The sequence below is a fragment of the Amblyomma americanum genome, chromosome 1 (assembly GCF_052857255.1).
Source record: "Amblyomma americanum isolate KBUSLIRL-KWMA chromosome 1, ASM5285725v1, whole genome shotgun sequence".
Classification (NCBI taxonomy): Eukaryota; Metazoa; Arthropoda; class Arachnida; order Ixodida; family Ixodidae; genus Amblyomma; species Amblyomma americanum.
The window spans coordinates 47,140,004-47,210,166 of NC_135497.1; the positions used below are offsets into that span (position 1 = coordinate 47,140,004).

Genomic DNA, 70,163 nt, shown 5'->3' on the forward strand with positions numbered 1-70,163 from the left:
CTGCGAAGTTCAGCGTCCGGGCACGCGTCGTTCCGCCGTTTTCAAACGACGCCATCGTTAGCTCTGCTGAAGGGCGACCTGTTGCATGTATACAGGGTCACCGGCGAGCATGTGTATCGAGCCGTCTTGAGATGGGTGTCTGTTTCTTTGATCTCTAGAGAGATAGCGACACGGAGGCAGACAGTGCACAGGGCATCTTGTTTTCGCCTTCGTCGCTCGCTATAATCAGGATACGTTGGTACGCCGGCCACCGAACCGGCAACCATAGGGAATGTGCATTCGGCTGAGTGCCCCTCTGGGTTGAGAGGCCTCGCCACAACGGCGGCAGCCAGTAAATGATTCCGACCACCTTCCCACCGGCCACATGTTTCCCAGCACGTGCATTTGGGTGGATCCTTGGCAAGCTCGTCTCCGGCAGAGTGGCGTTGCTCTATCTTCTGCGGGGTAAGCGTCATACACTAATAAAAATGAATCTAGCCCAAACAAGCATCGGCCTTACAAATACATTAAGAGCATTGAGTTAATGTTCGACCAAACAAAAATTAACATTGCTATAATGTTTTGGTGCTACCTGGAAAATTCACAAATGCAGAGAGAGAAGTGGTCGAGGAAAGGTAGGGAGGTTAACCAGTGAAATGTTCCGGTTGGCTACCCTGCACTGGGGGAGAGGGATGAGGGGAGCGTAAAAGAATAAGTAGAGAAATGCGGTCCGTAGCAAGCACGACAGGCAATGACACAAGCACTGTAAGTAACAGGCCGCCGCAGATGTAGCCAGCACACCTTGACGGCTGCCGACTGCTGCGACCTGAGTGGAATTAACAGATCGAGGGCCCTCCATCACAAGGCTGCGCTGACGTTTCAGTCTCAAGATAGGCTGCTCGCCGTTGAAGCTGATAATGTTGATGACAACGTAAGCATCGGACTTATTCTCTGAAGGATGAGGCTGGAGGATGCGTTGTGCCAGCTATTGGACAACTGCAAGCACTGGATTCAACAAATACAGCATCTGCAGTGCATTATGTGCAGCTGGCATGTGCATGCTGAAAAGCAGCACACGCATGGCATTCACGATTGGCTTTAGCATTGCAATCACTTGCTCGTCTGCGGCCTGGTCAGGTTGCTGATCTACTACCCGACCAGCAGCAGTAGGCTCAACACACTGGGTGCGCGGTGCCGGGGTGGGTGCTTCGGTAGCGATGGCCAAGTCACTTGCCGGTCCCGGTCTTGGACCGGAGTTGTGATTTGTGCTTGATTAGCAATGGTCTTGGGACTCTGAGTTCGCAATACCTGCTTGGTCACTGCGGGTGTGTGTAGCTCAGGCAGGGATAGCCAAGGCCCGTCTGCGACAGCCGTCTGTGTCTTGCCAGTCATATTGCTCCCAATCCTTAAAGTATTATGCGGAGGGGCAGGACAAGTTGCGGAAATTCTTGGAAGATCCTTTCCAATGCTCGTTACACTTTTAGAAGGTCTGTGACGAGGGCGACGACGTCGTCGCACCTTAGCGGCAGCTTCTCTGTGTCTGGAATTGTCTCGTCATTTGTTAGAGTGTCGCACTTTCCCTTGTCAGGCGAGGACAATCTTTTGAGGCAGCGTCATGACGGCCGCGGCAATTGGCACACGTAAGAACTGTTGCCCGGCAAGACTCGCCGCTGTGTGGCTGAGTACACCGCGGGCACACGATGGGCAAATTGCCCACACTACTCACGTGTCCTATCTTTATGCATTTCCGGCACTGGAGAGGCTCGCGTCAACGGAATCATGCTCGAACGCTGTAACTAGACAACGAGCTCACATCCTCTACTGCGCAACAAAATCTCATCTTTCATCGTCTTCTTGCACACTGTAGGAAAGTACAGCGCTCGGCTCGAACCAGTTACGAACGTTCTGCAAGGTGTATCCATGGGCTTCCATTCTGTGCATGACCACATCACTGAGCTGCAACGTATTTTTCGCGGCCACCGGACAAACGCTGTAGAGTTATCTTGCATCATGAATGCAGCAAGGGAGGCAGCCAATCACTTAAATGTGGTGATACCTGTACCAATACAAGTCTCTCGTCAGGCCCACCGAGAGAATTACGGTTTTCAGTCGCCGGAGGAATACTAGCGTGCGGCAATATATGTGCCATACTTGGACTCACTGCTTATTTAGCTCGTCGCTTTTCTGAAAGCAATGAGAGAAGCTTCAAACTTCTCCAGCTGCATCCATTAAAAATGAAGCACTTGAGCCGTGTTGAGTTCGCTGTCCTCGCCGAAGAACTCCAATGCTTTTACGGCATCAACAACTTCAAGGTAGATGCCATCTCTTGGTGCGAGATGTGGTGCAACAAAACTGGGGAGCCATCAGAAATAACTTACTGCGAGCTTCTACATCAGGTAAAGACATTATTACCCGGTGTTGCAAAAGCCATTGAGGTGGCCCTGGCTTTGCCAGTACTGAATGTACGGTCGAGCGCTCCTTCAGGACAATGAGGAGAGTGAAAACCTGGCTACGCTCAACGATGACAAACAACAGGCTGGACGGCCTTTGTCGGATGAGCGTGCACCGAGAGCGTGTAATGAAGCACAGAAATGACTTTATCACCCGTAGCCGCCGCGGTGGCTGAGTGGCTACGGTGCTGTACTGCTGACCCGAAAGACGCGGGTTCGATCCCGGCCGCGGTGGTTGAATTTCGATGGAGGCGAAATTCTAGAGGCCCGTGTACTGTGCGATGTCAGTGCACGTTAAAGAACCCCAGGTGGTCGAAATCTCCGGAGCCCTTCACTACGGCGTCCCTCATAGCCCGAGTCGCTTTGGGACGTTAAACCCCCTAAACTAAACCATACCGACTTTATCACCCGTGTCATCACGCAATTCACCCAGAAAAATCCGAGGCGTCTGCAGTTGCTGTTCAAGGAAGACTGAATGAGTGGCTGTAGTTGCGTGTTTGTGAACATGTTGTGCTGTGTGCTGGTCATCAATTCAGCAAGACTGAGCACTCTTCTCCACGAAGTGATAGTATCTTTTTGCATTTTTTATTCAGACGCACCGGATTTCTTGTAGCCATAAAGGAAAGAATGGTCAACACAAGGAGCGTGTTGAAAACGGTCAGAGAGGCAGCCAGTGTTTAGCTTCTAGTCACTCGAGATCAGTGAAAGTTAGGACCACGAGAATTTTCATATACTAAGCGTGGCGCTAGGTGTAGAAGAGCCTTTTATTTGCCGTCAAGTTCTTCTGAAGGAGCTTTAATGTTAGGGAAGGTCAGTTTCACCTTCGCGGCACTTCATGAAGCTTCATGAAACGAACATGGAGGCAAGATTACTAATCACTTTTCAGTCGAAACGCCGCGCATTCAAAATACCCAGTCTCAAATGCCCTGTACTGATTAAACGGATTCTCACAGATTTCTTTAAAGAAAACCGCATAGCTTGCTCGTACTGCCGAGGTTTATTGCTGTTAGGCTGTAAAATAAAGATGACGTCTCGATATTTCTAATATTTTTGTTCATGTACTCTACGCGTATAATAAAAGCTCACCTAAAACATACAGATGAGCGGTATGTTTTAAGTAGCCTAAAAAACCAAACATCAACCTTTCGCGTCCCATTACCAAACGCAGCTGAAATGCATGCAGTGACGCACTGCTGAACGACTTGTCCCAACACAACGCTGTCTGATTCAATTGCGGTATTGAGTGACTAATGCAGAGTAAAACAAATGTAAAGCATAAATGTTGTTCACCCTCATTTGAGCTGCCAGGAATACAACTGACTATTCACGCATAATTATAACCGGTATATACGCTTTAGTTTGGGAGGGGGGATGTTATTGAAGGAAGGAAAAAAAATTGAAAGTTGGGGCCACGCGACGCGTGCAGTAATTTCTCTCTGGAACGAGGCAATGGTCGCTGCACCGCGCTGGGGGAGGGGGAAGGTAAAGGAAAGAGAGTAGAAATAGAGGGGTACGTGCTCGCCGAGAGGAAGTCGCAATTCCCGCAGTCGAGCAGGGAAGGGAGGCCGAGCCGAGAGCAGAGCGCCGATGCGCACTCGGCTGGGTGATGGAGCCGACTGAGCTCGCGGGGGGCGTGGCTTGAGGCGCGCGGACCGCAGGGAGGCGCAGGCTTCTGGGCCAATGGGGAGGCACCTGAATGGTGGTGTACCGCATAAGCAGATGGCGGGCAAGGAATTTGCGCGCAAAGGAAGAAGTAGGATGCCGCGAAGGGGATGGGGGCATGGAATGCCCGTAAAGAGATACAAAGTCGACCCAAGGCGGGAAGGGGTGGCGAGCGAACCAGCCCGACGGCAAGAGAGCGGGAGGCCACGAGAAATGAGGCGCCCGAAGGGGCGAAGCGGTGGCGGCAGAAGCGGATGAGTCCGGGGGTCCCTGCCCATGAACAGGACAACGCAGACTACCGCCTATCGACAGTGTAGGCGTGTCAATGCACCCCACCCCGTGTGTGCTGACAAGTTCGGCCAACCCCGTGGAGCCCACGCCACCACGAGAAAACCCACAATGCGAGCAGATGGGCGGTTCGCTCGAGTAGGGAATGCCTTAGAGGGCGGACGTAAGTTTTACAAGGAAATGCAACAAGAGAGGCGCAAAAGAGAAATTAGAGGGCACGAAGTGCGCTCGAAGGGTGGGGGTCTGATGGACACAAAGAAAAAGCGGGCCGTTGAGGCGCGCCGAAAAAGGCGAGGTGTGAACACCCGCAGGGAATGCCTTGACGGCAGGAAAATTTGGGAGTACCACGTGGGCGGATGGCGGGCAGTGTAGTTGCGCGCAGTGAAGAAAGGGAGCGAGGAAGGCTACAAGAGAGTATGGCCCCGTGTGAAAAGAGCGCGCGAACAGAATCGCAGCGCGGCGAAAGGACCGGGAGGGCAAGTGCAGCGAGGCGCCCGACGGAGCGAAGCGGTGGCTGCAGAAGCGGATGAGTCCGGGGGCTTCCCATCGCGAACGCGACAACGCAGACTACCGCCCTTAGATAGCGAAGTACGCGTGCACGCACCCCGTGTGTGCCGTCAACTGCGGCCAACCCCTGGGCGCACACGCAACAACGAGAACGCCCGGAAAATGCGCCGAAAAGCGGACTGCCCGCACGCTGTAGCCACAGAGGGGCAGAATTGAGATTAGAAAAGGAGGGCGACTGAATAAGAAGCCGTGAAAGTGGAATGCGGGAAAAAACCGCAATAAGGGGGCATAAGTAGCGCCCGAGTGAGGAAAGCGGGCCGGAGAGGCGCGCGGGTAGGGGGAGTAGAAATTACTCCTCGCAAAGGAGTGCTGTGAAGGCAGGAGAATGAGAGCGGGCCAGAATGGCGCGCGGGGAAGAGGGTATTAGGAAGCCCCGAAGGACAAAGTTGCCATTGAGGCAGGAGGGGAAAGCAGGCACACGAGGTGCGCGCGAAAAAGTCCCCGTTCGTCCAGATTCCACAGGGACATGTCCGAGCAGCAGACACACGCGGACACAGCACCGTAGTAAACCGTTCGAAGGAGGAGGGAAAGTCTGCTGGGTAAACCGCTGCAGTGCAGGGGCGTAGGAGTTTAGCTTATGTAGGACCTCAGAATATGAGGCGCAGCAAGGTTTCTTGGGTTTCTTGAGTAATCCAAGGTAGCGGGCCGAAGTAGGGCGCGCGTAGTGGAAGCGAGGGCCTCGGAGGACGCCGACGGGCGAGAACAAAGGGCCTGGTGAGAGACCCCGGCCGCCGGCGAGTGCACTCGCCGGCGGCCGGAAGGAAACTCACGCTTTAGATTGGGCTCGTTCTGTATAATATCACAGAGAATTCACTAAAACATGACGTTAAAACTCTGCTTATTCGGTATAATAAGGTTGTCGCTAAAATAAAAAGAAAAACTAAGTGTCTTTCATTTATTTTTAAGTAAAGAAGCACAAACGAAAAAGTAGACAAAAATCGTGACGTATCTGCCATATTGACAGTTGGGAAATTACCGGGAAATCAAGTGGCCAGAAACACGAACATCGTCTGAACAGGTTAAAACGCTTGTATCGGCATGCGCAACAAAGTTGGTCTGGTAGATCACGGGAATGTGGGGCAAGCGGGTTTTGATCAAGACCTGCAAGCTGACAACTGCAGCGGCCATGCTGCGCACACGAGCTGCCCGCGTCGAAACAGCTGCTACCATCTTAGATGTGCACCCGCATCGGGTTTCTTTAGCAAAATGTGTTAAATACCGCTAAGGAAAGCTACTGCAAGCAAATCAAAAGCGCTTCAAAGCACTAATGAATCGGGCTGCTGCTCAGGTGGCGCGGAGAAGGACTGTAGGTAAGATGGCGGCTTGGTCGCTTCCGGTAAGCGCATGCAGGCGCAGTGCGCTTTGTGAAATCGGTCTAATACTTTTTGCCGGGTGCCGGGCGTAAAATGGACAGCAGAACTTGTGGACCAGTTGGACTATGTGGGGCCGCCTTTACTGCTGTACATGCTCGGAAGTAGGCGGCGGGTCCTGGTACCGCGCGGTCTCGGCATCAGCGCACCAACGGCGCTCACTCCTCTTGCCTTCTACGCCGCTTCGGGAAGAGATGTTTCCGGGTGGGGCTTGACGCGCCATGAGTGCATCCAGACTTCGTGCGGCCCTCTGTTTCTCTGATTCACCGCCGGGCATTCGGCAGACGGGCGCGCCTGACCCGAAATCGGCGGACGCCCTTTGTAGCAACCTACCGCACGCGGAGAGGGACTTCCGGTGGCGCGCCGAGTGGGGCATGCTCCCCACCAAAGACACAAGCGTTTGCGGGCAGGTGGGCTGGAAACGCTGATTGGTCAAACAAAATGTGACGTCACGCCTAAAACGTCACGTGACGTCATGGTCACGTGACTTTTAATGACGTCATGTTTGGTTGGGGACAGACATATTTTCCCTAGATATTTCTCGGGATTCCCCACGTTTTTGACAGCGCGCGCGGGTTCAAAAAGCGCACCTGATGCGCCGCGCTTTCACACACTGCATGCGCGTTTCTATATTTTTATTATATATGATATCCTTGAACTGCTGGTGTATTATTTTAGTGCGCTCGAACGGCGCGCTTCGTTGTGCATTTATTATAATCGCCACTGCCTGGCGGACCCGATACAGCTTTTGCAGACCTGAGAGGTTAAACACGTACTATCCATGCAAAGCCACGCAAATGCGCCTACAGGTGACCACGCCCGTCTATCAGTGCTCCGTCGAGTGCCTGCATTTACAATCGAGTGCTGTAGGACTATGAACCTGACCTAGAGCATACATATTATAATTTTTCCTTGTATTCTACATTCTCTACATGCAGGAGACTACACTCATAGCTTTCGTTAGTGCAGAAATTTCGTACAACCGTGTCAAAATTTGGCGGTCCGGTTTTTTTCTGCACGACGTTTTGGAGGAGAAAAGCATTGGGTCTTTGAAGGACGACAGTCTATATAAACTCCTATTCACTGTGTCGTCGTACCTATCGTAATTAATGACGACATATAAAGGCTTTTGATACAACTCTCGTGATTTAAAACAAAACTGTTCGTTTCACTAACCCGCGAAAAAATATTGCGGGCAATCATTCGCCACAGCCCGTTGCTGCGTAATTTTTGTTTTGTGCAGATTTTCTTTTATAATATGACAGCTGCACGCGATAGCTTATATATATAGTTGCGCAGCCGACCACTGCAGGTACCAGTAAACACGTACCCCGTTTAGAATGAATTTAAAAACGCGGTCGGGAGTTGGAATTATTTGTCCGGGACGCTGCGGTCAAAGTTCGCAGTTTTGAAAATTGAAACACGGAAATTTTTGCGCATAGCTAGTCACTCTTGCATAAGTAAATATCTTATTCCTACCCATCATCCCCTTGTCAAAACACATATATTAATGAGAAAAACGACCCATTTGATGCAATTAAGTTCACAGTCCTACAGGGTGGGTTCCACAACAAAGAGAGCAACGGGAGTCGTACTTTATTTACAAATTTGTAACAATTCCTCACGGCATTAATGAAAGTCCGGGTGTATTGACCTCCATCGCCCCTTTCAGAGCCAGTGCTGACCTTAGGAGTGCCGGCGCGTCAAACCTCGGTCGTTTGTCGCCAGCGGCATCTTTTTCAAGCTTCGCTGCCCGTCCGCTTACACAAAGCTCTTAATTCATCCCCCACCCCTGTCTTCCCAGTTCGACGTACCACCTTGTCGAGCGGGGTGCAATTGAAGAACCAAGAACCCTTGATTAAATGCTCCTGCCATTCACCTTTACCCTCCCACAGGACACTTTCGCGAACTCGTATGTTTTGCCGCCTTTTTTCTTTTTCTTTTGTGTGTGTGTTTCATGCACAGTGCACGTGTGTGTAGTTAAGCTAACTGCGCCGCTGATTCCGCCTTCACTATTCGTACCGAAGACGCTCCTGGAACGGCTCCTGCCCTGTCTGAATTTATTGTTTATTTGTTTGCTCGTTTTGGCCGGCGGCACGGGCAGTACATGCATCTATGATTCTTATCTGCTCCGGGACTCCGCCAAAGTCTGTTATTGTTGCTTTGAGGGCCCGGATGCCCTCCCTCCCCTCGTTATTCCTTTTTTCCCCCGGGCTGGCCTGCGGTGCAAGCTCGCTGGGCGGCAGGGGACAAAGCGTTTTTCTTTTTCTCTTTATTTCTTTCTCCTTTTTCTAGTATTTTTCTTTTGTGCCCATCAAGGGTTCTTGGTTCTTCAATTGCACCCCGCTCGGCAAGGTGGTGCGTCGAACTGGCAAGACAGGGGTGGGGGATGAATTCAGAGCTTTGTGTAAGCGGGCAGCGAAGCTTGAAAAAGATGCCGCTGGCGACAAACGACCGAGGTTTGTCGCGCCGGAATTCCTAAGGTCAGCATTGGCTCTGCAAGGGGCGATGGAGGTCAATACACCCGGACTTTCATTAATGCCGTGAGGAATTGTTATTAAATTTGTAAATAAAGTACGACTCGCGTTGCTCGAGATCTCTTTGTTGTGGAACCCACCCTGTAGGACTGTTAACTTAATTTCATCAAATGGGTCGTTTTTCTCATTAATATATGTGTTTTAACAAGGGGAGGTAGGGATAAAATATGCGCGCGGTGGTTATTAAAGCGAATTCGTATAAAGTTAACGGTCTGCCCAATGTACTGCGTACTGCACACACTGCATCCTAGGAGGTATATTACGTTGCAGAAATCCCAATCAGAGTTGTCATTAATTTTTCATTTGAATCTTGAAGCTGTGCTTATTTCACAGCTTGATGTTTTTAATGCGTTTGCAGACCTGGAATCTACTTTTTCCACAAGGTCGACACCCCAAAACCGGCTCTTTATGTGACTGAGTGTATTAGAATGTTTCGAATGTTTTTCGGTCGTCTGTAGACTGCATGAGGGAGCTCCTTTTCAGCACCACCCCGCCGTCGCCCGCCTCCGATTGAACAGGCGGGGGGTTCAAAGGGGAGCTGCCGCGGAGAGGCCGGGCAGCTCGTACTAATGACAGCGCAGAACATGCGTCACTGACAGCCCCCTTCCTTTCGCCGTCTTGTCCATCGTGCGTCGCGCCGAGCCCGACAAAGAAAAGGCCGTCACCCCCCCCCCTTCCCCTTCTGAATCGGGGGGCGGGGGGGCGGAAATTCCGCAAATAGTTTCCCAGAGGCATCCTTTTTTTTTTCATGGGGTCAAGGAAGGTGGCCCAAGCTGTGCGAGGCAACGTTCTCTGTTCATTGTAGAGAAGCAAGCTTACAGTGCAAAATTAAACCTTGTCTTTCTCTTCCAAATGCAATTAACTAGGAGTCCTGTCCAACCATTCCAGCTTGTTATGTGGGCACCCCCAACCATTTTTTATTTCAGTGTAACTCGCAGCCCTTCTTCACCTTGGTCATTGTAGCCGCTATTGTTTCTCAAGTACCATGCAACATCTTGTTATTAGCAGTTGCTAATTCAAGTCTTCTGCAGGGTTTGAAGGACCTTTTTAATTGGAAATGAGAACATGTGAACAGGGTGGAAAGCGCGTGATCTGCCAGGAAACACTAAAGCGGCCCCGAGAAGGGATCTTTATTAAGGATGACAGCCATCTTGGGCCTCTTCACTTGGCAACGACGACACAGCGTGTGCGGTCCCTATGGTTAGGCCCCAGCTGTGGAAGCCATCCTCGGACACGACCATGACCTTCGACATCTGATGTTTTTATTTAAAAACACAGGGACCAAAGTCGTGCTGCATGCAGTGCGATCGCCATGTGGTTCCATAATCATCCACCTAGCCCGGCTCTTTGGACGGATTCAGGAAACGACTGAAAAGAACAAAAGTAACGAGCAAAGGTGCGCTGCATAAAAGTTAGAACGCAAAGAAACGAAGGCGCGCTGCGCTGGGATAATGCTGTAGCGAGGTCTAATATGTAAATTTTCATGGCTGGCGTGGATTTCCACAAATCGCAAGTAGTCGCTACGGAGATAAACAAAGGCGCACTGGAGCTGGGTATGTATCATGTTTAACTGCGCATAGAAACGAAGACAGAGAACAAGAAGGCACGACACGAGCGCAGACTAGCAACCGATTTTTTATTCAAGAAAAAAAGGCCTATATATGCATCTTCATCCCGCGAAAAACATGCTAAAAAACCCGAAAGCGCAAACCCTATCACACACCATCTTGGCACATGTAACGTGATGCCACTGATCACAACCTAAAAGCAATCTCCGCATCGTCAGAGACAAGATACAAAACAAACAAACAGCGAACTCACAGGCACACTCCTGCCAAGCTAGCGCTCCACACCGCCTCCTTGCGCTAAAGAAACTGCGCAAAAAAAGGTATCTCCCCATCAATGAGGCCTACAGATGGTGATGCTACACAGTCATCTGATTCCTTCTTGATCTGGTACGCTTCCACCAACTCCCTGCAAACCTGATCCCTGTGTTTAAACAAGACGTTGGTCTTGTTCAATCGTGGGAAGCAATCTTTGCACTCTTTGCAGTGCAAGGCGAGATTAGAGGAAGGTGCGCCCTTCAACGACCTGCGATGCTCTGCTAACATCTCGTTAATACATCGACCCGTCTGGCCGATGTACTTCTTCCCACACGAGAGGGGGACTTCGTATACGACTCCAGTCTTACACTCTGTGAGCCTGGTTTTCTGTATGTGCGCTATCGAGCACTCAGCTCCAGCACGATTGCTCTCAGGCTCGAGCTTCTTTCGCACAGCACTACAAATCCTTGAAAGCTTATTCTTTGCCACGAAAATCACGTCCGCCCCGTATCTCGCCCCAACTTTTTTGAGCCGGTGTGAAATTCCATTCCCTGAACGTTCAGGACAATCATATCCGAGCGCAACACTTGGCAGCATGTTGTGTCGGGATTTCTACAGCGACATTTGAGCTCACTCAAGCTTTCGGATCCTTTCTTGGTGAACAATTCCGCAAGTGTGGTTAAGTACCTGTCTGGGCTGGATAAGAAAAAGTACTCTACCTTCAGCATCGATGTGGAGGACTTATTTTATTCGCTACCCCATGCTCAGCTCATGAAGAGAGTGAAAGACTGCATTGTAAAAGACAATGACGAGTTGGTGTTCGTGGCGGGGTGCGGGGGTTTCCATAGAAAGTTTCCTGGAGCTGCTATCATTTTACCTAGAGTCAACCGTTGTTGGGCGGGGCGAAAAGGTGTACGTCCAAAAATCGGGTGTGTGCATCGGCTCCCGTGTGGCACCCGTTTTGAGCGATATTTACTTGAGCAGGATGGATCAAGAACTGGCACAAAATCTTGCTGACCTCGCGCTAAAAGTGTTCCGTTACGTCGATGATTTTTTAATCATTCTTAAGTCGAACTCTCCCAGGGCAGTTCCGGACGTCGTCAAAATCTTCAAAGATACAGGTAGTGGCCTGAGATTCACCTTCGAACTACCCAGCTCAGCTACCCTACAGTTTTTAGACCGACCGCAGCGGTGGCCAAGTGGTTGAGCATCCGCCTCGCATGCGGGAGGTGCGGGGTTCGATCCCCAGTGCCGCCGGGTACCCACCGGGGATACAATGGGTACAAGCGTTTCCCTGGTCTGGTGCTCGGCTTATTTAGGGTGAAATGCTTGGGAAATGGGTCTTTGACCCCACCTTGAGAAAAAGAAAATACCTTGTGACAAGGCGTATTTGGCCATAGATGCCCTTGCGCCATAAAAAAAAAAGTTTTTATACCTCAGGATCCATTATCTAGAGAGCAGGGTCTGTTGGGAATATCACCCTAATACAAAAAAAACCTCTCTTGAACGTCAGTTATGGGCATTCCACACTCGTCAAGGCGGGTATAGCGACTTCATGCTTAAAAGAGCTCTTGGGAAATCCTGTACACACAGAGCGGAGGCTAGCTTCCTGGGGCAGGTAGAGAGGCTGAAAGAAGCCGGGTATCCTGATCTGAGTTGGCTCAGATCTCCGAAAGGATCCTGTTCAAAGGAGGGAGGCCCATGCTAGTAAAAAAGAGGACGGTGGACGTAGACAAGTGGTGGGCATTCCATACATCCATTGAATTTCACACCGGCTCAAAAAAATTGGGGCGAGATACGGGGCGGACGTGATTTTCACGGCAATGAATAAGCTTGCAAGGAATGTTATCGGCGGTCGCACGTGCATGACAATCCTTCCGACATGCGTGACGATGCCCACCGAAGGCATTTCAGGCTGTCGAAGGGACTTGTACGCTGGCTAAGCGAAGAGCGCGGAACATGCGTCACTGACAGCCCCCTTCCTTTCGCCGTCTTGTCCATCGTGCGTCGCGCCGAGCCCGACAAAGAGGAGGCCGTCACCCCCCCCACCCACCCTTCCCTCCTGAATGGGGGGGGGGCGGAGATTCCGCAAATAGTTTCCCAGAGGCATCCTGTTTTTTTTTTCATGGGGTCAAGGAAGGTGGCCCAAGCAGTGTGAGGCAACGTTCTCTGTTCATTCTAGAGAAGCAAGCTTACACTGCAAAATTAAACTTTGTCTTTCTCTTCCAAATGCAATTAACTTGGAGTCCTGTCCAAAACCATTTCAGGTTGTTATGTGGGCACCCCCAACCTTTTTTATTTCCGTGTAACTCCTGCACTTCTTCACCTTTGTCATTGTAGCCGCTATTGTTCAAGTACCATGCAACATCTTGTTATTAGCACTTGCTAATTCATGCCTTGTGCAGGGTTTAAAGGACCTTTTTAATTGGAAATGAGAGCATGTGCACAGGGTGGAAAGCGCGTGATCTGCCAGGAAACACTAAAGCGGCCCCGAGAAGGGATCTTTATTAAGGATGCCAGCCATCTTGGGCCTCTTCACTTGGCAACGACGACAAAGCGTGTGCGGTCCCTATGGTTAGGCCCCAGCTGTGGAAGCCATCCTCTGACACGACCATGACCTTCGACATCTGATGTTTTTATTTAAAAACACAGGGACCAAAGTCGTGCTGTATGCAGTGCAATCGCCATGTGGTTCCATAATCATCCATTTAGCCCGGCTCTTTGGACGAATTCAGGAAACGACTGAAAAGAACAAAAGTAACGAGCAAACAAAGGTGCGCTGCATAAAAGTTAGAACGTAAAGAGACGAAGGCACGCTGCGCTAATGCTGTAGCGAGGTTTAACATGTAAAATTTCGCGGCTGGCGTAGATTTCTACAAAGCGCGAGTAGTGCCTACGGAAATAAACAAAGGCGCACTGGAGATGGGTAAGTCTGTATACAAGCACGAGTTTTTGTCTCTACCAGCGATTTACTAGCTCACACCGCGCGATTTTGATGTCTGGCGTCGATTTCGACAGAAAGGGAATACGGGCACGAAACGGGACGCTCGCGATCTGCCAGGAAACAATGAGGTGGCCCTAAAAAGGGCCGTTTGCAGGAGCACTTCAACCGCGACCTGCAGCGGTGTGGCGGCGCGGTGAGCAGTAGGCCCAGCAGTGGTCCGTCTTGTGCCCTTTGTCTCCGCACCGACGACACCGGTGCACGACGTACACCTCTCCTGGTCTTGCCCTTGAAGCCGACGCTATCCCTGGTCCGTAGATCTTGACGAGGGCCGCGACGATAATCTTTGACATCTGGTCGATGCCCTGGTCTCTCGCCACGTGATATCGGTCTGCGGCAAACAAGGACAGCATCGGCTTGCCAGAAGCATCCAGGAAACGATGCTGCAAAAAAAGTTACTCTACAAGCGCCGCAATTTGGTGAGTTCTGCTCGAGAAAACTTGCGAAAATGTTGTTCAACCCTTACCTCGGGGTTGAGAATGTGCACGCCCGACAAGCGCTTCAGCGTGGCTGACAGACGGCGGTTCAGCTGGCGACGCCGGCGGTCCTCAAATTGCGCCTTACGTGGCTCATCGAAATGGCGTGGCAAGCTTTGCAGACCAGCACGACACTGGCCACGTTCTCCTGCAGCAGCAAAACGAGGTCCTGGAATGCGCAAGACATGTAGGTAAGCGGTACAGCACTTCATGAAGCGAAATTTGAGATAAAATACCTACCTTTATGTGGCTGGAAGCGAAATTTGAGATAAAATGCGTACCTTTATGTGGCTGGCGATTTCTCGCGGGTCATCCCCTCTGTCGAGATTGTTGCCGCCAACATATAGAACAACAAAATCGGCGTGCCGAAAGCATGTCTCTCGAATCATTTCAGCTAGGCTGATTGCGTCGTGGCCGCTAAAGCTGAAAGTGCATGTTCTCACTAACGGCGAAAGCCGTAAGCGAGAACTGCACAGAAATTTCAGCTGGCTGTCGCCGACGAGCGCACCACGCAAAAAAAGCCATACCTGGACAGCTCCCGAAACGCGCCCGCCGCCGCCTAGGTTCACGAAGCGAATGCCCGCGCACCACGCAAGCACGGCGGACGGCCGGACCTAGCGATTCCCTAGGCCGTCTAGGGACAGGCCGAGAGAGGCGCGGCGACCCCACATCCGGTTGAGTACGAGGGAGAAGCAGAAAAACGTCACGGAGAAGCGCATCCCATCGACCAATCAGCGTTTCCAGCCCACCTGCACCCAAACGCTTCTCCAAAGACAGGCTCCACTCCTGGCGCTTGGTTCCAGACTCGCGCTGCATGAACTGTGCTCAGGCTGAGGCACAAACAAATATCCTTGAAGAGTGTGTTATGGCTAGCACATTGAGCCGTTTAGATTCACGCGCTTTTTCCATCCCTGTGTCGCGCGAAGGAAAAATAGATAGCTGTTGTTTAGCTCTGGTTAAACCTGGAGTTACGCGATAGCTACAGCTGGCCGAGTGCAACTCGCTCAGTCGAATTGCAAAGTCAGTCTTTCGCCGCTGTGTTTAGCTTGGAGTTCCTTTTCCATCTTCGTCCCTAGACATGGATTCACCCTCTCCCCCTCTCCACTCCTCCCCCACTCGCTTTCGCCGGCGCGCCACGCCGCCGGCAGCTGCCACGGCAGCCATAGCGCCGCTTGCTTGCTTGCTGTTGTTGTCAGGAAAAATGTAGAGGAAAGTGCACAGGCCGGCCCACTAGCTCTAGTTGAGCCACAATCGCTGCCACGTGCTGAAAGTAGGAGAGTTAAAGATAGGAGAGCAAAAAGTGAAAGAAAAGACGCGCGCTATTATGCCCCAGGCCGATACCGGAGGCAATGCAATACCAGGCCAACCTGTGGCAGAGGTGATGCAAGCTTCAAGCACTCCGCCACATTTCCAAAAATGAGTTTAATATCTTGGGCCCAAATGGGACCCGTAGCAGATATTAAATCAGATATTAAATGCCAGCATAATGCTAGCTAGCAATGCTAGCATAATGTACGCGCGCGGCGCGCACACCAGCTGCGTGCTCTGTCCTCACTCCGCGCATGCGCACAACTGACGAGGCCGCCGGTGTCTGCTCTGCCGTCGGCACAGCGGCGAGCACACCAGCTGCGGGCTATGACGTCACTGCGCATGCGCACAGCTGGCAGACCAGTGGTGCCACGCTGACCTCGCGAAGTGGCTGGCGTATTGTAGCTTTCACTAAAAAACCGCGCGGGAAGTTCGAGCCTCTTGACGCGGCTCATCGGTCTGATCCTTTGGAAAAACAGGAATGCTGCCGTATAATTGCGCCAACCACGTCGGCTCATGTTCCTGATGGTAGCACGTCCATCTCTCGGTGATTTTATCGGGCTACCTAGATAGCCAACTCCTTACCCTTGGAGAGCACAGCTTCCTCCGCAGGTGGTTGATGCCACACATCAAGCTCAGGAAGTGTGCCGTGTCACTAGGGGCAAGATATTAATCTATGCATTTGCTACACTTTAGGCGAACCCTTTCTCTCAATTGCCCTGTAGGTTTTTACAGCTAATCTTGTTTGGCTTGTGAAGTCACAGGCCTGCGTCTCTCCTTGTTTATGTGAGAGCTCAAAGGACCATTGACTGCGCAGAATTCAATATGCTCTGTGGCCGGGGCTCCCGCGGGAGTTTATTTCATTTTCTTTCCTTCAAAATGTATGAATGAAGTCCATAAGATCTGCTTGCACAAAGTTGTGATTTTTGATTTCGAGACTTTTTCCTCCTGTACCGCACTACCTCTGCATGCCCCGTGTCCTCTGTTTGCTCGACTCTTATTTGAATCCTTGTAAGCTACGTATTCGTGTTTTTCAATAAATTTTCTTCATCTCTTATTTTATTCCATTACGTAACCACGTCGGTTACCGCGGCAATCACTAGGTTACGATTTGCCATTATAACGCATTACCCAGGGTTACAAAACGCGAGAAGTAGTCCCACGCTCTAAAATCACGGGCATTGGTCCGGCAGATGGTGCCCAGAAAGCAACCATGGAGGCTGGTGGGCCTGGGAGGTCTCGTGACCTTACAGCGTCCTCACAGCCTGCCAACCAGATTGTTAGCAAACTGCCTACCGTGGCAGGTGGTAGTTAAATTAACTATTGGTTGCTCGGAAAGAGCAACCTATAGCGCACAAGGCTCAAGAACATGGAAGCGCCTGCCATCGTAGGGCAGTGGTGGATCGCTTAACCGCCGCACCACTGCGCCAGGAGGAGTATGAGGACTCCCAGGGGTCTGTGAATGTAAAGTAGAGAATGACCGCTTGCATAAATGGGAAGTAATCCATTACGCTTTCGCGTTACCTGTCTCTTCAATTTTTTTGTTTTGCCGAAACAGATGGGCGCCTGGTAGCAGTTAAAGATTTGTAGCTGGCCATCAGTAACCGTCATAGATTCAGTACATGCTATAATTAACGCGACTAACTGATTGAAGCCCATGTTTATTCCACATTAGAATGCGCCGAAGGCGCTACGGTGGAAGGGGATGTTGTTAAGGAGAAGGGGTAAGGCTGCCTCCTTTTTATTAAAACTTCCTGGAGGCAGCTAAGTGGAGGCTGTGTGCTTCTCGAGAGCGTTGCGGAGCCGTTCGTCAACCAGCTACGCCTCAGAGTCATGGATGAACATGAGGAGTGCCCGCCAGAGCTCGATGGCACAATCTGGAGACGAGGTATCGGGGCAGGCCCAGGTCCAGATGGAAGAAGTCCACGGCTCCTGCTTAAACGTGGCCAGCACTCGAAGGCGAGGTGGTGTGTACAGAGGACATTCCCAGAACAGGTAGTTCATATTCGCACCGCAGTTGCACCTCGACCAGGAACCAGATACAGGTGGCATCCTGCCGTCCCAATGAAAACGGTCCACCAAGAAAGGATTAAGAATGGTGCCTGTTTGAATCCGCCGCAGCAGGACCGATTCTCTTCGCGTGAATACCACCAGAGCAAGCGCAGGTATAGAGAGGGGGTTGCCCACAGCAGTGAGGAAGGCGGCGCAAAGTGGTTTCGTCACAGGCCTCTCCGCGATCAGATCTGCTACCTCAGGTGTGGTAGCGACGGAACGAGGAGTATCAGATGCGAGAGAGATCAGCGCGTGCTATACTCTATGAGCCTTCTCGTTTCCATGGATACCGAAGTGCGCGGAAAGTGCGAAGTGCGCATGTTACCGAATGGATGATTACATGCTGACCGCGTTCGCGAAGCAGGCATGCGTTATGCCTTATGTTCTGCATTATAGGGTCCATATAAAGAACGCTGGCGCATGCCCGGTAGGCAGCTTGAGAGTACGTGCACAGACGACGGTGAATGGGTTCAGTTTCAGAAGAAAGTGCGAAAGCCGACTGCAAATAGTCTGAAATGGCCATTAGTTTGGCTCAGCTACTTGACTGCGCTCCTGCCGATGTATGGAGGGGGGGGGGATCGGCCCTGATTCTCTGTTGTCTGGTCGTACCACGCAGTCGCATAGCAAGTGTGGCTGCTGCCGTCTGCAGGAAGTGCAGCGTCCGTGTACAGAACACGTTCAGTTGAGGGGAGTGAGCGCCGCGCCGCATTCGCAGATGCGCATCGATATGTAGTGGAAGTGGCTTCCCTTCAGTGAGTGGCGTGGTTTCCTGCTGTGGCGTCTTGCTCGGCAAAGTGGGAAATGTGTGTACATGGTGCCTGAGGATCCGCCTGCGTTTGTGCCGCGAAGTCGCGTTTGGTGCGTGTGGGTGCGCATGTCGAGGAGCTCTGAAGGGTCATTGAGCTTGCTGAAGGTCTTGAGCGCATCAAGGCGTGTGTACCCCGAATGTCCTGTGACAATGTAACTGGCCTCATTAAGTAAGCGGTCAAGCGCGACACTCCGTACAGTTAACAGGATGATATGACAGCCCGTACATGATGCGGCGACGAGAAAAAGTATTGTTGTGTTTAATGGCACGTAGGCAGCTATGGCCATCATGCGCCAAGCACAAGGTATAAAAAATTTTTCTGCAGAACTTTATAAAATTTGCAAAAAGTGATTGGTGGTGTAGACGGCCTAAAATGTTTGTTTTTCTACCTAGTGATGCCAAAGAAAAGACAAAGCTTTAACGAAAGTCGAGTAACCTCTGCAACTATCATTGCATGTGCAAGGACGTTGAGGCTCCCAACCAATCGAATAAAGACCACAGCCTTCTTCTCAGAAATGGAAAACAGCTGAGGTGTGGTTAAAAAAGTCTCTTCTTATAAATTACTCAATATTATCAGATCTACAATTTGTTGAAAACTGCTGTCTTTAAAAACATAAAAATATGTGAAATGTGAGCAAGTGCATCTTCACCTAAGAGTGGAATTTCACCTAAGGGTGAAATTGCCTGTGTTCAGTGTAAAAAACTTCAAAATACATTTTCCTCAGTGTTCCAAGTTTTCTACATGAAAATAAAACATGGTTTATTGTTAGCTCATCTTCGCATAAATCACATTTGGGCTTCTCTTATTTCGTCAGTAGGAAATTATGTGTTAGATGTGTGGGTGTTATACGGACACGGCAGATAATCACTTCCTTGAAACGCTCTCAGCAGGTGCAGGACTTCCATTCTCCTAAAACTGGTTTTACAAAGTGTATATTGTAATTCGCTTCATTGTCCCAAGCGGACTGTCATTTTTTGCTTTTTTTACAATTTACCGAGTTCATGCAATCCTTAAAGAGAATATTTTCTTTTTTATTTGCTTGCCACGAGCCTTTGCAGCGCAGAGTTCTGCTCTCTCGTTGTGTCAATTCCGAGATGACTCGGCACCCAGCAAAGTTCTATATTTTTTCCTTGAGCTATGACTTTTGTTATGTTGTGTATGATGTCACCGTGCATCGGAGTGATTGCATTTGTTAGAGTGGAGAGCGGCAAGTAAACTGAGAGAGTGTGTGTAAATAATACTGTTTCTGAGGTTCTCATTCAGTATTTTTCTTGAACTATGACTTTTGTTATGTTGTGTATGATGCCACCGATCATCCTTCTCTTCATAAGCACATCATTTAATACTATACTTGCCAAATGTCTCATTGTTTGTACACCATGAAGTTACTTTGAATGGCACTGAGACAAAAGTAAAAAGAAAGGAAATCAGAGCTAATGCGACAGTGCAAAGCAGACGTTCAGAAGAAAAGCCGTGCGCGTTGTTGCGCTAATTAAGGATTGGTCGGCAGCGTTCTGAAGGTCACACGTTCCCCTATGGAATGGAAACGGCCAAAAACCATATTTATATTTGGCTATGAGGCCTTAGCATGCCTGAAATGTTATCATAACACGTAGGAATGTAAATTAACTATGCTTTATATAAACTGCTGCAATATACTGGAAATCGAAGCCATGACCCATGGGTTGCAAGTCAGATACGCTACCCCTAGGCCAAAGAGGCACTTTCGTTCTACTTGGTTAAGGAAAGAGTTCGAGTGTCTTCATGTGTTTCACGTGTTCTAGTGTGCCTGCTTAAGCATGCTAATGAGTATGTGTGATTAGAAAGAGGCGTTAATTACGAAAGATTGCAGCAAATAACCATTAACGCTGTGGCGTCATACCCTTAAGGGATAGCTTTAGCGTCACCCTATTTTTAGCACGTTGCCTACAAGGTCCATTCGGCGGTGCCAGTTTCCTAATTACTAATAATTTTGCGACGACTGAGTGTCACTGGGTCGGACGCGCCAAGGCAGAATGATAGCTTCGCCTTACGGCACTTGGACAAGACTTGTCGCAGTAGCGGAAATACTGATGTCCGAAACCACAAAATCCGCACCAGCGCTGGTAGCGCCAGTTTTAGACGTGTTCGCTATGCGTGCTTCCCATTCGAAACTTCCAGCATAGAGTTCGATTAACAACACACACATATACCTGCTCAGATGTTTAGGGGAATCCACCAAGGTGGAGTATATTTGTAATAAGGGTGCATTACTCACTGGCATCCACCCATGCACAGCCATACGACTACAAAGAAAAGCTATACAGCGTTCTCAGGAACTTCGCGGTTGAAGAAAAATTCGTCCTGGTCCAGGGTACGAACCCGGTACCACAAATTAAGCGGAGAGTCACTCTATTACTCCCGTTTCGAGCATGTCGAATCCCCCCGTCCCCCTCTTTCGCTACCTCTTGCTCCCGCCTCCGCTTCGGTCCTTCCCCAGTGCTTCCTACTGCACCACTACTCCTGGCTGGCAGAAGTGATGACGGAGAAACGTTTCCTCCTGCTTACAACCTTAGCAGACAGGATGCCGAGCCACCGAGTTACAGCCAGCGTCTGCAACTCAAGTCGCCGGATCTTATCGCACTCTTTTGTGGCATAAGAAGTTTTCGGAGCATACAATGCCTGGTCACATAGCATCTCCAAGCCGAGTGCCACAACTAGGCTTCCTGTAGACAAAAGCACACAAAACCAAAAAGCACGCATATAAAGAAGCATAAACGCAGCCAACTGTTCTCCAGTTTCTGTTTCGGCATGCTAGAAACACGATGCTATTCAACTACCCCACAATAACAATGATGCTTGCACTGCACGCCTGATTTTACAAATCTTACAATGATGATACAGCTCTCGACAAATCAGTCGCACGCTAACACAACTAAGGTTCTAGCAGCGATGAGAAACTATAATTAATATGATTTAACTTTTAGAACGAGTACAAACTTTCCTTTCCTTTATTGATCCATCTTTTTCGACGTTCCCATCGTAGCGCTTCTTGACGTCATCCGGGAGTTTGCGCCATGTTTCGTCCGAGAAGTATGCAGGCTTCCAGCGATAGTATTCTCCGGTGGGCACTTCTGATAACAAAATCAATAGAAACGGAAGAGCATTGATAAATGTCGCACACGAGATTAAGTGTTTCCTTACATTGCAAAAAATACGCGCGCAATGCGGCCCTGATGATAAGCCGTGCCACTGCTTCCTGGCAGCTACAGCTTCTCAGTCAACAGTGAACCTATGCTGCTGCAGTGAAGCAGGGTAGAGTCCGAGCGGGAATCTCTATTGAATATCCAACCACATGCAGCCTTTCTCGCATGCAACACTCCTGTGCGCATATATCGCTATGCATGACCCAATCCTTTAAAGGACACGAGCTCACATGACAGTTCCCGCAATGAAGACGAGAGCAGCACGGTAAGGGGTTGCCTGAGGAGAAGAGGTTACGAATAGAGGAAAGCCGTTTTAATCGCAGGCACCTGCGTCTACCCTGTGGTAGTTTGACGGAGAAAAGTGTCGAAAATTGGAGCGCCACAATATCTGGTAAACTCAAAAACCATGCACACCTTAGGACGTATGTGCTGGTAACGCTTTCACCAGTCATCTTTCAAGTGGCTGCTGTCGACACACAAAAATGTGGAGCGTAAATGGCATCAACTGGATCTAACTGCAATGATGTAAATTTCAGACATAAAGTATACCTGCTGTGCACTGTTTACAGCTAAGGAAGCTCTTTTGATGCATGAAGTGTGCATTGTTATAAATCAACAGGCCTCGTGGAGAGAATAGTAATTCTAGACCTCACTCTTCTGAAAATTCGTACTTACACAGACGCTACAAAAGCCCCTGTACGGAGATTAAAAGCAGACCCCATGTGCTCTAAAATTTGGACAAAGGCTGTACCGGTAACGGCGCCACATCGCCACCATTACTTCTTCACCTGCTTGCTCGCTTCCGCGCCGGTTTCTGCTGCAATTCATCGTTTAGATTGAATACATTTCAAACCTAGCGCTCACCTTATTCGGCTCGAGCGCCGATGCCCTAGCCCCGCCTGTAGGAACCAAGTGTAGTCTCTCACATATCTAATGCGTGGTGCATGTCCGTAGCATTCCTTATAAGCTCATGCCGAACACAACCAAGGGAGGAGACACGGAGAGGACAAGAGAAACAAGTGTCCCGCCTTTGCCACACGCCGCGAGCTACCGGGAGCAGCTTTTCCGGCAAGCAGACAAAGCGATGATGTCGATGATTACAATGGCTATTAATGTCAATAAATATCATGAAGATAACAGTACTGCTGGATCATGATGGCGTGTATTGATAGATGAGTGCTTGTGCAAAGGGGCTCAGAATGCGATTTCGCAGCGATAGCTCTTAGTGCCAATTCTCTCGTTTCGTGGCATGCAGATGTGTCCTCACAGCAAGACATATGAAATCATTTAAAGAGCGGCAATACTGTTAGAGGCGCGACAGGCGACATCAGGTTCGATATAAAGGCAAGCTTTAACTGCGCATCGTCTAATGTTATCGACATGCTTCCATGCTCCTCTTGTCCGAAACAATATATCGGGTAAACCGGGCAATCAATGAGCGCCAGAATAAATGTCATCGAGCTGACAGCAAGGAGCCTACAGAAGGCAAAGGCGGAACAATTTATTCATCATCATCATCAGCCTGACTACACTCACTGCAGGGCAAAGGCATCTCCCACGTCTCTCCAATTAACCCTGCCCTTTCCCAGCTTCATCCACACTTTGCCTGCAAAATTCTTAAACTCATCCCCCCATCTAACCTTCTGCCGCCCCCTGCTACGCTTACTTTCTCTTCGAATCCACACCGTCATCCTTAAGGACCGGCGGTTATCTTGCCTGAACCGCGCCGTAAGAGAAGCGGTAAAAGAGGGACTGCCAGAAAAAAAGAAGGGAGAGGTGCCGTAGTGGAGGGCTCCGGAATAATTACGACCACCTGGGATTTTTAACGGGAAAGGAGGGGCTGACAGAGGAAAGGAAGGAAAAGGTTGGTAGTGAAGGGCTCCGGAATATTTTCGACAACCTGGAATCTAACGCGCACTGACATCGCGTTTGCCCCGCCGTGATGGCTCAGGGGTTAGGGCGCTTGACTACTGATCCGGAGTTCCCAGGTCCGATCTCGACCGCGGCGGCCGCGTTTCGATGGAGGCAAGACGCAAGGCGCCCGTGTGCTGTGTGATTTCGGTGCACGAAAAGAAAGAGCACGCGTCTGTCGACTGGTTCCAACTGGGCCACTAGCACTGCTACAATAGTGCGGTCGAGCGGCTGGCAAGAAATCGAAGCAGCCACTGTGCAATACAGTTTAAGCGTCAGAGGCATCTCTGGGAGTCCAATGTGCGCTCATCCATACTGCAGTGCCATAATCACCACAGGCGAAAAACAGGATACGTTTCAACTGTTTTTTGTTCGCCTTACATACCTTCCAAGCGACACGAACAGATTAGTCGAGGAACAAATTTTGTTTCAGCTGTGGATGCCTGATTTCCGGTTTCACACGGATTATTAATGCGTTACTGCAAACGGAAATGGCGAGCGATGTCCGTCTTATAGTAAGTGGCAGGTGGCCCATCCGCCACATCGCTTATCCCAGAAATTCTGTGCAAGCGCAGGTTTAAATGATTGCACCTACGCACTTTCCGCCCTGGTGGTTTAGTGGATAGAGTGCCCGGCTAATGAGCCGGATTTCCAGGGTTCGAACCAGACGCGGTGGCCACGTTTCGATGGAGGCGGGACGCAAAGGTGCCCGTGTGCTGTGCGATTTCGGTGCACGTCAAAGATACTCAGGTGGTCGTAATTATTCTGGAGACCTCTACTACGGCACCTCTTTCTTCCTTTGTTCTTTCACTCCGACTTTTATTCCTTCCCTTACGGCGCGGTTCCGGGGTCCACCGAGATATGCGAGACAATCTCTGTGCCATTTCTTTTACTGAAAGACCAATTTTCAATTTTACCCACGCACTGATCCAACGTAGCATGCATGACGCGCAGGTGGAGGCGAGCGAGGCGTTCCTCGGCGAGCTACGCTCCCGGAAGCGCGTAGCCCTGGAGTTGTCGCTGTTCGGCTACGCCTACAGGCTACGCAACACTGGGAGCTACGAGCTGCGAGCTAGCGTCCGTGGACCCGCTCCCCCGAGACCGTTCATCGACGAGCGCGGGCTTCTCGTCTATTTCGAGGTGCTTATGTCGCGTCTTTTCTACGCAGCCACCGATCCTGGTCGTCGCCTTGGCCACTGATCGCTTCTTCGCACGTTTCACAATACCACCGCAAATGGCACTTATCATCGATAGATATACAACTGAACCTCGTTTTAACGAAGTGGTTCTTCATAGCCCATATTTACCGCGCTCCCAAGGAGAATCGCCAGTGCTTAGTTGTATTCAATTTTTCGCTATAAATCGTTTCGTCATAACAAGGTTCGACTGTCACTTTCTAAAATGGCCGTAGAGGATCTGTGTCCAGGAGGGTTTCGTTTCGTCCGGTCTCTAATTTGACTAAGATGTGTGCGCAACGGTAGTTTTCTTTGTACTGTAAATTCTAGGGCTGATATAGCCTGCCTTATGGCAAAGTCACTTCTCTTCACTATGTAGAGAGCATAGGAGAGGTGAATATGTTAAAGCTTTGTCGTTGCTAACGCCGCCATGCTTGCTTAGCCATATTATCCGTGCGGTTGGAATTACCGTAGTTAGCGTGCTTACCGTACGGCGCGGTGCTAAACACTGTATTACCAGATGCAACCATAATAAACGTGCTACAGTTACACACACTCACGGCGCTTTTGCACAATGTCTATGCACACAAGATGCCGACTGACCACGTGCATGCGGTGCACGCGTGCGCAGATCTGCCTCGAATTCAGCTCCGACCTGTCGGTGCCACTGTACAACAAGGAAGCCGACTGCAAGATCGCCGTCAACCGGGACAAAGGACAGTGGATTGGCTACGACAACAAGGCCACCATTCTCAACAACGTCTGTGCGCGTATCCTAGCTCGCAATGTTTCTGATTTGCGAAGCGTCGCACTCAATCTACTGTTTGTCTGTAAAACATATCCGTGAAGCACGCCTTGAAAATCAGGGCGGCGCATGCATCAGGACATTCCGGAGCGGTGGCTTGCACTCACGTCACAGGTAGTGGCCGCCGTGCTTGAGACCACGTGTACAGCGAAAACCTACACAATTCTTCCCTTATCGTCCCCTGCATTCTGTAACCTATACCCTGTGCTCTTTACCCCTGTCTTGTTATTGTAGCATCTGAAGTTCCGCAACGCAGAATTACGGCCATAAAGCTTTCGCGGACGTATGCTGGAGCAGCTGTTCAGGAGTGGAATTACCCTCACGCACTATTGCGATATGCTTAAGCTGGGTATAGACAAAGTTAGGTTGTCACGTCGTCTCTCACATGACCAATGCATTGCTGACACGTTGATGCCACATCACATAACTGAAAGCGCAAGTCACTGTGCTGCGTTCACGGCCTGAAGGTACGTTTCTGAGTTATATGAGCTTTAAAGTCCCAAACTCTATACTATCAGCCATGAAAAGAAGGAAGCTGAGGTGGAAACACAAATAAAACCAACATATTACCTCCTGGAGAGTAAATACAAGCGAGGTTGATTAAGATTTCAGCAAAAAGTTTTCGCACCTTCGAAATTAATAACAGGAGCCAGCATTGAGCTTCCCCTGGCTAGACGCTTCTTACAGTGCTGTTTGTTGCTCAGTTGTCTTGTTTGCGTCTCATTTCTTGCTACGAGGGACACTGCAGTGGAAGGCTCCATAAATTTAGGCACCCTGGGGTTCTTTAACGCGGCCCCCAGTCGCACAGCAGACGGTTTACAGCGAGAGCTGTCGGTAAAAAGACCACCAAAAAAATGGCGTCGTGCGCCGTCCACACCGTTCACCACTGCGGAAGAAAGAGAAGCACACCACCTTCCGCGCTCGAGGCGGCTGGCGAGACGCGCTTTGAAAGTTTGCGGGAGAGGAGAAACGGCGCGTCAAGAACAAGCACTTCAGAAGATAGAAGCGAGAAAGAGAGCGCTGTCGCCACTGCACGGGAGTCCAACAGACAGGAGACATTTACAATCATTACAGTGACCGCAGTGGTGTGCTGTTCGTAGCGGAAGAACCGGTGTTAATGTGGAATGAGGTAAACGCACGGTACGATCGACAGCGCATTCAAAGCAGCTGTGGGGGTGTAAAAACACTTCATGACAAATGAAGGTCATGCACACGTTAAGTTGTACTAGTTACACACACCATTTAAAGAATTGCCGTTTACGCTGAGCTGCGAAAATTTGGACACCTAATCGTTATAAGCTGTGACAATGCGGGAACATAAGAACCTCACTGTGAGGTGCCATGCATGACTTTGCACCTGCCAGCCGTGGCATATGACAAGGTTCTTCCAACAGCGGTCATCTTGCTGACTTTCTCACCTCTCCCCAGGAAGAGGAGAGGGTGATGCTCATTTCTGCACTGCCGTCTGCCAACAGTGGCATGCCGCAGCTGTCTCTTGTATGTTCTTGGCAGGTGGCTCTAGCATATGCTAAGGTGCCAGTTTTTACCTTGCTGGTCGCAAGGTGTGACACCATTGGCGAGTGCGGGGACATGGGACTCTTATGCTATCCATAAAAACGCTAAACGCAGCGGTAGCTAAACTTTGCACATGGCCAGTAAAACCACGTGGAAGCACCACATGCGCGAAACGGGCTAACAGCTGCCACAGAGTTTAGCGTTTCTCACCTTCATTTAAATGCGGTCGACACAGCTGGATTCAAAATCGCAACCTTGGGCTCAGCAGCCGAGGCCAAAGTGAGTGAGCCGTCGGACGGGTACGCCTTCCGGGTTTGTGTTTACGCCTGCAAGGCAGTTAATGGTCGACAAATACCGCGCAGGTGCTGTTCGCCAAGCGAATGCGTATGGGCAGTATCGCCGTGGTGACCGTTGACATGGACGACTACAACGGCAACTGCGGCCAGCGCAATGTGCTGCTGGGACAGCTGCACAACGCGCTCAACGAACTGGACCGGCCCATCAAGAGGCTATCGGCGAACCTCAGCCTGTCTGAGTCAGCGTCGTCGTCAACGACCGCACCCGCCGTGGTGGCTCAGTGGTTAGGGCGCTCGACTACTGATCCGGAGTTCCCGGGTTCGAACCCGACCGCGGCGGCTGCGTTTTTATGGAGGAAAAACGCTAAGGCGCCCGTGTGCTGTGCGATGTCAGTGCACGTTAAAGATCCCCAGGTGGTCGAAATTATTCCGGAGCCCTCCACTACGGCACCTAATTCTTCCTTTCTTCTTTCACTCCCTCTCTTATCCCTCCCCTTACGGCGCGGTTCAGGTGTCCAACGATATATGAGACAGATACTGCGCCATTTCCTTTCCCCCCAAAACCAATTATTATTATTATTATCAACGACCGCCGCGTCCCAGAGGACTGCTGCTACGCCGAGCACCCAGATGATTCCGGTTAGACCCAGAGGGCACATGACAATCGCTGGGTTTAGCGACCGCGAGAAGCGTTCACACTGCACAGGGATTCATTCAACTGCATAGGGCCTCGCTTACATCGTGGGCCAAGATTGAATAAATACCATGTGGATGTAAAATATAAGTTTTACATTGAAGGCAAGATGCATGTCGGTCTTTGTAGTATGCTGGCGTGTTTGAATGTATCCAGAGACGATTCATACAGCAAAAGCTGTCTGAGCAGATGAACAAAGAGATTTTACACCCGTGCACATTGTAATAACGAGTACTTTTCTTCACTGACGGCAGACGAGAAGGGTCTGCTAGCAGATGGGGGAAGGCTACTGGCCACTGCCTTTTTATGCGCCCAAAATAGACAGTCGGTTGTGAGGCAGATGTATTGGTGTACTCCAGACTGTTTTGACCATATGGGGTTTTGCAGTGTGCACGGAAATATAAGAATACAGGTGCTTTTAACGCGATAGCTTTAGGGAGTTCATGTGGCAGAACATTCGACGTCGGCATCGGCCACAGTAAGCGAAAAATCCCCAGAGAAGCAACTTAGAAGGTGGGTGGGCCAGCTAAGTCATGTCACCTTGTGGCGGCATCACAACATGCCCACAGGACTGTGCACAAACTGCCTACCGTGGCAATTATAATAATTATTGGTCGAGAGAGGCTGCTGAGAAGAGAAACCTGGATCGCACATGTCCCACCAGTGGCAGCATCGGCCTTCACAGGTTAGTGGCGCATTGCGTAACCGCTGCCCTACTGCTCCAGGAGTGGTATGAGTACTCCTAGGGTTCTATGAATGCTAAGTACAGGATGCCCAGTTTTGTATATATGGGGCATTGATCCATTAGCTTGCGCATTATACCTTTATGGTGAGGCTTGAGTGCCCCCCGGTTTTTGAATATATTTTTGCCTCATTTGAAATATGGTTATTGCAGCTGGGATATAACTCTCAAACATTGCCGCAGTGGTCAGATACTACAGCAACCAAAACCTATGATCATACATGAGAACCTTCAACAGTATTTATTATACTTGCAACAGAAGTTGCCATCGATACTCTGATGGCAGTATCATGTGCAGGTTGGTTTGTATCCGCCATGTTACAGCATGTTGCATCGCTTAGCATTTATGTGCACCACGCAGGAATGTGCAGGAGCGCTATATGCACTGTTAACATGCGCAATGCCCAAAGTAGACAATGGACCAAGCACCATGTTCATGTTCCGAAATGAGATACCGTAAACAATTCATTTTTCTCAAGGTTAATATTTCACACATTCAGGCAAACTCACGATACCGGAATATTTCGAGAGTGCTAAATTTTGGAAAGGATAAGTGAGAAGCTCCTTAGTGCTCCTTTTTACCACAATATTCACGGCAGCGATTTTTTGCAATGTGCTGTTTATGTGATTCGGGACAAAACGAGAAAATTAGGCATTCACAGAAATTAAAGGTGCACTATATAGGAATCTGAACTCGTCTTTTTATCACGGGAACTCTATCTACACATCCCGGGCATTCTTAGAAACATAGATCGGATTAAGCGTCCCGGCTCCCCCCTTTTTTTGAACTGAACGCGCTAGGTAGACGGAGTTAACCAACGCGTCGAGTGCCTTTGAGTACAGTGGCAGCTCACTTTCGCTTTTATTTAGTTTTTATGTTTTTGTGAATAAACTGTTTAATTCACAGACAATACACCCGAAAATTAGGCCCGCGGAAATAAAGATACACGTGGACTCTGATTTACGTATCACTCCACCAATGGCAGAGAGACAAGCCGCCGCGGACTCGACGCGTTAGTTGACTCCTCCTCCCTACCGCGTTGAGTTCAAAAAAGGCGCGAGCCGGTACGTTAATTCCGATTTAATTAGGGTAATTGGCAGCACAGGACAATAAATAGAAGTTTCTAAGAATGCCCAGAACGTGTAGATAGAGTTCCCGTGGTAAAAAGCTGAGTTCAGATTCCTCTTCAGTGCAACTTTAAATCGTTTTACAACATAACAGAGGTGAATGGGGCAACTTGTCCCTAACGGTGCTAAGTAATCTCTGATCTTTATGATGATACTCATGGATAAAGCTTGAGTGTGCCCACCCACTCTCTCAGCACAGACAAGAGCCAGAACGTTTGCAAAATATTTTTATTCCCAATGCATGGCGAATGGCTGAACAGGCTTAAGCAATGACAGGGGACAAACCATCCTCCACACCACGTTATCTTTGGTCAGCGCAGATTCATAAAGGTCTCTTAGAGGAACAGCCAGACTCTTAACCGAACAAACCAAATCCACTATATGAAATAAGGGGCAAATACTTTACACAACAAACGTACGTAGAAGACTGTTTCATGACTAACAAAAATATTGGTGCGCTCATAAAGTGCATAAAATATCACAAACACAACACAAAATGTTTGTATGGAGCCCATTTAGCTCATGTTCATTTCAGTGGCATGCAGCATAAGAGCGAAGCTGTCACCACTCGTGTATGTGGCATTCGTAGTTGCATGTACGCCATAAGGTACACCATCAATAAAAGCTTCATCGCTCACTCTTTCAAAACTCCTTGCAAGGCTGGAAACCTTCCTCACAACCAATACTTTCCCTGTCTCCTACTCCCAAGCCTGAGTTACCACAGCTCGGACTCCTTGTCGGCTGAAGGCACTTCGAGCATGCATGGAGAGTCCGTCAGCCTTGCTACCCGCTCCCCTTCAACCACATCCCCAATGATCCACGCTGGGTATCCCTCCTACTGCTCACTTTCTTAGCATTATGCTTTGGCATTCTCCTTTGGAAGGCACATCAGCAGACCACACGAGAAAGGGAAAATGCAACTCACTAATGCCATACATTTCAACGGTATAAACTGTCACTGCAACAAACGAAATAAACTTGAAATGAAATTGCCGCTGTTTTGCCGCAATTCCTCTATTGCTGCTAAATTGCTGCAATTCCTGTGTTATGATGATAAATATATTATTGCACTCCACTCCTTCTCTACCGCCACAGGGGCCTTTTAGTTATTGAAATAAATAAATAAATAAATAAATAAATTCTATGTCCTAATATATTGGCAAGAGGATTTGAGAAAACACCCAAAATGATGCTTTAACACGTTCATTGCATCTTGGGTGACCGGTGGGTGATCCAAGATACTGAATCGCACGATGAATCCGTCGCTATGCTCTGATTTATCAAAGAGCCTGTGGAAAGGACACACGCCACGTCGCTGTAGCCATTTATTGGCGTTTCCAGGAAGTTGTAATTGCCAAGTAAAAAAAAAGTTTGCAACAATAGCACTAAGGGCAGCGTTATCTGTGTGAAGACAAGAAATTTTCTCCATGTGAAGCCTCAAGAAGTGCCAAAGACCTCCCTACTCTGCCCTCCACAAGAACCATGCATCCATCACCAACCCGCCTGCCTCCACACACCAGAAGCCCATGCAGCAGCAGAGCAAAAAAGCAACAGTAAAATCAAATCCAAAGACACAGTGGGAAAGTCAGCTGCCCTCCAGAAGCATCGCCAACCGGCCACAGCCTCACCATGCCCCCTAGCTAGGGGGCTGCCAACCTAGACACCTTCAAGAAAAATTCTGTTGCCGGTGCAAAGCATCAAGGCAATCACTCTAGTGTTCCACCGATGGCGTTCTTCTCCCGCTCGAACGCGAGCAAAAGCACCTCGCGGAAAGACAACGATCTCCTTGAGGCGCTCCAGCGCCCAGCGGCTCCCGGTGACCATTAGCTGGAGAAACCACTCGTCCATACGGTCCGTCTTGAGGTCACACTGGATGTCCTCAACGCCGGACCAGTCCATCATGATCTTCTTGATGATGTCCTCGTAGCGGCGCAGGATTTCGAAGAATTCTTCGTCTTCCCGGTTGATGTAAATCCTGGGGACAGCCAACAGGTTGACAGACTACTATTAACGCATTTCAGGATACTGCGGTGAATACAAATATCGATGCACTGCGAGTAAGGGTGCTTTAAAAAAGCTGTAAATTCGCAGGTTGGATTTGCGAAACATGCAGCGGCTGTTTCTGTTAACTTCCTCAATAAATGGCACTGAGACGGCGTATGCCGATTTTATAGCACTTCTCCAAGCATGCAGGTAACGTACACACGTAACAAACGGCAGTCACACAGCCTGCCAATTGGGGCTCATGGCACGGTTCGTTAGCGTTTCGTTAGAAAACACCTCAAGGAAAGCATGAAAGCAAGGCATTGAGGAGGGTAATGAATATATGACGATTATGGCCGATTGATGCAATATCTGATGAATGTGCAGTGTATTCCCAAGCAACTAGGCCTCACCAATTGGCCTACATCTTTGCTCTCCTTAGACTCCTTGTGAACTGCTTAAGCATGTAGCGGTGCGCACGGAAAAATGTTCACAGACTCACGGACGTCTTTCCTGTGTCAGTGGTGTTCTACGTTAAGGTTCCGTAGAACATGAGCACAACGTAAGCCCTCAACAAAGGTGACGCGAATGTTTAACGACCAATTCCGGGTTTGAGTCAATAGGAGAGAGGAGCATTACTGGTACAGAATTCCCAGCAGTACCCTTGCTCAAAACAGGAATCGATGCCTCCGCTGCTGCCTGGAAATCTTTAGAAGCTGTCTGCTACGTATTTTGATTGTTCTCCCCTTTAAAGGGTAACAGAAAAAATTCTGTGTCAGTTTCTTTGCCTTGAAAGAGGTCCACAGGCCTAGTAATCATGACAATGAGCTCGACCCACCGCTGCACAGAGACAATAATCATTTGCAAATAATTTTGTACAGGCAGTTTTAATCTCCATCTGAGGCTTAAGTGCGCCTCGATGTCAGGATTGCCTGGCCAACCCGGACATATGCATTCCTGATGATGTCAGCGACACCGGAAAGCACCAAACACTGGTTGTTCACAGGTTTCACAGGCGAGTTCGGTAACGTCACAGCGTTAAGGGCAAATGCACCTTGACGTCACTGGATTCATTCAGTTCTTCAAGCTACGTCACTCCTGTTTAGAAGAAAGGTGTGAAATATACCTGATCAGCTCTGTGGAGGGGCACCCCTCGGGTGCCCTGCGCAGGTAGGCAAGGTTGCCGGACATGGAAAGTCGGTTGAGCATGATCAGGGCCAGGTGTCCCAGCCGGTAGCGGTGCCGGCACTCCTTGGAGATCACCTCCCCGTCGCTTCCGCCCTGGAAGATCTTGAGGCACCATGCGCACGCAAAGCGCAGGCACAGGATCACCAGCTTGTGCGGCGGCATGTCCCTCGAGATGGAGCGGGACACCTGTGATGGGAGGTGAATAGTGAGCCTCCACCGATAACTCCCCCACGCTGAGGATGGCACACAATATTTAAGTGCATTTATCTACGAATACGTTTTTCTTGGTAGAGCGATGACATTCGCTTACTGTGTTACCACATAGAGTCGCCTTCACTTCATACTGGGAGCGTGCAAAATGTCTTGAAGGAGCTTGTAAATACCCTCTCAGCCTACTTAAGCTCTCGGGATTTTCACAAAATAAACCTCAATCCAGGTTACGTGCCCAATCGTGCACATTTCCCTGTTGTTTGAAAAAAAGCCGAACGTAAGGCAGGAGAAATCGTCAGTGTAGAATGACTGCTCGTTATTACTCAGTTATGACAGCGGAGACGTACTATCCCAGTCGTGATCGTACCAGCCGATTGTCTAATGCAGGTGCGTCTACTTTACCGCTGGCCAAGTGCAGCTCATCCGGTACATGCGCAGTACGTGGGTGCTATGTTAAAACGTTATATTCATACCACACAACACAAATTGGCGCCTATACCGAGTTACAAGGTCGCCATCATCATCCTGGTAGACCATCGACGCAGCTGTGATATCAGAACACGAAACAAAATGCCAGCACTTCGCAAGCTTCCCATACAACAGCACATGGCGCCTCCTTTCAAAGCTGCCACATGTAGCTGTATGCTACGTTTATGTTTAAAAAACAGACTGAGTTTTGTTCAAACAGGCGAAGCACATTGCTGCCTCTACCCCGCTTCTTACGGCCGTTGGATGGCGAACTCTAGCCAGCAAACGGCGATGCAGAAAAGAGCCTTATGCACGAAGCACATAAAGGAGCCAAGCCCTCTAGCTTGTAGGTCTACTCTTTGGTCTCGTAGCCCAGGAAATCCACCCAACGCAGCTTTTTTGCTGCCATCACGCACCTTAAAACAGGCCTCGCGCATGATACTCTTGTAGACGCCCAACTCCTCTGTGTTCTTGACAAAGAGAAACTCGCGACTGGAGTCGATCCAGTCGTACATGAGCCTGAGCAGGTTGGTCAGCACCTGCGTGTCGCCGTGCTGTGTGCCGTCCTGGTCGCCGCCACCAGGGTGCGGCAGGCCAAGCAGCAGCGCCCCGAGTCGTTGGCAGAAGCTGTTGCGCGATGCCGGCACAGGGAGGCAAGAGGACGTGTTGACCACGATGCGCATGAGCACATCGCACACCACCCAGGGGAAGCTCTGGATGCCTCCTTCGGAGGACTGAAGCTCGTACGTCACCTGCTCCCCGACACAGCATAATACATTTACAATGTGTCTTCCACAAGGTGTTAGCCTTAAACTAGTCGCCGTAAGGTGTTCAGTGTGCAGTCGCGTCGAACGAAACACGCCGAAGCAAGACCATGGACCTTTGGCAAAACATGCATCGCAGTGAAATGTCTTCAAAAGACGCTGAAAATTTTGCGGAGACACTGCACCTCCACCTTTAAGGGCGTGATGTGACATCGGCTCCTTTTGCACACGCAGACACGCACACTCAACCGCAAATGAAAGTTAATTTGTAATACAGATATATCTCCTATCTTGCATTGTGACACCGCCCGCAAGCTTAACACGATTTATCGAGCGTGTCTCTTCGAGTGACATCAGCACCGTTAACGACGATAGAGACGGCAGGCCATCCTATGGCCACCTGTTATCGTCAGCCGCTGCAAACACACTGTGCAACATGGTCTCAGACATAACGCCCAACGCTCCGTGGCACTGGGGTCAGTCCTCCAAGCCACATGCTTCACCATCCGCGTTAAATCTGCGGGTGCTGGTATTCCTCCCTGAGATGTTATTTCGGCCATTAAGTTCTACATTAGGCTAAATAACAAAGCGAAGGACAAAGAAAGTGAAACGACTACAACACCGTTGTCAAGATTTTAAAGCGGCAGCCTTTATCGTTGCGTTCATGAGCCATATCTTTTTTCGGCTCGTTTGTTCGAATGCCCAGCTTCCCTCAATATGCACTGACGATAGCACAGCTGAATACCAGATTGAAAGCGCAGTACGCCTCACCTGGTACCAGGCGGAGGCCTTAAGATTCTCGTGAGCCTCCTCAAGCTGCTCAGAGAAAAACTCCTCGCGCGTTCGGCGCACCACATGCTCGACCTGGCTCTCGAGCACCATGGACATGTCCGTAGGGTCGTTCTCCTTCATATATTTGCTGAGCTTGGACACAGCCCCGGAGAAAGCCTCGCTTTCGGTTTCGATCCGGTACGACTTCAGCAGTGCCCGAATCTTCTTTGCATACCTGGAGCAATGAAAAAGGATGAAGCACTGTCACTGAACTGTGATTTGTGACTGGAAACGGGGAGGAAGAAGTTTGCTTGGCTGATGTGTTTTGCTGGCAGCTGCTGTTCTCTGGTTCTCCTGGTGGTTCCGGCTTGTTCATCATTGGTGAGCCCGCACTATGTGAGGGGGTTTTGGCCAATGTGTAGGTTAAGGCACAGTTCATGTGAATCTGACGGTGCGTTTTGCTGAAAGATGTCGTTGACCTCCCCAGGTGAAAGGTTGGCAGCTTGGTTTGCCAGCTTGCCAGCCCAAAGCCTGCCTGCCGCTTGAGTCCTTCCAAAAAATGGCATTGATGCAATTCCCGTGGTTCTCGTCCCAATCGGTGAGGGTGCAAACAAAATGAAAACCCCCCAACTAAGTCAACAGGAGCTAAGACCATTGACAGTCCATTATCTGCAGATCTCTGAAATGCGTCAATTTGGCCATTCAGGCATTGTGTGCAAGCCCCCCCCCAGGCGCCTATTGTGTTGCTAACTTGCTTTAGTGCAAAATTTCCAGCTCATTGCCGGTGAAAGCATTCATTCCTGAACAGCTTGCATGTTTCAATGGTATCGTACGTGGTGTTGACCCAGCACCATTTCTGCACGAAATTCTAGAAGAATTTCCGGATGCAGGACTTGGGGTCCTTTCAGTCTACCGCTGTAGTAGAGAGGCAAATGGCTCACGTCTTGCTGCTGAATCTGTAATAACTTTTGCTGGCTCTTCCTGCCCTTCTGAACTAAAATCTGGCCAATTGTTTACCTTGTGGACCCACTAGAACCCCGCCCTCTTCAATGCATCAACTGCTCTCGGTTCGGGTATAGCGGCAAAGCATTCAAGTCGGAGACCCCTTGCCGTTTATATGGGGAAGGTCATTCTGCTGATAACTGCACCTCAGAGCAGCCTCATTGCATCTGCAGCAACATTCACTCAGCTGATGATGCCAATTGCGCAAAACGTAGTGAAGAGCGTAGCTTGTTGGACATTATCAAAGAGAACCGGTGCTCTAGAGTCGATGCCTACGCTGCTCTTAACAGGAAAGTCTCATACGCTAGTCGTGTGCGCGCTTCTGTTGGGGAGATTGAGTCCAACTTGACTGCCTCAACTGTGACCACAGTGTAGAAAGCCCTAAATGATGTGGTTGAGCGAATGCTGAACACATTTTCTGAGGCGGTGGCTCAGTTTGTTGTAGTTCAATCTGTGTCACCATCAACAACCGTCCTTTCAGCAACGTCTGCATCTGTTTCAGCTTGTGCAGGATCACTCAAAATCACCTCCTGATGCACCCCAGGTCCCACCTAACATCTCTGTTCCTAGCAGTGCATGTCGCACTGACACCTGCACACAGATGTCGAAATGTCGTGCCCGACGCTCAAGCGCCTTGCTTCCTCGTCACTAATTCTAGTTCTCCACAGATGAAAGCTAAAAAAGGACCACCCAAACTTCTTCCCCATGTTTACATCCTTAAAGAGACGGTTTCTACCTCTTCAATTGGTCATTAATCATGGCAGGTATTAAAGTGTTAAAATGGAATTGCCGATCCGTATTGTCTTATCTTCCAGATCTAGAAATACTTATTCACAAACATAAACCTGATATATTGTGCTTCTACAAGAAACTTGGTTATCACCTTGTAAATCGTTTTAAATGAGGAACTTTCGAGTTTTCAGGTCAGATCGAAATGTTGGCAGGGGAGACGGATTGGTAACCATGCTATCTAAACATTTGTGTCATCAGGCATCTATCTCTAAGAAAATTCTCCCTGACTGTGACCTTCTAGCGATCAAAATTTTATTTCCGCATTGCGTCGATATTACAATTGCTAACCTCTATTTTCCTTTAGGTGCACAGAGGACAGACTCTTTAGACAGCTTGGTGACAGGCACAAGCAGTGCAGCCATCGCAGGGGAGTTTACTCTCACCATGGTGACTGGGAAGTCGTACTGATTCCTGCGGCAAGCTTCTCTGGTCGTGGCTGTCTGCAAATTCTGTACGCTGCTGCAATTCTAGAGAAATAACCTTTATGCGAGGGGTTTCTCGCTCTACCATTGACTTAACAGTATCAGCAGGTAGGCTAGAGGTGACTGACTGGTCGACAGAGGATTCGGGTACATCTAGTGATCACCTTCCTATAACATTCACTATCCGGTTATCTCCGCTCAAAGCTAGTTGTGTAACCCATAAAATTGTCAACCACCATATCTATAAAAATCTGACGTCTTCCTCATTTAACTCTATAGTACAAGCTGGGAAGACAGAGCTCAGCAGACGGTTTCATTTTTGTAAAATGCAGTAGACCTCTCAATATTCGCTGTACCCACAGCAGTCTCTAATAAACAGCCGTCTCCTTGGTGGACAGAAGAAAGTGAGAAGGCCTATCGTCGCAGAAAAGGGGCCTGGCCCCGGCTATTCTGCAACCAGAGTCTAGCTAACTGGTTTAGTTACAAATTCTTCTCAGCATCTTTCAAAAGAACAACTGCAAAAGCCAAGGAGGAACATAACCAAAATTTAAACACATAACTTTCAAATCCTCGCAATCGGAAGGCCCTGTATAGATTCATGGCGCATAACAAGAGTTCAGCAGTCTCTCTCCTCACTAGTTCAACAGTGTTATCACCACAAAGGCTCAGGAAACCGTGGAGCGTATTGCTCAGGGATTGCTATTACGCTTCCAGATGCAGAGAAACGTCCCTTTGTGCACAATCTCACCATCTTCGGATTATACCGAGGTTGATGCATCAGAGCTCCTCTCAGTCCTGGCAATGTTGCATCCTGCAGGCCCTTGACCAGATGGTGTCACTGTTGGTACGATTAAAATTTTACCCCAAGATTTTACAAGCGACCTCTTAGATATGGTCAATGCTTCGTTGGAAAATGCATCGATTCCAAACATTTCGAAGACAGCGGAAATGATTTTATTCATGAAACATGCAGGAAAAGGATATGTCTTAGATAATGTTTGGCCAATTGAGCTGACTTCAAACTTAGTCAAATTATTAGAAAGAACAGTGCACAGTCACTTCACAAAACATATTCATGACGTCAATGGTCTCAGCTCAGCCCAGATTGGCTTTCGCCGCGGATGCTCTATATGGTCCGCACATGTGGATCTAGAGAGCAGAATTCGGCTTTCGCTACACAGAAGGGAAGTTTCAGCTTTGGGCACTCTTGATGTAGCGCAGGTCTATGACAGCGTAGAACATACTTTTTTGCTTAACAGACTTGCTCAGTAACAACCTCCAACCTGCATTTATGCGTGCATATCTGAATTTCTCAAGGACATATACCTTTATTGCACTGAGTGAACCCTATGTTCTAATACATATTATCAATGAAGAGGTTTTCCGCAAAGATCGGTGCTATCCCCGCTGCTTTTTAATATTTTGCTCAGTGGCATCCCCATTCGTCCTGATATAATTCGTCCATTCGTCCTGATCTGTGATGTATGCAGATCACATAGCTTTTTTCGCCTCGTCCAGGGATATCCATTTGCTTTACCAGATTCTGCAGGGATATTTGGATGCTCTTAGAGTATGGTTGCAGGGTAATAATTTAACCCTGAATGTAGACAAATGCAGCGTTTTGGTATTTCCTCCAGACACGCCTTTGCACATTTCATTAGTCCGTCACTCTAACCTGATTCCACAAGTGGAATCCGTAAAATATCTAGGTGTTACTGATCACCCTGCATTAGATTAGGCCCTTCTTAAAGGAGAACGCGCTCCAGGCCGGCTGACAAGAATCGCCAATAAAAAGTTTGGGATGCGCCGCGAAACATTATTGTTACTATACAAAGCCTATGTAAGACCTATACTTGAATTTGGTTGCATTCTGTTCTCTGGTAGCGCAAACTACAAGATTCAATCCTTAATCTTACTAGAAAGGCGAGCTCTACGTCTCTGCCTTGGCCTCCCAAAATAATTTTCAAACGCCCTGCTTTATCTGGAAGCTCATATCCCTGATCTAAATTCCCGCTTTCAAATATTCACGGTGCGAGCCTTCCTCTAGTCGATGGACCCGGTGACTAATGTCAGCACTCCTATTTTTGTGTCTCAGCCGGCCGTATTCTTTTCTCATCATTGGCCACGGTATCAAATGCCACAAATTATGTTAGTACAGAACTTTTTAACACCGATTGCTGTTGATCGCAGTTCTTTCCAGTGGGTTGACGACACGCCGGCAGCTGTGGAATTCCATTTTGACCACATCGTCCCATCTCATGCAAAACACATGCCAGCAAACATTTTAAATGGTCTTCTCTCTGATCACATAGAGGAATACCCCTATCATACGGTGCTTTCTACCGACGCCTCCGTCAACTGCCAAAAAGCTGCAGTTGCCATCTTTTCACAGCTTCTGGCATGGAACTATTCTGTCCGCATCCCAGATTATATTCCTATATTCTTTGTGGAATTTTTGGCTCTTGGAATGAGCCTGCACAAAATTCCATGTCATGTGTCTGACGTTAATATCCTCGCTGATTGTTTGTCAGTTTGTCTCCCTTGAAACTTCAAAAAAGATTTTTTGAGCCGTTTCCTGCGATTTTTGTCCCATGCACGTTGAAGAATGTCCGTTTTGTCTGGGTCCTTGGCCATACAGGTCTTCATTCAAATGAGGTGGCTGATTATGTAGCAAGGTCGGCTCCTGACGGCTCATTGACACTTATATGCCCCGAATGTCAGCCTGCTGGCGATTTCCAGGTTTCAGTGGTTCCAACACATATCAGCCAGGTTACGTGATCCCCTACTAAATAACACTAATTATCAGCACTTAGCATATAATTGGAAAGTCCGTTCTTGTAAATCCAGGCTGTGTAAGTAAATATGACGCGGTTGCGGTGCAGGATTCCCAATTTGAATTTATATCTATGCAGGTGTGGGTTGACACCGAAAAACCCAAGTGACTAATGCGGGGAGGTTGAATCTGTTTAGACCATTTTCTCCTCTACTGCACAAAGTTCGCACTTCAGAGAAAGATTTGCCTGGAGGTCCCTCTCTCCAGGTTAGGGCTCCCATTATCTCTGCCAAAGTTATTATCGTTTGGTGCGAGCGCCAAAAGATTTGCATTGGGTTCAATTTTTGGGATTCTCCATGAATAGATAATTGCAACTGGTAGGTTGATTTGCTAATTCTTTTATTATTATTCGAGCTCTTCTTTTTCTCACCAAAATACTGTGTTATTTAACTTTAAATACTCTTCCGTCAATTTGATTGATACATTTTTCAAAATACATGCTTGGTGCTGAAATTTTGTCGTAATCTCCCGTGGAAATTTCTTTGTTTATGCCACTACACCTTGGCCAATCCCCCCCCCCCGTGGGTATGTGCCATGTTTACTGAGGTAAAGAAGAACTGTGAAGGTGAAGCAGGCCACTAAAAAGGATGAGGTACTATCACTGAACTATGAAGCTGACACAAACGGAATATGATGGTGTACTGTCAATGAACTGTGCAGGTGGTGCAAGTAATGGAAAATGCGAGCAACCGAAAACGATAAGGTACTGTCACTTAACTGTACAAGTGATGCGAGCAAGCACGGGAATTTTTAACAAACGGTCCTAGTTCGGACGGCTGCAACCATGTGGAGATAAAAAATAAAAATGAGCAAGGAAATTTTGGTCGTTCGGTGCATCCCATTATTTTTCTACGGCTGTCGGAAATAGTTGGCATGAGCGCACGAAGCATTTTTGCAGGTCAGAGTTTGCAGCCAGAAGAAAGAGTCGGCCACGATAATAACTATGTTCGAGCAGAATCTCTCAGGACTCTCCAGTTTTCACAATATTACAAGCTTAATATATTCCCACTGAGTTACGCCGTCTTTCCTGCCGGGGGATAAAAGAAGGCGCTAATTGTTGAATGCCTAAGACCTTCAACATGTTGCAAGAAGCTGTGTACTCTCCATGGTATATAAAGTTGTCATTTTGAAAATATTCAGCACCCTTCGTTGAAACAGTTGTGGTAAGGTCAGTATGAAGCTGCTGGTGCCTGCTATTATAGAGACTTAGTATTACCGTAGAGACTGTTAAATAACAAAAACTTGTCAATAAAATAGAACTGTGAGCACTAAATTGGGGTAATATTTCCCCACGTGCTATTTTAATTTCTTACAGGCCTCGCTAGTGCAAAAACAGATTATTCACAACCCACGGCTCCGAAGCAGTCTGTGCTTCAACTAACTGAGAGAGGCCTAATACGACAAGTGATTTCCATGGTTTTATGACCGCATTTTTACCCCACAGTAGTCAGAGCACATTGGCCTAATAAGATAAAGGGTGAAATTTCTGCCATCTCCTTTAGTGCAACACACTTCGTATAGTGTAATGTTCAGAGGCATTAAAGCGTACCGCTTATAGGCGGACGTGGCTTCTTTCAGGAACTGTTCTCTTCCCTCGAGCAGCAGTCGGGGGTGCGGAAGGCTCTCTTCCACCACTTCAAGGCACTCGGAGCTCAGTTCAACCTGTTCATCGGAACCACACAAGGATGACACAACAGTGTGTTGCGCGCATTCAGCACATCAAGAGTAAACAATGCAAACAGCATCCGTGAACGTACAATCGGGGACAAAAATTAACTGGCCTCCTTTTTCAAGTTCACAAACGTGCCACATTGCATGCGAGCGCGCATGACTGCGCACTGGTGGTGTCGATCCTCGGCGCGAGGGACAGGCCAGTTACTTTGGTCCCCGATAGTCGAGGCGCACTGGCCCTGAGGCCTCATAACTACTGCTAGATGCGACAAGTGACAAGATTTTCCCCGTGATAATACTGAACGGTAGTCGGTAGAGAGCAACCGAGGGCAGGTTAAACAAGTCAAAACGCTTCTACCTAGCAACACTGGCATGTAGTATAGAAGCTCATTAATTGCACCCTGATGGTTGGTGCTCCAGCAATGACACACAGAACGAAAAACCCAAACAGGCCGCCAGAGTTCAACGGACTTCTTGAGCATCTCGAATACAAACAAATGCTACAGTTCTACTCGTCACTGTCGATGAACAAAATGTACAAAGTACATCGCCAGAAGCAGCCATGGGGTATATCTCGAATATACTATGTGCTATGTACATAGAGCAACGTATTCAGTTCCGACCGTCAAATATATTGCTAAATATCGTGTAAAAAGCACGGCCGCAACAAATTAGTTGCTTATGCAATGATCGACATGCGATCATTCATGAAAACATATAACCTTCATGTCGGAAGCTTCACGGCTCTGTCATAGTTGATGTTATGTTATAAATTGAACCTGCGTAAAGACCGACAGGTTCATGCAAGAGCTCCAGTGGCCCTAAGCTACAGGTTGATGCAACGTTGCTCAAGTGTTTTCAAACTGGGATCTTGCAGATTCCAGCTTTGAAGCAAACATCGGCACTTTCAGAAGTCCTGTCGCTCATTTGAAAACGAGAAACCTAAACATCTTGGAACAGTCACAGATGAGGCCCTGAGATCTAACACCTGAGTGAGCAGTCAGGGAGTAAAGGCAGCGCCAAACAACACCAACCAGGAGCAAGCACGAGTTACAGAAGAGACGTGGGCATTATGAACTGCACTATCCTCGAAAGCAGAGTTTTTCGTTTAATTCCGCCGTCTTCGCCATTAGAGTAACTGCAGTCGCCTGAGCCACAAGTTGGGAAACGCTGAAGTATACCTTTTTGCAATTTCGGTAGAGCTGCCCGAGAACCTTGCGCGAACAGTAGGTGTTCTTCGTGTCCAGCTTCTCCATGAAGTCCGGGTACATGGGTGGCTTCTCAGAGTTCTGAAAGCCCTTGAGGTCACCGCACTTGGCGAAGTCAAGATTGACGGCACATTTGCGTGCCAGTTCGCGGCAGCGGTGCGAGTTGATGCCGCTGTCCAGTATATCAGCCCAGACGAGGTGCGCGTTGGCAATCAGGCCAATCTTGTCACCCTTGATGTACTGGCAAAAGAAGTCCACCATGTCCTGGATCTGTGGCCACCGTAAACGAATGGCAAGTTCTCTCGTGAGACGGAGGATATACAGATTTCATGCCCCGTCCATTTACATTCGTCTGAAAACTGAGGGTCAGGGTCTTTACACGTGTGCAAAATATTTGGTGGCACCTTTAAGGGAACGAGCACAAGCGGGAACCTTTTAGGCCTGTGCTGCTCACTTTACTTTTGAGCCGGCGAGAAATGTAGACTTTTAGCAGCCGTCCCCTCCCAGTCAACTACGTATACACTAGCAAAGCCGCGGCAATGCGTTACATGTGCTTGTTTTCTTACACAAAGGTGTCATTATTTAAAGTGAGCCATGCTGCACACTCTCTTGACGTCATCACTCGCATCTCGCCGGAACTCAGACAAGTTTGTTCCTAAGAAAGTTTTGGATGATTTCCTTAGCCAATAATGATCTGCTTGGATCGGTTTGGTTGTGTCGACTTAGCTGCACACAGTCATATTGGTTAACATCCAGGGCACACATATTAGTAAACCTCAATAATCAACAAGACACACATACTGGTTAACCAACATGATACAATTAGCCCGACAGCTCGTCTTATTCAACTATGGACACAGTCCGATGGTCAAGCCACCGCTCTAATCTAAAATGGTCAAAAAGACGCAAGGTTTGCAAGGTAATGTCACCATTGAGCAAAGAGCATTGCCTCTTGCGAGCGAAAAATGAGCTGCCAGGAGTCCTTCATTTCTGCTTTCTACACGGAAGTAAAATTTCGGAACGTAGACAATAGGTTCACCGCTGTTACAGTCTATTGTACAATGGAACCAAAACTCGACTACAGCCTCTTTTCGAACCAAAAGGCCGCATCTAGCAAATAATACTCCATTACAACCCATTTGTGATCAATGTTAAAAATACAGCGACAATCCAGATTTCGTCGTATTCCACCGCTGACCGTTGATGTAGCTGAAAAATTTCGAATATATTTCATTATAGACAACACTGCAGTCGGTACAACTGGACTAATAGCACCTAAAATAGTTTATCCAGAATTATGTAGCCCTTCCCCAACCCCACCCCCCAGACTAAGACTAAGCAGACTAAGAGACCACAAAATAAGCAATATTGCTCACCCCAATGGACGCCTTTCGTTCCTTTGGCGGGTCGCTGTGGTAGTGCATAGGATTGCAGTTGTTATTGAAGATGAGGTCCTCGTACCACAGCACTGAGTACTCGTCACCATCCAGGTCAGAACCTAAGCACAGGTAGAGACCACATTAAGGGGTACCATTGGAAACAAGCTGCATCCGGCCGTCTGTCAAAGCAGTGATGGCGAAGGTCCTTGCTTAATGACCCAATTAAACGGAGATCAGTGAGTGGAGGAATAGTTGCGACGCCGAAATGAGAAACTGAGAAATATTTTATACCTCAGGTAATGGAACCTCACAGTACGTTTTTTCTCACGCTGTGACTGTGCTCACAACATACATCAGTCAAAGCCCGCAGAGTCCTGGCCTTGGCAGAGCCCTGACCTAACGCGCACGTAAACTAAGGCACGCTATCCGTCACAAGCGCAGAGAGCGACGGTTACATCCGTCTCCGCATAGCACAGTGTCAACAGGGAGCGCGCCAGGAAGGGTGCGTACCGGCCATCTCGTCGGGGTGTGGCCGCTCCCCCTTTTGAGGGAAGACAATGCAGTCGCGCACGTGATGCAACTGCGGCACATTCACCGCCTCCAGCTTCCGGATGTCGCCCGGGTTCATGCACGGGTTCTTGGTCACGATCACGTCACCTGCGTATCCCACCGTGCATGGAATACTCAGTGACTTTAATGCAAAGTGCGGCTGAAAATTCAGGTGAAAAAAAAAACAATCTCATGCGTCAACCTTTCGGCTCCTCTGTGCGATGTAACGAAAATAGAATAGTCCTTTCATTCCAAGCCAATGAATAAAATGGATATACTCGCGGACAGCTTTTTGTGGCTATGCAGTGAAGCTACGAGGGCGACGCGCAAGGCTTTCCCATGCGCAGTCTTACCACGCTCTCACGAGAAAGAGAGATAGGCATTTAAGCTGGCGGCGAGTATAGTATGCTGTTTCGGCTCCAGATGCCGGTTCCTCAAGATTACCGCGATTAGCTGCGCACAAAGCACGGGTACCTCACCACTGTATATATCTATTGCGTATCCGGTGCTGTCAACATAGAAGCATCGATCCGTGCAAACCACGGATATCTCACAAGATATATCCGGGACATTTCTTGGACAACTGAGCATTAGTAAGTCCTAGCTTCGGCTTCAGATATGAGAATGCCGTAACCAGAGAAGGAGCTCGCAAGCGAGGCCAAAACAAGATAATTTCGTTCAGAATCAGCACACGAGAAAATTAGGCGTGCGTTCATGTATACAGACTACAATAACGTGGTAGTACCGTCGGAGAATTCTACTTTTAGATCCGACTACAAGAATCTATATTTCTGCGACAACAGCCCTCGAACACGCAGCACGTTTGCATATGCCTTCGAAGCATGTACTCGGGCACTTTATTCCCCTACCATTTCAACCACGGTCACATTAATGGATTCTTTCGAATAAAATATGAAAGGTGCTGCCTAAACGCACCGAGACATTGCTGCACTATGCTTGCTAGCACGAAAATAGGTTGCTGTGATACCTTCGAGGATGGTCGCAGGGTCGTTGACCTTGTACCGCAGCATGTCGTTCGAGTACTGGACAAACACCTGTCCGTACTCGAGCGTGCCGGTCTCGTCCAGCACGCCGAACATGGTGCGCCCGTAGTTCGGAGGAACCAGAATACGAGCCTTGGTCCTCAGTTCCTCTGCAAAAGGTGTATACATTATCCGGCGTGAAGAGGCAAGGGTTCGTCGTTCACACATGCTGTTGTAGACAAGTTCAGACAAGCTCCCTGAGGGCCATTCAATGCCTTACGAGCTGAAGTTCTTTGCCTCAGGAAACATTGATCTTTATGGGCAATCTTTGACTTGACCATAATCTTTGTCGTCAATTCGCTGAATGTTAAGCCGGTCATTTCGCTGCCGTATATGCGTTTGTGGGCTATTACAAGGCTCGTACGCGGGTCCAAAACATCTCTGCTGTTCACTGTGACACTGATTGAAGGCATTTAAGACCAGATACTACCTTCCAGAAATGTGTGGTTATGCTATATGCAAAGGGAACGACTGTAACGATTACCACAATAGGCTGGTTAATGCAAGCGACAGGTTCTCGATGGTGTCACCTATAGCATTTAATCTATTTTCCGTAACATTAACATTAGCCTCATAATAAGAACCTTATTTTTGCGCTAAACATCGCACAAAACTGACAAGGAGGATCCGGTGAAGAAATTGGAAATTTGAGATAACTTTGAAAGATCCCGGAAATTAGCGTAATTAATCGGCAAAAGGACGAAGTCAGGGCCAGGGTGCTGCTTCTCTACACTTCTTCCCCGACGACGAAATGAACAAAAGCGGTTAAGCTCATGTGTTTCACTCACTCAGGACCTTCTTGTTGACGGCGCGAACTAGAGCCCGAAAGAAGGGCTCGACTGTCAGGTCAATGCCCACGCCGGCCAGCTCCTTGTACGGGAGACGCCAGGCGCAGTAGGAACAGAGAACCTGCACAATTAGTAAGGCGCACAGTTTCGTTATCAGTTTACAAGCACCTTCCCACTTCATAGGTCGTTGACCCTGTCTCCAAAACCCTGAATCCATCCTTCAATGCGACTAAAATGGGATCGGATGTCAAACATGGGTTTCAGTAATTCGACAAAAATAGGATCAGCTGTCGTATATAGGGTTCAGTTATTCGTCTAGTATGGGATCGGCTGTCGTACATGAGCTTCAGTTATACGTAGAACAGTGCACTGACACCACACATGGCACAAAAGCTGCGAAGATGAAAAAAATTTCTCACATGCGCGGCCTCATGGGGATCCATCATGCTGTCGATGAAGGAATCGAGGATTTTGTTCTGCAGCATCAGGAACACCTCGGCCTTTATGCCGCTCTGCTCCAAGATGGTGATCATGGGTCGGTTCAGGTAAAGAACGCCTGTGAGGAGCACGGTAAATCATCACGGGCGTAAATATACTGTCGCGGCAGCACGCTCAAAATGTAACTCTGTTGCAGTAATCTATTCCTACAATTTGCAATGCATGTCACGGATTATCCTCACTAATGAATCAGCGACGTCCACCGCAGAAGGAAGGCGTGCCCTTTCACACTTTGTAACATACTGTGGCTCAATGACTATGCCTTCTGTCTACTTGTGGTAGCGAGGAGCCAAGTACGGAACAGTGCACAAATGCCAAAATTTCAAGCTCTAAGTCCGCTGTGTAAGTGCAACACTGAGAGGCAAATGTACATTTAAATTTTCGCACAAATAAGCAGTCTTTCGTCGCTATCCATTCATTTGGTATTCATTCCAGTGGGTAGAGAATAAGTACCCCTCCCGTATTCTGGCCTTTCAGTTATCAGGTTTATCTGACCCAGAGGAAAATTTCGTCTACAATCCTGCTTCACGTAAACTTTTCTCGATGACTGTTCGTGGCCACGTGAAAAAACGGCACTACACTTCAACAGAAATTGTGGGATACTCTGCACGACAATTCATTGTAAGCGTGGAACAGCACCCCGAACTATGGATCCCTGAAAATTCGCTAAGATGCTCATAAGGAGCCAAGCGCAAGCCCACTAGGACACAGCGTAACTGCAGTCGGATACAATTGAAGAACGAAGCGGCTTTCCCCCATAAAAGGACCCCCTTCCAGCCAATGGCATCAGCAGATTTCCATGACCCTGCTAGCGTGACATGCGGGAAGCGCCAGATGAAAAGAGATTGTCCACTCCCTCTTTGGTCGGGGACAGTCCCCTCCCTGCATTGTCACGCCGCTCCTTGCGTTGTCAAGCTAGCAGGGTCATGAGAGCCGGCCGTCGCCAATGGCTGGAAGGGAGTCCTTTAACTGAAAGGAAAAAGTCGATTTGCTCTTCAGTTGCATCCGACTATAGTGGACTGCGGGAGAAAGCACGGGAGAATTATGTGTCTCTGTGTCCAACTGCTTCTCTAAGCGCTTTCTGTCGATGGTCGCGGTCATAGGACATGAAGACAACGCACGCGGCTTGCTCGTCTTCAGCACGTATAGGTCGGAGTGGTCCGAGTGGAACTTGCGCATGCTCTCGCGGAAGACGATGCGGCAGCCGCTCAGCGTCGGGTCCAGCAACAGCATTCCCTTGCAGCCACCGTAGCGGATTTGTACAGCGCACGGCTCCTCACCCTCCTCTAGCTCCAAGGCGTGGTGGACCTGCGGAAGGGCGGACAATGAAGGCTTCTACGAACGGCTATGTACTTAGGTCACTCCATACATTATATTTTAACAAAAATAGGAAAAACCGCCAGGACCTTGTCTTATGCGGGAGCTGCGGGATTACAAGATAACCAGTTCCGTACCGGTACAAGCTTTCTCCTGGCGTTGTGCTCGTGTTTCACGTAATTAGGGTCACAATGGCCAGATCCGCTGGGTCATCATAACCACAAAGGACGCATTGCCGAGAGCACCGTCCCTGGACTTTCTAAACGGCAAAGAGGCGAGTTTTAGTCAGGACATAGTAGTCACCACCGATGGTGACACTGCCTGCCGCAGAGGATGTCTCGTATACAGATATTGCTGCAAAAATACCGTCCTATGCATCACAGGTTTCTGTAGTTCATGGAGCAGAAACGTATCTCATGTATGGTGGATGACTAGACATTGGACTTGGGCAGCATTTGGACATTGATGACACGTCCACTGCTCACAATAGACAGGGTTTATGCTGGTGTATATGACAAAAATTCCAGGGTTTTCAAGGACTTTCGAAGCCCTCTGCGTGATTTTCAAGGACCACATTCGCAGTTAGAAATCCAAATAAGACAGATGTGCAGCGGTAGAAAGAGGCGTGAAATGATGAGAATTCACTGAAAAAGGGGATTGTCATTGGAGCCAATATTTTAACAAAGAAACTTGTCTTCGGATAAAACGATGGCAACAGCATATTTCCTTTTTCAACCCCTTCTCATCATTGTTTGTTACACGGATGACCACTTTCAGTTTGTTAGATGATGCAAACATTTATTCGCTAATGAAGCAAAGCAAACACTCAATCAGTCCTTAGGTGGCCCCAATTCGCTTCTCCTCAATTTTTATGTCTATGTCCAAGACCTCCTACTGCTTGCTCTTGGCAGTCTTCCTTAGGATGTCCGACTTCATGATGCAAGTCAGGCCACTGGTTGCCTCTGCTTTTTCTGCATACAATTCTGCTGAAGCTGTCAATTCTGCAACTACGGCTTCTAGTTTCTTTTTCCTCCTTCTGAGAGTTTCAATCTCTTCATCAATGCACCGTTTTTTTCCGCTGTTTCGCATCTTCGCGCTCCTGCTTTTTATGTGTTTTCAAAAAGGCACGGTATTGGCTCTTTGGAGAAGTCACAGATGCTCTCAATTCCTTAGTGATGGGAAAATTGAAAATGCCACCTGCTACTTGTACAGCATCACAGCTAATCCGCTGTGAAATGCCCTGCGTCCATCACAAGTCCATGCTTCTTGCACGCATCCATCAAGTTTGACGACTGCGATGGCGCTGTCTGTGGTTCATTAGCTTGACATTCAGATATCGTCACGAAGCTCCTTACCATACAGCTACTCCCGGCGGCTTGCATGTGCTCTCTATGCTTTGCACTTTTTAGATGGCTTTCTAGTGCCGACTCCCCCATGGCAGTGATGTCGAAACACTTACAGCAAACTTTGCATTTTGCCTTGTGCGGATTTGACATGTCCGACGCAAGCCACTCTCGTTAGTCGTCGTTGTGCAGCCATGACCTCTGAAATTTGCATTTTCCGGGTATTGTTTCCACGCACGTTGACTGGCACACACTACGCTGCAGATGCACAAAATGTCACGATACCGCCGCACACGCACACCCAAGCACTACATGGGCAATAAATCTCGCGATACAACCGCGCATACACATATCAGCGCTACGCGCGCAGAAAATGTTACGATGGAACAGCACACGCGCGCATAAGCGTTACACGAGCTCAAGACGTGATGATACAACCGCACACGCAAGCGCTAAACGCGCACAAAATGTAACGCTTCGACCGCGCAACCACACACACAATGGCGGCCATTTATCTACTCAACTGGAAAGTGGATTAGATTATATTGGATCTTGGGGCTTCTAACCGGAGGACCTTACACTGAAGTCCTAGCCAACTTTTTTGGGACGCTACGACAGAGTCTGCCCCTCCGTGTCGTCACCACCACCCATCACTTGAGCCTATTCCAATTTTCAAGGCGGCGTTTAGTTGTTTCGACCGCTCTGGCCTTGGAAAAGGCTTCTTGCTCATTCACCTCGCTGTCGGTCGTTCCGCCCTCTGTCGGCTGACCTGAGTCGAAACCTAGCGCCTGCAGAAGGGTACATGTATTCGGTTGGCAGGGGTGGAGTGATCTACACAACAGAATAACATGCTCTATCGAATCCTCATCCTGCCCACACATTGTGCACATGATGTCCGCATTGATCTGGCCGGATACCGGGCTTGCCACTTCTTCGTGCGCAGCACCCCCGCTCGAGCCCCGAAGAGTAAACAGCCCCGAAGAGTAAACGGTAAACAAGCCAGCGTCACTGTGGCTAGACGTTCACGAGCGTCCGCTAGGCACGCGCTTACTTGACTGTACGAAACTTACACTCTATTTTTAACAATATCGCAGCGGGATTTCAGGTGGGTTGATATCTTATTATATACAATCACTTAATGTTTATTAAAAATAAAAATTTTTAAAATTCAAGGGTTTTCAAGCATCTTCAAAACTTCCATGTCCTTCAAGGCCTTGAAAACAATCCTATCAAATTCCAGGGTTTTCAGGGGTTTCAAGGACCCGCACGAAATTATTTAGACATGCGATGGCCCCTCCTGTCGAAAAGAAGCGAAGCATTATCATGGGCGGCTGAGTTTTGGGATATTGTTCCTGTCAAGAAGTTGGATCGGATGAGATGGCTGTGGGAGGCGGGAGGCATGAAAAAAGGCTTCTGCTATTAACAAAAAAAAACTCGCAGGACTGTGCCCCCCCCCGTTAAGTGCAAAGTGAAACCATCGGTCAAGCTCTGTCTGCTTCCGTGACCTTCGGGATCCCGGCCGACGGACAGACACACTGCGGAGGATGACTACTTTGAAGTGCGGATTTGACTCGAGGTAGTTTTCTCTCTCTCCCTATCTCTGTCTCTCACACAGGACAGTTACCGGGTGTCCAAAGCGAATGTATGAGCGTTGGCAGCGGTGTGACAACAATGAATTTTTCAGAAAGCCCTGCCGCTACTTGGCATGCTGCCAATTTCTCTAGTCGATTCATGCCGAGGCATAGTAATTGCGCGGGAGCGTCTTGGCACCAGCGAAGTTCGTCGCTACCCGCGCGGGAGCAACTTAATTGGTGTGCGGGCAAAATCACCGCCGGCACCGCCACGCTTGTCTTGGTGACCTGAGCGACACATTAGCAAAGGTTGTAAGTTTAGACTGGTTGTCGATAAGGACGATAATATACATACCTTGCGCAGCAGGCCGTGCGATATTCGCCCTATGCCGTCGCTGAAGATGTACTCGCGATGGGAACCATCGCTGCTGCGGCCAGGGGCTGCGTGGCGGATGTCCGGTTCCACAGACGTGTTTTGGCTCGGGACCGTTAACAGACCCAACGACTGCGAAAAAGCCTGCATGCAGGAAAAGAGGTCTCCCGAATGGGCCATTTTGCCATAGCTGGCTGGCTATAATAATGGTGATACAGAATTCATGTTTGTGCAGCTGGGAGTTGTGAAATTTGTGAAACCTTTCGCAAATATAGAGAACATTAAAGAGTGGCTTCTCAGCAGTAGAAAGTGTGTAATGGAAACAACACCTCCATAATAGGCATTGGTACTCCGAAAGGAGGCTGATTTGCCTGGTTAGATCTCCGGACACAGTCCGTGCAGTGTCGTAATTATTTATGAACGCTAGTCTTACTTTCCATTCCCCCTCTGGAGCATTTTAACACTCCCACATTCGATTCGAAAACGCGCAAGGCATAACTTATGATGTGGATAATTTCACAGTCAGATATGAGTCACTGCACATGGCGCCTGATCCCTGCGGACCGCTGATCAATGAAGGGCTCACATAGCTACAATGCGATCCAAACATATATGGATTAACGCAATGCACCTGGCCATGAAAGTGTGATGAATGATGGTGAATGGCAGAGACACTTGGCTCAACCTTCTTGAAAACAAAAGCTCCGTTACTAAACGTGAAGAAGAGATTCCCTCACATACTTTCGTGCGATTTAGTCGCTTTTCCCGTCACCTCTCTCAACAAGAACGTGACTGGCCTCTGACCTGTCCAAGCCGTGCCATGAACTTGGGCACGCTGACGATGGTAGAGAGGTCGCCGATACCATCGCGTATCTGCTCCGCGGTGCGGCCCTGATTGTCGTGCGCGTAGAACCAGACGCCGTGGCTGCGTAACTGGCTCGTCGAGCAACCCAGGAACATGAACCGGCGGCCACCAATCTTCAGGCCGGACGACAGCGGAGGCTTGATCACCTACAGAAAACAAGCCCAAGGTAAAAGAGAGGAACTAAATGGACGGTTTACATTGTCATTTCAAGGAGCCCATCAAATGCATCATTTTCCTCAGTGTTCCTATCAAATATCTTCATGCAGTTTTGTGCCCTCCTCTGCACTTCAGCTACATGAATCCATACAGCAGCGGAACGAAAAAGCGACGGTGAAATCAAATTAAAATAGGCAAATAGAAGCTCATCAATGTGAGACTGAAATGTAGCACTACTGCCAATACAGATTTGTCGCATGGCATTCTGATTCCTTGTGCCCGTCAGTGCGAAAGGAAGTAGCCGCAATCCTCGGGTATCAGCGGTGTCTGTGCGTGTGAAGCCTTTCAGTAGTAAGTGTATTACCGGCTCACTAGGTGAGTGGACACGCCAGTCGCACTGTGAATAGGCGGCGCTGTTCACCTACAATTTGAGGCAGTTACATGCCTTTCCTTCTCTCAAAACCGGTGGCATGTTTAGAATGCCAATTTTGAGTAAAGGGAGGAACATAACTGGATCCCCGAGTAAGAGGACATCTCAACAGCGCTCTGAGCTACGTGGCGGTGGTGTACATGTGAAAAAAACAGTGCTTTCGCACAGTCTTTTGTGCTTAGCAATGCTAAACCGCCAGCCATTTTTTTCCTTGAGACTTCAGATACTGCATTTTTCCAAAAATTAAGCACGCTACGGCTACTTGTTCACAGGGCGATCATGAACCCCCCAACAGCGTACCGCGCTGAGAAAGTCGTCCTTGCAGGCACCCAGCGAAAAGGAGATGAGCTTGCAATCGTCGTCCCGCACGACGATGCGCAGGGCATAATCTGGGTCGCAGTGCTGAAGCAGGCGGCTCTTGCACACAAGTTGAGGGGGCATGTAGACGCGCCGAGTGGGCGTCAGGATCACCTTGCGCACCTTGACCATGTGGGATGGTAGCTCCTGGGCGATCACCGAGCCTGTGAAAACGTCGATGCGCTGCCGGTGCGCCCAATACCGGAAGTACAGGTGCTCCAGGGCACTGCGGAACCAGAACACCTGCGCGGTACCGCGCCACAAGGACACTGTTCTTGATATGCTGGATATATAGAAGCGTTGCACAAAGATCGGTAGGAAAAAGAGGCAATAGTGTTGATGTACATAAAGCATTGAAAGGAACTGTAGTCCGAGGAGAAATGAAAAAAAATTTAAAAACACGATTATGTTCAGGGTTCACCGGCACTTCTTATGTGTAAAGTGAATTTTTTTCCTCACTTTCCGCTAAAAATGACACCTTGAGATCAAGCTCCACAAAATTGCTTAGCTACACACCGTTCACTTATTTGTGTGCCCCTATTATCACACAGTTAGCATACTGCATTTCTGCATGCATTCTTTAACCGATCACATGTCTTAATACCGAGTTCCTTGTGTATCAAACTGAGCTCCTCGTTCAGTTCTGTAATATCGCACACTTGTAGCCACCTTAAAGCAGCGCAGTCTACACCATGTCATGCAGCTCTGCACGAACATCAGAGGTCTCCCAGGCGAACGCGTGGTGTTACGCTTAGACCTTTTGAATAAGCGCTCCCTGAACGTCCGTATGCACCGTACACTAGCACAGTGAAAGAGATAGAACGACCTATCCCCTCATTTTTTCGCAACCGTTCAAAGAGCAGCTATATTAATATCAGCGTGCACACATTCCTATGCTATTTATCCGACGATCAGGCACACAATAAAAAATTTCCGACAACGGTGGCTCCCATGCATGAAAGCAAGCGTTATCCACATTTTTTGCGATATTCTGGGAAGACACAGGAAACCAGACTTTGAATATTCTAACGAAAATTCTCGTGAGCAAGCTTGGTCACGGCATGCAAAGTGCCGACAATAATGCAGACACAACATCTTTGGAAGGCTCAAGTGAAACTTTGCTAAGGAAGCAGCATGCCACTTTTCGATGCAGTCTCTGGTAGTCCCCACTTCCGCTACCATTGCCCTATATAGCCTGCAAGCCGCCGTGAAGGAATGAGGCGGAATGCTGATGCCAACAGTGCACTACACTTGTAACAACTTCATCGGGAAAGAAGCAGGTGCCTCTCAGGTGTTCATCTTGCGGAAACTCGAGGAGGAGTTCAGGAGAACAACCTGCCAGGCTATTTGTTTATGCATGTGGTTTACTGGGAAGCGCAAAAAACGGACGAGGGACGGAATAGGGGACACAAGCGCTCGTGAACGTGTTTCTGTGTCGCCTAATCCATCCCTAGTCCGTTTTTTGTGCTTCCCAGTAAACCGCATGGTGGAGGAGGTCCATCGCTTCTGGTCGGTCGCGCGTTCCCAAGAAAGAGGATATTGCACCGCATGGTGGAGGAGGTCCATCGCTTCTGGTCGGTCGCGCGTTCCCAAGAAAGAGGATATTGCAAACTTGAATGTAATTTCTTTCAATTTAATTTTATATTTCGTTACACTGGCTTCCTAACGTTGCCACTGGCCTAATTTTACCGTCACTATAAAAAAAAACAGGTTCCACTACTGCACACGAGCGCGTATAGTGTTGTCATGGGCACGAACTGAACATGCTCTGCTACATAAAACACATCTGTAGTTACACTCTTCAATTTAAAAAAAAAGCTAACAGAGGTTTAGCGCTTGTTTAACCTAGTGATACGAGCGAAAGAAATTGTTAAGCAAGGGTACATATGGTTTGGCCCTGGAGTCGGTCTGGTGCGCGTTATCCATGGCAAGACAGAGACCAAGCGCCAGCGAAGCAACTGTTTTTTGCAACATTTTGCTAGACACGTGGCAGAGCAGCGAAGAGGCCCGGAGCGAGCGCAGCTGTGGCGAATCCACAGCGAGTTACGTATTATGACGTTCCTTGCTACGCCTTCGTTGCGCCGGTTCGAGGTGAAACGCGCAGTAAACTTGACCTTGCGAGTTGTGGGAAGAGTCGAGCTTTCGCTCTAAGAAAACCACTGTTCTGCTGCTGCCTTCAGTACAGAATTCTGCAATAAAAGCTTACTTAACATAGTTCAGAAAACAAATCTTACTGAACGCCAGGCCAGGTGCGAGGCGAGCGGGCTGCGGACGTCAAGAGGGCCCTTAAGCTTTTGTTGTTAAAGCCAGCCTGAAAAACCGGGCTCTCACCTTTCCCTGGCTAAGCGAGAAATAGATCTCGAAGAGGGCTTCTTCCAGGGCACGGGGACACTCCTCGGCGCGCGCAGACAACTCGAGGAGCGTTTCCCGGCAGCTCTGAGCGTCCATCGCCAGCTCATCGGTGACCTGCAAAGGCGGTAATCCAGGTGTTGCTCGTCCGCGTTCGACAGTGCAGTTTTCAAGCGCCGTTCGAGTCGTACGCCCGCTTAATTCTACTTCGCTTCGGGAAGCTCCCTATTGAAACCCAAAATGACACCGTAGGTCCGCAAAAATGCGCGCATGGAATAGTGACGCAGTTTTATATTTACGCCAGGTCATGGCACAGCGCGATATGCCAAAACCGCCAACGCAGCAAATCCCCGAACGAAGGCCATCTTTATCCGTCAATAGCGTAGATCCGACCCATTGGAGTAACCCTTACTTTGGAAGCAATATGCATTCACTCGTGATAATCCTTATTGATTCTGCATTTAAAATGGTATAGTGTGGTATGGGGGGAACGTCCCGAAGCGACTTAGCCTATCAGGGACGTTGAAGTAGGCGACTCCAGAGTAATTCCGACCACCTGGGGATCTGTAACGACCAACGACAGCGCACACCGCACGGGCGCTTTTGCGTTTCGCCCCCACTAAAGCGTGGCAGCCGCGACCGGAATTGGAACCCCGGTCCTCCGGGTCAGTAGCCGAGCACCGTAACCACTGAGCACATGCGGCAGCTACGTTTAGAACGTACTTGACATTAATCTTGGAGGTCCTGTACATGTAAATTATGTGATGTACTTGATCCAATTCCAACGGGTATAGAGACACGCAAAGGGTGTCTTGTACTGTCTGTTTTGTATGTCTTTTAACTTATTCTACAGAAAACGAGAAGTTTGAAAGTGACAAGAACAAGAAATGTTCAAGAGGATCGAAGGTTTCACGCCGACGTCCTGGAACATTTCTAATTCTTCAGCTTTTGACCTTTGTTCTTGGGGTAGAGCTTACAAGAAATCCACGCAATGAGTTAAATCCCTACCTGAAAGCCCTCGGACCAGACGCTGAGCAAGGCGTACACGACGCCGAAGTCCTGCACGCTGGGCCTGGCCACTGCCTTCAACTCGCGCGCATGCAGCTCGCGCACCGGCGCGTAAAAAACCTGCGCGTTTTTGCGCGTGCGCAGGATCAGGTTGCAGAGAGGTGCCCAGTGGCGTGGTCCACTGAGCGTCAGGCGCATCATGCGACTTCTGCCCAGAACGTCGGAACCGCACTTGAAGGATCCTTCACCGAACTCGACGGCCCGGTCCCACGGGGTGGTGTCGGACAGGTCGAACTGCGACAGGAAAGGTGGTGGGTGAGCAAGCTGTAGTGCGGCTTATTTTGAGGCTGACACGAATCAATTTATTATTATTTCATGGATCAAGGAACAAACTCAGGTTACTGATGTTCTTGTTGAAATCAAGAAATCAAGAATAGCATTGCAGTCCATTGGCAGAGCACGTAATGCGAATGCACGATGACGGATGGTCACTTAAGGTAACAGAGTGGATTCTAAGAGAAGGCAAGTGTAGCAGTGCGAGACAGAGACTAATATGGGCGGACGAAATTAGGGAGTTTGCAGAGATAAGGTGATCGCCGCTGCAAAGAACAGGGTTAATTGGGGATAAGAGCAAAATCCTCTGTCCTATGCTGTCACAGTTACACTACTGCTGCTGCTGATGATGATGACTGACCTAAGTTCAGCGCCCATCATCTACACTAATGGCTGTATTAAGAAGGAGCTTCTAGAGCCACCACTGTCATAACTATATGTTTGTGTAGCAAAAAACAGTGAGGTCATGACTGTACTGCCACACTATCACTATGCCCTGTGAATGGGATAAGGATATATGGGCTCTTGCCCCGTCAAATTAAACTATTGGCATACCGGCGTAGTCGTTTTGGAATTTTTGTGTGGATTCCCATTCCCCGATGTCCGTTACTGCCTCTCGAGAAAGAAGGGGAGCGGCACATGGTTGAAAAAAAAATTCAGATACCAGTAACTGGAAAACAAAGGCTAGGCGGTTAGAGTGAAAGTACACAAGGAGCAGAGGACGCAGAAGCGAAAGGATGTATGTCCACTCTTGGTAGTGGTCGTGAAGCTTTACACCGCGCTCTTTTAAGCAGCAGAAGTCCGGTGACGCCTAAAATACGTTTTACGCCTATTAACATCCCCTTCACCACAGCAGTCAGTGGTCCAGTTTTCTATACAGCTTTCCTTGCAGTCCTGCAATTTTGCGTGTTGCCCCACAGCTGCCATTCTACGCAGTGATGTAGAACTCTACGACTAAAGGAAACTGTAGCGGAAGGGGAAACCGTAAGAGTACAGGAGTGTGTTTGTCGGCAGGTTTTTTCTTTTAGTCCATTGGAAGCAATTAACGATATAGCGCTGCTCACCTGTGGCAGGTAGTCGCCCTCGCGGTTGCACTGGCTGGTGGCGCTGTTGCCAGCGCAAACCTTGTAAAGCAGCGGCGGGTGCAACAGCTGCAGGTAGACAATAGTGGATGTCGGCGACGTCTTGCGCAGAATGATGCGGCAGATGGTCGAGTACCGCACCAGCAGCCGGAACAGCGTGGAGCTACGCTTGCGGACATCCACGAAGTACAGGTACAACCCATTGGAACAGTGCTCAAAGTGCGCATTGCACTGCGTCACCTGGTGGAAGAGAAGGCATTCAGAAGAAGGGCCTAAACCGAATTATTCCGCTCCGACTGCGAAACTGCCGTACTTTTTAAGTATGCCTATCCATGTTGGTACAGTTTTGCACTTGCCAATTCATTCAGCGTGGCTAATACGTTCCAGGCCCTTGAAGAGCTTTATGTACTGTAAGCACAGTATATCAAACCCCTTCAGAGTCCTCTTTTAAGACTGAGGATACATTTCCTCATCATTTGCGATGTCATGCAACCTAGCCGCGTCACCCCAAATCGCTGCACCGTAAGAAAAATTGGACGACGAATTGCAGGTCGTTGATACAGAAAGGAGTACATAAAATTGGTTGTTTGAAATCATCCACGCAGTGTGAAGCACTCTCCCTTCCCCTCTCACTAGTGTTTCTAAATCTTTCTGGAGCCGCTCTTCGCAGAATTCAATCCCCACAACAATTTAGGCTGCGCGCCAAGCAAGCCAACTAGACATGTAAGGAACCAGATGAATGGATAAGGGGCCCATGTGCCAAAGTGCGTGACCACCAGGCCCGAAGCTCTGCTTTGCCATCACGTACCCAAAACCTGTCCAGGAAAAAAGGGTTAGATTTAATGTGCCTATGAGCTGCCACTGCCTTCCAGAAAAATGATGCATTGACAAGTCCTGACTACCCTTCTCATATCCCTCTTGCGACTGGGGCTCTCAGCATCATCGAAACTATTTGCCCAGCAGAAAAACACGCTGCTTTTTGGATACGACACTTTATGTCCTCACAGACTGCAATGCAGTTTATTCCCATGACCTTCCACCATGCAACCACCACGGCCATAACTCAAACTTCTGGACGGACGCCGTCAGAAAACACCCTACAGGAACATCATCTCACCTTAAAGCCTTCAGATGAGGTCAGCTCACTGTTGGGACAAGACGTCTTCGCAGATGAGCTTGTTCCATCTGAAGGGGAGCTAGACTTGAACGCTCTTCCCTTCTTTCCCCGCTTCACAGACATTGATTTGCCGGAGAGGGAGGACGAAGACTTGGCAGACGAGAGTGGCGATGGAGGAGGCGGCATGGTGTAGGTGCTGTCAAAGTGCGCCACAAAAGTGTTGTACCCGAGGAAGCAGCCGAGGGCGAACGCGTGTACGGGTACGTCCTTGTGCTCCGTGGCTATCTGGGTGCTGTACGGGTCGCAGGACTCCTCGAGCTCCTCGGATGCGAGCCACCATTCTGGCGGGCCGGACTTGCCCGCAGCCGCGCCGTTATTAGAGGCGTTCTGGCATTGGTCGCACCTGCGGAAGTGAATGTAAAATTGACGCGCGGAACCAAGAGCTGGTACAAGCTTAAGAAGCCATATGTTCGAACACAAATGGCGGTACTCTCACCACCCTAGCCACCTCAATATGGCGGCTATGAGCCCGCAGAAACCGATAGTTCATTAATTGCACCAGGCAAGAAATTTTGAATTGAAATGTCTGCATAAACACGCCCCCCCCCTGATTTCTGAGACTGAATAGACGGAGTTGCCGATAATAATTTGCGCAGTAAGTTGTTTATGAAGCTCTACACCTCTTCCTCTCGATCACCATATTCTGAGCAGTGCTTCACAATTCATCTGCATTGCTCAAAAGGCACTGCAGTCACCTTAGTTCCAGTGCGCACAAATCTGCAAACCTCCGAATTTTGGACCCATGTCAGCGCATATGAGGAGTTTCTCAACTTACGCGACAGTAGAGGCCTGACAATATGATTGTTGAGGCCGACCGAAGACTGGCTAAGGGGAAAGCCAGAAGTACTTGTCGCGCACTCACCACTTAAGTACGATATGCATGAACGAGTCCTTGGGTGACCGCTCCAGTTGCAGCGTCACGTTTGCCGTCCAAGTGGGGCTCTCGTAGACTGCGACCTCGCCACAGTCTCCGGCCACCACTTGGCCCACGGCGCACTGCAGACCGAGAAGCCGCCGAAGCTGAGACGCTGTCGGCGTGCCCCAGCCGGAGTCCAGACAATGGACGCGCAGCGCCATCTCCCGGCAGTTGTCCTCCCGGTCGCGAGCGCAAAACGCGGTCGTCGGTGCCATCGGCCCCGGAAGAAACGGCTTTGCAGGAGGCTCCATAGTGGCAGGTGACTATTGTGCCATTTCAAACTCGCCGACTGGCTTCTGAGTTGAGTTCAACTATGTCTTCTGCTTGAGCGGTCACACCAGAAGACGGACGGGTGGACCTGGAGCTGCTCGCTGTCTTGGCCTTTGGTGCGAGCTGCGAAGAGGCTTTGCATAAGTAATTAGGGCTGAATACAGCAGCTGCATTATGGGCATGAGTGACAGCATCCCTGATGTTGGGCACCACGACTTCATTCTTGCATAAAAACTGTGATTGCAGTTAACACACACCCGCCGCTGTGGCTCAGTGGTTAGCGCACTCGGCTACTGATCCGGAGTTCCTGGGTTCGAACCCGACCGCGGCGGCTGCGTTTTTATGGAGGCAAAACGCTAAGGCGCCCGTCTGCTGTGCGATGTCAGTGCACGTTAAAAATAATAATAATAATTGGTTTTGGGGGGAAAGGAAATGGCGCAGTATCTGTCTCATATATCGTTGGACACCTGAACCGCGCCGTAAGGGAAGGGATAAAGGAGGGAGTGAAAGAAGAAAGGAAGAAGAGGTGCCGTAGTGGAGGGCTCCGGAATAATTTCGACCACCTGGGGATCTTTAACGTGCACTGCCGGCGCTGCGTTTTTATGGAGGAAAAACGCTAACGCGCCCGTGTGCTGTGCGATGTCAGTGCACGTTAAAGACCCCCAGGTGGCGGCGGCTGCGTTTTTATGGAGGAAGAACGCTAACGCGCCCATGTGCTGTGCGATGTCAGTGCACGTTCAAGATCCCCAGGTGGTCGAAATTATTCCGGAGCCCTCCACTACGGCACCTCTTTCCTGTTTTCTTATTTCACTCCCTCCTTTATCCCTTCCCTTACGGCGCGGTTCAGGTGTCGAACGATATATGAGACATACTGCGCCATTTCCTTTCCTCAAAGACCGATTATTATATTGTTAACACACCGATACCACATACTGACACATTAAGCACCGCATCCTTCTAGTCTTGTTCGGAATCGCAGAGGGGTCTAGCCAATTGACGAACAACGAACATCTCGCAAAACGCCCTATATGACTTCTGCAAAAACCAGAGGGTATCGGGATTCTTGCACCAGAAAGTTGGGCAATCGGCGCGTCGGATGAGGGTTCTTTTCTTCCAAGTAGTCTCCATCGATCAGGGAGGTGACCTACCAAGGTCTAAGGCCTACGTAGACTGCGAAACGGCATCGGAGCGTAGTGCTTCGGATGAACGACTGCCACGTGGGGCACTGCTATGTCTAGGTGGCCTAAGCAAGGCACCGTAGCGGAACGCTTCCGAAGGATGACGAACACGCGGGGCAGCATGTTTAGGTGGTATAGGTCGATTACAGGCCGGCACCTTAGCGGAGTGCTTTCGATGAAAGATTACCGTACAGGCCAACATCATGCCTAGGTCGATTACGGGCCTGCACCGCAGCGAAGTGCTTCGGGTGAATAACGAACACATGGGCACCTCGGCATCGCATCGGTATGCTTAGAATGAATTGAAAACACGAGCAGCCCCACTCGCCAATGGTTGCCCAGGGCCGACAACGGCGCCACACCGCCGCGGAAAGCTTCGGATGAATGAAAAGCTTGTAGGCCAGAAATACGTAAAGGGGCAATAGGTCTATTATGGGCCAGCACCGTCCTTCCGATGAAGGACGAGCGCGTTGAGAATCGCAAGGACTTAGTTGATTACGGCTCTTCATCGCAATGGAGTGGTTCGGAACAACAGCTACGTAGCGCATAGTCAGTGAGCGCCGAAATTATAGCTTGAGACCATTTTCCCACTTTCGTCTGCATTGGCATGAGCCCGAGCAACGAACCGGAGATCTTGTCATCGAGCAGGGCGCCGCTAAATTCTAACAAGCCTTGCGGTTGGACTACCTCTCCTGCCTGGCGCTGCTTCCATTGCTATAGTTTCAAAAGGGCAAGGATTCATGAAGGCTCAGATTAGCATTTGTTCACACTCTTTGCAGCACAAAAAATTTGGCCGAGGATTTGCTTAGCTAATCCAGGATATACAAAGCTGTTCATTAGCGTTGCCACTGACATCGAAGTCTACGTTGACTTTGAGGAAAGGAAAGGCGCATAGCTGGCTCTATGGGTCAGTGGACACCTCATTCGCGCTTTGAGGTACGCGGCGGTGGTTAGAGAGATGTGGACTGCAATAATTAGCGCTGACAACGTTGTGGCAGACACGCGGCACTGCAGCAATAGGCCGCAGCGTTCATTGGCTGAACAACCTCCCGCGATCAACCAATAACTGCCACCTGGCAGGGTGGGCCATGCCAACGTACATTCCAATAAATAAAATTGTAGAGCTATGCTTACGGGTTTCAGCGGAAGCCGACTGCCCCTCCCCCACCCCCCGCATACGAATTCTTTCAACACTCTCTTTCTTCCGATAGATATGGCCGCGTGGTCGACCAACAGCGCCGGCATATCGGTCGAAGTAGTTCAGTAGTTCCGTCTTCGCCACCGCTAACGGTGTGTTCTTGTTCAGCTCGATATCACGATGCTTTCGACTTTCCCGTCGGAATGTAAATATTCACTTCTGCCGGCATGGCGAATATCCGAACACCCCACAGCACACACCTTTCGCAATATCCGACGTGGACTACCACGCACCTCGTTAACGCGGCATTCGAATGCGGGCACGTGCGCACGGCTGCGTATTTTGAGGAAAGTGCACAGTAACTTTCTCGTATTGCTGTGCAGGACTTAGCAGCCCTAGCTGGAATTGCGAGGAGGACAAGGAGGAAAGGAAAGACGCAGTATGGAGCCGCAGGGGCGTGCGTAGGCAGGAATGTGAAATTGAATGAAGAAAGATAAAAAGACATGCCCCGGCTTGCCGAGCTTGCTCGCGGAGCCCTCCATTACGCCACCTCTCTCTCAGTTGTTTCACTCACTCCTTTATCGATGCCTGACTGACACATGTTCTGAGCACTGCAAGCATAGGTTGTTCTCCATATATACGTTTTGCCAATGTCAGTATTACAAGTGGCAATTTATACTGCACGTTGAAGTACCCCGCGAGGTCTGAATTATCAGGAGCCCTCTGCTAAGGCACCTCTCTCTCTTCTTTCACTCTCTACTTTCTCCCTTTCCCCATTGCAGGTTTGAGGTGTTCACCGATATGTCAGAGATTTACCCTACCTTTCCTTCCCCCCGCAATTTTTCTTTCTTTCCATCCCGCGTCCTAGAACTCAGCAGCGGCACACTGTAACCACTATGAAAATGAAAATTGCTTTTGGGGAAAGGAAATGGCGCAGTATACGTCTCACATACCGGTGGACACCTGAACTGCGCCCTAAGGGAAGAGATAAAGGAGAGAGTGAAAGAAGAAAGGAAGAAAGAGGTGCAGTAGTGGAAGGCTGCGGTATAATTTCGACCACCTGGGGATCTTAAACGTACACTGACATCGCAAAGCTCACGGGCGCCTAAGCGTTTCGATGGAGGCGAAACGCTAAGGCGATGTCAGTGCACTATCCCTGCCCCGGATTAGGGGCGTAAGGTTTAATAGTTTTCTTCATAACCAATAAGCCACAGCAGCAGATGGGTTTTGATATCACGTGCGCAGCTGCACCAGCATCAAAGCACAGGCAGCAGCATCGAAGAAAATCTCGTGGACAGCTCGTTTGGGAGCACGTTGCTAGAGCACACCACAGGGTAAACGGACGGGAGGCCGCCCGCGTCCAGTACCTTTTAAAGCTCTAGCTTTTAAAGCGAAGAGTCATGGACCTAACCGACGATCACGCGACCACTCCTTGCCCATAGCCGGCGACTCGCGCTAGCTTGGTCCTAATCACTCGGGGCAACAAAAGAAGTCACAAAAATGGCTATAAACAACGACAAATGCGTCCCATAATAATATATGGTATTTTGAGGAAAGGAAATGGCGCAGTATCTGTCTCATATATCGGCGGACACCTGAGCCGAGGGAAGGGATAAAGGAGGGAGTGAAATAAGAGGTGCCGTAGTGGAGGGCTCCGGAATAATTTCGACCACCTGGGGATCTTTAACGTGCACTGACATCGCACAGCACATGGGCGCCTTAGCGTTTTTCCTCCATAAAAACGCAGCCGCCACGATCTGGTTCGAACACGGGAACTCCGGATCAGTAGCCGAGCGCTCTAACCACTGAGCCACCACAGCGGGTACAAACGCGTCCCAAGATAACCTGCTGTGACTGGACGACGCAGCGTTCTGCGTTCCTGTGCAGTACCAACCGCAGCAGTAATGATAGAGCTACCACAGGCGAAGTGGCACATAAGACTCGTTGTGGAAGGGTCATAGATGCAGCCGAGGCAGAGCGTCATGCTCGGAACGCTGCACGTAAGTGGGAAACGGGAGCCACAAACGTGCTGCGTGTCTAACAGAAGACGAACGCTGTCGGGACGCTGCAATGCATCTCGAAGTCCTACTGGCCTCACGTTTTCTGGTGGCATATTTTAAAGAAAACTGTGCGGTCATTGCAGCTGGCGCGAGCAGTCTTCCACGCAAGACTAAATAGGCATTCGCGATAAAGGGCGCCGCTGTCGCGGAGCAAAAATTACTCACCTTAGGCAAAACAAAGATCCCTCGTTGAACTCAAGCTTCTTTAAGAGCAAAATAACGCAAGGCTGGCCACCCGGCGCCGGTCGTGACAGGGCCTTAGAGCAGCCAGGAAGGCTTGAGCACAGGACCATCCAGAGAACAAGCGATAGGCCTAGCGGCCGCAATCCGCCAGCTGCCGTGACACAACGTGCGAGCGTTCTTGGCAGCAGCCGTTCTACGTGTGTATGAAAATGTTGATGATGATGATTATGATGTCATACGAGTTTATATGTCATTGTTGTTAGCCTATCAAAGGATGGCACATGCCCACACTGGGGGATCGGCCGAGAATCGGGAGGCTGTTCGCCTGCACTCAGTTATTAAAAACGAAAAGCACGCGGCAATGCAACACCGGTGGATTCTACCTCCTGAGCAGAGAAAGGACAAGAGTTTTGATTTCGAAATAAATAAATAATAATACTAATAATAATAATGTGCGGGATTAAAAAGAATTATTAAGTCAAAATGTAATGATTTGTAGAAAAGAAAATTTTGTTACACATAGCAAGGCATACGGTTCTTGCCGATGGTACGTGGTCCTGAACCGAGCCATAAGGGAAGGAATAAAGGAGGGAGAGCAGCGATGAAGCCACTCACTCCTTCACGGTTGCCATGGTAACGGCGCATGAGCACAATTGGCCTCTCCCATGTAACATGGTATCCGCGCATACGCACAACTTTCCCCTCGCGTGTACCACGAAATGCTCGACTGGTAGCCTAGTGTAGCTCCCGCTACAAAATATTTGGGACACACAGGTCCTTGAGCCCCTGCACGGCCTCACTGCACTCAAACGTTCATGTCCCGTATAACAAGTGGCAATTTATAGTGCACATTAAAGTACCCCGCCAGGTCTGAATTATCAGGCAGCCTCTGCTACGGCACCTCTCTCTTCCTTCTTTCACTCTTTATATACTTTCTGCCGTTCCCCACGGCAGGGTTGAGGTGTTCACCACAGGGTTGAGGTGTTCACCGAGATGGTACACTATCCTTTCAAAAAACAAAATTTTCTTTTCATCCCCCATCCTAAAGCTTAGCAGCGGAACACCACTAACCACTATGAAAATGAAATTGGTTTTTGGGGAAAAGAAATGGTGCAGTATCTGTCTCACATATTGGCAGACACCTGAACCACACCTTCAGAGAAGGGATAAAGGAGGGAGTGAAAGAAGAAAGGAAGAAAGAGGTTTCCTGATAGCCGTGCACTGTGACACCTGCATCAAAGTACAAGCAGCAGGCATCGAAGTCTCGGGAGCTCATTGCTGCAGCATGCCATGGGGCAAACGGAAGGAAGGCCACGCCGCGTCCAAAACGTTTGAAAGTGCTATCTGTTAAACAGAGCCATGGACTTCACCTATGATCACGCGACCACTCCTTGCACGTAGCCGGCGCCTTGCGCTAGCTTCGCCACAATCACTTGGGGCGTGCAGTGGCAACAAGACAGCGCTAAAGACAACGCCACATGCTACAGCAACCAAAGCCCATGATCAGATATGGGAACCTTCAAGTGTTTAATGCACTTGCAACCGAAGTTCCCATTGTTACTCTCACTGATGGCAGCATCATGTGCAGTTTGGTTTGAATCTGTCGTTACAGCATGCTGCATTGCCTAACATTTACGTCCACCACGCAGTAATGTGCAGGAGCGCTATATGCACTGTTGACATGTGCAGAACCCAAAGTAGACACTGGACCAAGCACAATGTTCATGTTCCGAAATGAGATGCTGTAAACAAGTAATTTTCCTCAAGCTTAATATTTCACAAAATCAGGTAAAGTCCTGAGGAATAAATTTTGGAAAGGAATAAATTTTGGAAAGGATAAGTGACAAGCTCCTTAGCGCTCTTTTTAACCACATTATTCAGGGGAGCAATTTTTTGCAATGTGCTGTTTATATGAGTCGTGACAAAACGAGCAAATTAGGTCTTCACAAAAATTCAATTCAAAAGTCGTTTCACATAAAATTGGATGAAGCAACCTGTATCTAATGGTGCTAAGTAATGTCTGCTCTTAATGATACTGATGGGTAAAGCGTCAGTGTGCCCACACACGCTCTCAGCAAAGACAAGAGCCAGAATTTTTGCAAACTATTTTTATTCCCAATGCATGGCAAATGGCTGAGGCTTAAGCAATGAGAGGCTGTGAGAGATGCCCACGGGAGACAAACCATCCTCCACACCACCGTAATATTCAGTCAGCACAGATTCATGAAGGTCTCTTCAAGGAACAGCCAGTCTCTTAACTGAACAAACCATCAACACCACTACTATATGATAAAAGGGGAAAATATTTTACATAACGAATGCTTGTAGAAGACTATCTTTCATGACTAACAAAAATATTGGTGTGCTCATAAAGCGCATAAAATATCACTAACACAACACAAAATGTTTGTTTGGAGTCCATTTAGCTAATGTTCATGTCAGTGGCATGCAGCATAAGACCAAAGCTGTCGCCACTCGTGTATGTGGCATTCGTAGTTGCATATGACAGCCATAAGGTACCCCATCAGTAAAAACTTCACAGCTCACTCTTTCAAAACTCCTTGCAAGGCTGGAAACCTTCCTCACAACCAATTCTTTCCCTGTCCCCTATTCCCAAGCCTGTGTTACCAAAGCTAGGACTCCTTGTCGGCTGAAGGCACTTCGAGCACGCGTAGAGAGTCCGTCAGCCTTGCTACCCGCTCCCCTTCAACAACATCCTCTATGATCCACGCTGGGTATCCCTTCTGCTGCTCAATTTCTTTGCACGATCCTTCGGCATTCTCCTTTGGAAGGCACATCAGCAGTCCACATGAGAAAGGAAAACAGGAAACTTGTAACTCACTAACGCCATAAATTTTACGAGTGCAACCTATGAAATAAACTTGAAATGAAATTGCTGCTGTTTTACCGCAATTCCTGTATTGCCGCAAAATTGCTGCAATTCCTGTGTTATGACTATATATTTTTCATGCACTCCTCTCCACTAATGCCCCCAGAGGCCTTGAAGGTATTGAAATAAATAAATAAATAAATAAATAAATAAATAAATAAAATAAATAAATTCCATATGCTAATATATTGGCAAGAGATTTTGAGAAAACACCCCAAATGATGCTTTAACTTGTTCATTGCATCTTGGGTGTCCGGTGGGTGATCCAAGATACTAAGTCACGCGATGAATCCGTCGCTATGCTCTGATTTATCAAAGAGCGTGTGGAAAGGACACACGCCATGTCGCTGTTGCCATTTATTGCCGTTTCCAGGAAGTTCGCATTGCTAAGTAAAAAAAAATTTTTGGCTACAGTTGTACTAAGGGCAGCGTTATCTGTGTGAAGACAAGAAATTTTCTCTATGTGAAGCCTCGACAAGTGCCAGAGACCTCCCTACTCCACCCTCCACAAGAACCACGCATCCATCACCAACCCGTTGCCTGCCTCCACACACCAGAAGCCCATGCAGCAGCAGAGCAAAAAGAGCAACAGTAAAATCAAATCCAAAGAGACAGTGGGAAAGTCAGCTGCCCTCCAGAAGCATCCCCAACCGGCCACAGCCTCACCATGCCCCACTAGCTAGGGGGCCGCCAACATAGACACCCTCTAGAAAAATTCTGTTGCACTCGGCTTTAAGTAAAAGCATTCATTAAAGTAAAAACATCAAAGTAATCACTGAGCGAAAATCCAACTGCAATTACAGCGTTCTCGCATCAGGTTTCATGATTGTCCTGTCAATTTTGTTTACTTTTCTCCTGGTACTACTCAGAGCAAAGCATCTGAATTACATTAAAAAAATCTGAAAAGAGTTTCACCCAAAAGGAGACAACAACATATCTTTCCAAGGAACAACTGGGGATTTCCGACAGGAACACCATCACTTTCATGTAACTCTAAACTCTGCATACATTTTAGCACTTCCTGACGGTGAAAGTTTGAAAAATTGTGTTGTATCTATTTTCAAGAAGCTGTGAAAGACATGAGAAGGAAATCCTACAATAGAGAAAAAAAAATTCGACTGATTGTCAGTCAGTGGCTCAACAGAGGTCTCGGCCGAATGCCCGTGCGTTAGTTTGAAGGAGGTCCCCGTGGCGGCCAGCAGGGCAGGAAATTGGCTCTGATGGGCAGCGTGTGGATCACAAACCGCACTGAGCGTTGCTGCATCTGCACCAAGTTCTGGGTGTGGCCGAGCATACCGAAGCCTGTCACGCCTGTAGCACCGTGGCAGCCATGCTTGTGCATCAGCCGAGCTCCTGGAACAACAAAGGCAAAAAATTTGTTTTAACACAGTTTCTGCACAAGCAGGAGCGAAGTGAAAGTCAATGCTCACTTGGTCACAAAATACACAACTGATGAATAGTCGTACAATGCCTCTCATTTCATGATATAAAAGGAAAGAAATGTAGCTGGTCTGATAAAGACCTGCTTTGATCAAAATGAAAAGTTTTCCTCGTCAAAAGTCTGCAATTTTGTGGTAGCCTTCTTGCATGCAGACAGTGAAGTACTAGTAAGTGGAACACACATACTTGCACTTGCAAAATGTGAGACTGCACAGATACTACCAGCATACCCTGTAAGGTGGTAGTAACTCAATTACTGCAGTCTTTAATGTTGGTCGCCAGGTTATCACTGTCCCCCTTCCCATGGGCTGCTAACAAGCTAAGATATTTCCATGTAATAAACAAGGAAGCAAAAACCAGATGGGCAAAATACAGTACTTCCCAG

At 48.8% G+C, this 70,163-nt stretch overlaps 5 protein-coding genes, 1 long non-coding RNA gene and 3 pseudogenes across 6 annotated transcripts; 1 reads left to right on the forward strand and 8 right to left on the reverse strand.

Annotated features, from left to right (window-relative positions):
* Positions 1–13,986: 13,986 nt before the first annotated feature.
* On the reverse strand, positions 13,987–14,774 carry LOC144112744 (uncharacterized). The gene is made up of 3 exons (XR_013310435.1): positions 14,435–14,774; positions 14,144–14,322; positions 13,987–14,060 (listed from the first exon to the last, which is right to left on the reverse strand). It is a non-coding gene; the product is annotated as an uncharacterized LOC144112744 (long non-coding RNA).
* A 703-nt stretch (positions 14,775–15,477) lies between these two features.
* LOC144116636 (U2 spliceosomal RNA) lies at positions 15,478–15,654 on the reverse strand (annotated as a pseudogene).
* Positions 15,655–17,225: 1,571 nt separating this feature from the next.
* Positions 17,226–21,959, reverse strand: LOC144132503 (uncharacterized; annotated as a pseudogene).
* Positions 21,960–24,357: 2,398 nt separating this feature from the next.
* LOC144132574 (chitinase-3-like protein 1) lies at positions 24,358–29,037 on the forward strand. Its single transcript, XM_077665098.1, has 4 exons — positions 24,358–24,558; positions 25,225–25,353; positions 27,276–27,493; positions 29,007–29,037. Exons 1-4 carry the CDS (start codon positions 24,358–24,360, stop codon positions 29,035–29,037), a joined length of 579 nt encoding a protein of 192 aa, XP_077521224.1.
* Positions 29,038–30,930: 1,893 nt separating this feature from the next.
* On the reverse strand, positions 30,931–32,960 carry LOC144112739 (uncharacterized). The gene is made up of 2 exons (XM_077645568.1): positions 32,883–32,960; positions 30,931–31,748 (listed from the first exon to the last, which is right to left on the reverse strand). The coding sequence occupies exons 1-2, from the start codon at positions 32,945–32,947 to the stop codon at positions 31,430–31,432; spliced, it is 384 nt and encodes a 127-aa protein (XP_077501694.1). The 5' UTR covers positions 32,948–32,960; the 3' UTR covers positions 30,931–31,429.
* On the reverse strand, positions 32,957–43,346 carry LOC144132633 (uncharacterized; the record flags this gene model as incomplete). Its single annotated transcript, XM_077665223.1, has 5 exons — positions 43,059–43,346; positions 41,756–41,868; positions 35,158–35,392; positions 34,039–34,374; positions 32,957–33,130 (listed from the first exon to the last, which is right to left on the reverse strand). Coding segments are annotated over exons 1-5 (1,146 nt in total), but the record flags the coding sequence as incomplete, so codon positions are not given.
* A 1,082-nt stretch (positions 43,347–44,428) lies between these two features.
* LOC144132695 (uncharacterized) lies at positions 44,429–53,886 on the reverse strand. Its single transcript, XM_077665318.1, has 9 exons — positions 53,698–53,886; positions 52,751–52,957; positions 51,929–52,090; positions 48,464–48,650; positions 47,264–47,400; positions 46,845–46,965; positions 46,002–46,166; positions 44,975–45,121; positions 44,429–44,583 (listed from the first exon to the last, which is right to left on the reverse strand). The coding sequence occupies exons 1-9, from the start codon at positions 53,884–53,886 to the stop codon at positions 44,429–44,431; spliced, it is 1,470 nt and encodes a 489-aa protein (XP_077521444.1).
* A 5,748-nt stretch (positions 53,887–59,634) lies between these two features.
* Positions 59,635–65,623, reverse strand: LOC144132755 (uncharacterized). The gene is made up of 3 exons (XM_077665435.1): positions 65,431–65,623; positions 60,566–61,012; positions 59,635–60,046 (listed from the first exon to the last, which is right to left on the reverse strand). The coding sequence occupies exons 2-3, from the start codon at positions 60,868–60,870 to the stop codon at positions 59,635–59,637; spliced, it is 717 nt and encodes a 238-aa protein (XP_077521561.1). The 5' UTR covers positions 60,871–61,012; positions 65,431–65,623.
* Positions 65,624–67,578: 1,955 nt separating this feature from the next.
* The window catches only part of LOC144112740 (inactive selenide, water dikinase-like protein), a 7,160-nt pseudogene continuing 4,575 nt past the window's right edge, over positions 67,579–70,163 (reverse strand).

Excerpts from the sequence above, each read along its gene's own strand:
- LOC144132574 (XM_077665098.1), top strand. The coding sequence starts at position 24,358 with ATGCATGACGCGCAGGTGGAGGCGAGCGAGGCGTTCCTCGGCGAGCTA. Across the intron at positions 24,559-25,224 it reads GGCTTCTCGTCTATTTCGAG|ATCTGCCTCGAATTCAGCTC; the intron begins GTGCTTATGTCG and ends ACGCGTGCGCAG. Across the intron at positions 25,354-27,275 it reads AGGCCACCATTCTCAACAAC|GTGCTGTTCGCCAAGCGAAT; the intron begins GTCTGTGCGCGT and ends AATACCGCGCAG.
- LOC144112739 (XM_077645568.1), bottom strand. The coding sequence starts at position 32,947 with ATGTCCGGCAACCTTGCCTACCTGCGCAGGGCACCCGAGGGGTGCCCC. Across the intron at positions 31,749-32,882 it reads CCCTCCACAGAGCTGATCAG|GATTTACATCAACCGGGAAG; the intron begins GTATATTTCACA and ends GGCTGTCCCCAG.
- LOC144132695 (XM_077665318.1), bottom strand. The coding sequence starts at position 53,886 with ATGGTCAAGGTGCGCAAGGTGATCCTGACGCCCACTCGGCGCGTCTAC. Across the intron at positions 52,958-53,697 it reads AGGACGACTTTCTCAGCGCG|GTGATCAAGCCTCCGCTGTC; the intron begins GTACGCTGTTGG and ends TGTTTTCTGTAG. Across the intron at positions 45,122-46,001 it reads CCCTGCGACCATCCTCGAAG|GTGACGTGATCGTGACCAAG; the intron begins GTATCACAGCAA and ends TGGGATACGCAG.
- LOC144132755 (XM_077665435.1), bottom strand. The coding sequence starts at position 60,870 with ATGGAGCCTCCTGCAAAGCCGTTTCTTCCGGGGCCGATGGCACCGACG. Across the intron at positions 60,047-60,565 it reads ATGCATATCGTACTTAAGTG|GTGCGACCAATGCCAGAACG; the intron begins GTGAGTGCGCGA and ends TCACTTCCGCAG.